A 72,089-nucleotide genomic window follows, 5' to 3' on the forward strand; every position below is an offset into this window, starting at 1 on the left:
GTTTTTTGATCTTAGCTATTCTCACTGGTGTGAGGTGATAGCTCAGGGTTATTTTGATTTGCATTTCCCTGATGACTAAGGATGTTGAGCATTCCTTAAGGTGCTTCTCAGCCATTTGAGTTTCCTCAGTTGAGAATTCTTTGTTTAGCTCTTTACCCCATTTTTAAATAGGGTTATTTGGATGTCTGGAGTCTAATTTCTTGAGTTCTTTGTATATATTGAATATTAGCCCTCTATCAGATGTAGGATTGGTAATAATCTTTTCCCAATCTGTTGGTTGTTGTTTTGTCCTATTGACAGTGTCCTTTGCCTTACAGAAGCTTTGCAAGTTTATGAGATCCCATTTGTCAATTCTTGATCTTAGAACATAAGCCATTGGTGTTCTATTCAGGAAATTTTCCCCTGTGCCTAGGTATTTGAGGGTTTTCCCCACCTTCTCTTCTATTAATTTCAGTGTATCTGGTTTTATGTGAAGGTCCTTTGTCCATTTGGACTTGAGTTTTGTACAAGGGGATAAGAATGGATTAATTTGCATTCTTCTACATGCTGACCTCCAGTTGAACCAGCACCATTTGTTGAAAATGCTGTCCTTTTTCCACTGGATGGTTTTAGCTCTGTTTCTTCCTTTTCTATGTTATGGAATACTTGAGCGGTGTTAGTGCTAGTTCTGCTTTTGAAGATCAGGTAGATGTGTTTTTGATAAAGTGTTTCTGTTTTCTTTTTTCCCCATTTTTAGAAGCAATACCACAAAAATTTCTGTTCTATGGATGGTAGTACTGAGACAGGGGTAGGAGTAAGGATTAAGTGTCCTGCTTAGGGATCCAACAAGTCTATGAAAAATTTGGAGAAATATAACAGAGTCATGTATTCGAAAGGATCTTAAGAATCCCCTTTCCTGTCAACAATAGATACAATTATATTACAGTTCTGAAGTTATAGATGTATCAGTCACTTTTCTCATAGCTGTGACCAAATAACTGACAAAAAAGAAAGAATTTCTTTTGTTTTCTAGATTGAGAGGACAATTTGCCATAGTGAAGAAGTACACACACACACACACACACACACACACACACATGCATGAGTTCACATGCATATGCACATACACATGCATGCGTACAGAGAAAGTGTGTGAGAAAGAGACAGAGATAGACAGAGACAGAGAGACAGACAGACACACACATGCACAGAGAGAGTATGTGTGAGAAAGAGACACAGAGACAAAGAGATAAACACATATGTGCACACACACAGTGTGAGAAGGAGATAGAAATGGAGACAGACAGATACATACATATGCACATGCACACACAGAGTATATGTGTGAAAAGGAGACTGAGACAGAGACACATACATACAGAGAAAGAGAAAAGGGGAGAGAAAGAGAGAGAGAGCCATAAGGATAAGAGAGATGCTTAGTTTGGATGCTAGCCCATGAGACAGTGAATTCCTCATTCAGTGTGTGCCTTCCTGTTCAGTAAAACTTTTCCAGAAATGCTCTCATAGACACATGCTGGTGTGTGCTTCCATTTCAATTTTTCCATCTAACCAAGTTGGTAGTATTAACAACAGTGGACAAGTTAATAATCTGCATTGTTTCTTAGAAGGATGAGAAAGTATTTGAGATTTATTAGGTGCTTTCTGCTCTTTTCTATATGAGAAAGTAAGGTCTATTTACATAAAAGTGTAGGACTAGGTCCTGCTGAACTTTTTTCCTTATAAACTATATTTCAAATTCACCCACTAAGCCAAGTATCCAACATTTCTCTTAGGCTCTAAACCCACACCCAATATTTGTTTCTGGGAAACCTGGGTTCATAATTTCCAGTAGCAGTGCAGAAATTCATTTTTCTAACTTTAGGGATTGTGGGCATGATTTCTAGAAGATACATGGATGAGGTGTGGTTTTTGCCTAGAAATGGTCCTCAGGTATTCCATGGCTCTCTCTGGCTTGGCTTCACTTATATGTGTCTGTCTAAACATCCATGAGCTTGGTGCTGAAGTTCTTCCATTTGGATAAAAAGCATGCCCATTTTACTGTAAGTGTACCATCTGTACATCAATTCCCTTTGATGTCAACTATCTGTCATTTCACTTCTCTCTCAGGAGAAACATATTAGCCTCAACTAAAAGTTTGATTTGAGGACCACATAAATGGGAGAAAGAGATCTTCAGTTCACGAGAAACATTTACCTTCTGTCTCCCCATCTATTGTATCCTTGACTTCATGGAGGAATTCCTGGACATAGCTATTCTGGAACACAATTTTTCTTTGTCTCTTCCATAGTATCCTTATTTGTGGATAAAGTGCAAATTTACTCCACTTTTAGTATTAACTCTGTATATACCTGGTCTGAATTTTCTCATAAGCAGCTTTCAGTCTCACCAAAAGGAAGGAAAGCTTTCAGAATTCTTGGCTAATCTTATAAGAGAATACAGTTATTATAGAAAATAGTGTACAAGTTCCTCTAAAAATTTAATAATAAGAGTATGCTATGATCCAACAATGTCACTCTGGGCCTACATTTCCAAAGTAATTTAACCAGTATGTCAGAGCCAGGTCTCATGGCATAGTCCTTAATCTCAGCCTAGTACCGACTTCTCAGTGGCCACAGTGACAGGAAGGGGAATATCAAGTGTTCAAACTTTCTTCATGGCAACTGGACAGCCTCCAGTTATGTACAGAGCTTAAGTGAGCTTCTCATCCACAAGCTCAGACTTCTAAGTATCATGCACTGGATCCATTGGCTGGGTGCTAATCCAAGCTAGAAACTAACAGGAAAATTCCAAACCTTCTCTTACACCCAATTCATGGTCATGTGATCATAGATCAGAGCAGAACTCTCTTGGGTTTTGGCAGCCTTTCTGCTTTCCTTCTCCAAACTTGGCAGCTCTCCTCATTGATTCTTCTTGGTAGCCTCCTTTACATGCACCCAGCCAGTTAGAGCCTGCCAGAGCCTGTGTGAACCTAGGATACCCTAGTCTAGCTCTCAGATGGCTCTTCTTTAGCTGTCTTAATGGAAGGCCCTTTGAAAAACTTAAGAGCTTGTTGTGGTGGCTCAGGACAAAGCTGAAGCAGGTCTGTTTCCATGACTTAGAAGACACCTTGATTACAGGGTGAACTCTTGCCTTCCAAGCTGTCTTTTTCTTTACTTCTTTTCAATGTTAAAAAAACAAACAACAGACAGTCATAAACAGTTGCAGCATTAGTCATTTTTGTTTTACAAAAGTTTTTTTGGACATTTAAAAGAAAAAAAGAAAAATAAAAGAAGTAGATGAAAAACTACTCTTATTGTGGAACCAGGCGGAGTCCAGGTTGAGGAGACAAGAGTGTAGGTCATGCAAGGGAACAACATTAGTGTTTGGGGTATTCCCTACTCTTAGTATTTTGAGTAATACTAGTTAGCAATGAAACTAGGGTTGGTATTTAATTACTATGTAAAGAAGGGATTACAATGAATATTGATTACAGAACAAAATGAAGAGAGGTAGAATGGGTAAGGAGAGACTCAGCTGTTGGTTGGCTAAGGTGTCAGAGTCTCATGCCTTCAGGATTCTAAGCTGCTGACTCATACTTGACAATGTAAGGCCATTACATTTGACTTCTTTTAGGTGTCTTGTAATGCTTTCATGGTTTATTCATTCCCAAATGGCAGCGAATAGAAATTTAGATGAGAATTGGAAAAGGATAGAAGTAAGAAGGGAAGTAGAAGGCCATGATAGAATTCCAAGAAGGGAAATGAATAATCACAGGTATTAGGAGAATATTTATTCAAAAGAAGACATGCTTACATTTGTACATGGCACACATAGGATGCAGTCAAATTTAATAAGTGTCAGGAGGTTTACCCAAGGAAATGGTAAAGCTTGTGTGATTAGTAGAAGTCTCCGAGCTAACAGCTGTTGAAACAAAAGGTCAATTATCTTGCTGTAAATAAGCCAGCTGATGGTCTTATTTAGTGAATATTATTGACTAATGTTTAAGTAATGAGATAGATGATAATTTTCTGGAGTGCTGGAGTTAATTATAATGCCACTGTTGATAATAATCTCCCAGTTTACAAAGTTATAATGCGCCTCTACTTAATATACATAAAGACATCAGGATAAAAGGCAATTTTGTAATGAAATCTGTATCGATACAGAACATTCATTAGTTAAAATGATCTTGGTCATAATTGGAGTGCTATTGAATCTATAGCCAGTCTTGATAGTATTGTTAGTAAAAGAAATGGAATGTTATTACAACTTCAGGATCTGATTAGGACAGAAAAATTAATTATAACTATAATGTTCAGTATAAATGTTAAAACAAGCTTTCAATTGCAATCCAGATATAATTAACTAATAAATTATGGTACTATGCTTTCTGATTTATCTAATATTAATTGAATAGTTATGTGGTTTCAAGTTATAGTTGCACATGTGAAAGTTGAATCGCTTTGATGCAGAGGAGGCATAGCATGGATTTTTCCTGCCTGTAGCACAACTAAGAACTTTGTAGCTATTCCAGGAAATAACAGGAACTTTGTACCACAGACATCTCTGCTGTCCTTGTATGCTTTCTCATTTTTGCTCTCTACCTTGGTAATGGTGGCTAGGTTTTTGAGTTATTATTCTTCCAAAGGGAAAGAAGAAAGGGTAGAGATAAATCTCTGTGTGTTCTCTGGATGAATGGAATAAACATGCTTAACTTAAAACAAAGATATTATATAGTTAACTCTGGCGTCCCATGCACCTTGCCCTATTCCATACTATTCCTTCTCCTTCTTTCATATTAGGACTTTGCTTTTGCTTACTGGTTTCTATATGCCTATTGGTATGTGAGCCACTTTTAGTGATCCCTTAGATTCATCTGTGTGTACAGTGGACATGGCAATATTTTCATATTTTTCCTGAGGCTCAACACAACAACAGTGGTGAATAAGCATCATTAGGTCCTTCTGGAAATTTTTGTTGAGAAAGCCATAAAACAGAGGGTTTATGCACGTAGAAACCATAGCAACCAAGTGGCAAACGACAAATACCAGGTCGTGGTGGCAGCTCATCAGCATCTCATGATACCAGTCAAAGATGACATTGAAGATGTTCAAGGGCAACCAGCAGGCTCCAAAAGTCACGACGATGGAAATCAACATCACATTTACCCTCTTGTTCTCATTGAGACGGCTCCTGTTTTCCCTCCTTCTGTCCACCTGCCTAGTTCTTTTTCGGAGGCAGATAACAATCTTCAGGTAGCAGATAAGAATGAAACCCAGGGGGACAAAGTACTGAAGCATAAATAATGATGTGGAAAAGAGGAGTTGGTTCAATTTAGAAGGCCAAATCTCCACACAGGCTACCTGGTGGGTGTAGATATCAGCAGGGAGAGAGAGATTATGAAAGGGCTCGTTGGTGAGGTGGTAGGACAGAAATAAGGGAATAGACAATGTCAGAGAAATGAGCCAAATCAAGATGATGCCCCAATAGGCATGAGATACCCTGGGTTTCCAGCCACGGGGGTTCACAATCAGCTGATATCGTTCAATAGCAATCAATACAAGGGAGAATATGGACACAGAGACAGAGACACTTTGCACATAGGACGTGAGTTTACACATAGTGTTCCCAAATACCCAGTGGTCCATTAGAGTGTAGATGACTGTAAAAGGGATGCACATGACACACACCAAGATGTCAGAGAGGGACAGATTGGCAATCAGTATGTTAGTAACATTTTGAGCTTCTCTCTGTTTCTTAAAGATGATGATGATGAGAAAGAGGTTTCCAAAAATGCCCATGATTAGGACCACAGTATATGCTATGAGTAACAAGAGTATGGCTAGGAAAGGGGGTTGACAGGATTCAAAGTAGAAAAATGCAGAGTTGTTGCTCTTGCCACTGGTTTTATTAGTTGTTGGCTGGTTTGTGGGGACTTCCATTATGTCAATAATTTGATTAGAGATTTGCTAAGCTTCTGTGTATCATCAGTAGATGTTTGGCCATCGGTTCTTGAGGGAATCCTGGCTCTGCAATTCTCAATATATAATCAATGAGTTGAATGTTTCTGATCTCTGTCTGTATCTGATTGAAATGCATAAATGATGTCATCATGCTCTTGAGATCCTAAAAATCAAACAGAACCCAGAATATTAGTATAATGTTTTTATTTCTGAGAGAGAGAAAGAGAGAGAGAGAGAGAGAGAGAGAGAGAGAGAGAGAGAGACATGTATCCTCAGCTTTCCTCAGACTCACTATGTACAAAGTGATGTCCTTGAACTTCTGATCCTCCTTACCTCTACTTGCTGAGTACTGGGATTCCAAACATTCATCACCACATAAGGTTTTATGTAGTCTTGCGAACAGAACCTAGGACTTTATGCATGTTAGGCAAGCACTTTATCAACAGAGCTAGATGTCCAGCCCACAAAATCTTAACAATATAGATGATTCTTAACAATGTAGATAATTCTATAAATAGGACAATACTCTGAGAGGATGACATGAGTTAAGCAGATCTCTAACCTTGCTCTCTCTCTTCTCTCTCTCTTTCGATATTGTATTAATTCTATCAGAATAGGCTTCAGAAGCAGCAAAAAAGAATGTGACAACATCCTGGTAACTATCCAATGCAGTACAATATATATATATATATATATATATATATATATATATATATATATATATATATATATATATATATATATATATCTATATATATATATATATATATATATATATATATCCTCTTTAATTTCTGCCTATTTTTGGAATCATATGAATATGTACACTCTTCATACAATAGACTGTGCAGATCAATAAGGTAGAGATTGCACTATGAGGGCAAGAAGGTTATGTTTGGATTTGTATCTGTAAATGTGAGTGCTTATGTACACTCCAAAACTCATGGTTCTTATTCACTGTAACAATATTAAGAGGTGACACTTTTAGGGAATAAGCAGGCTAAGCAATCTTTCCAATTATGAATTAGTGCCATTTGAAGGGGGATTACTGCTTCTGAGTGCAGCTTAGTGGTAGAGTGATTACTTAGCACATACATGACATTATGTCCCATCTCTTTCAAAGATCTGTACACTTATGCATTTATGCATCCATCCATCATGTATTCTGGGGCTTCTGTCCCTTTTACATGTAAGGACTTAGTACTTGTCCCCTCTACAAAAGCATCATCCTGTGAAGCAGGCAGTGGTCCTTACTATGTCTGAAGTTGCTGACACATTGATTTTGGGCTTACTAGTGAGCAAAACTATATAAATTTTTGTTGCTTATAAACTATCTAATGTATGGTATTTCTAGCAGCATAATGGAATTGGACTAATTCAGGTTTCAAGCAGTTGTACCCAAAATTTTTGACACCGGAACACAAAACTGTCTCCTACAAAGTTCATACTTGAGAACCACATAATTAAGTTACAAAAAATTGCAAAAGTCTTATAATTTTTAAAGTATGTTTATGAGTGTTATGACACTCTCACAGCTACCGTCATCCACTTGTATGTAGTCTGCAGGCTGTAGATTGGATAGATCTGATGAAAGCATTACTGGAAATGATTTAAGCCAGATTCCTATCTGAAGAGTGGGTGTAAATAATGCCTACCTGCTTGAGTTGTGAGAATTAAGTAACAATGTACAACTGAACTATTCTCTCATCCCCAACATATGGCAGAGAGTAGGTGTTCAGTGTATGTGCTGTTAAAAACTCTCCCTTCCACTGACCTGAGCTAGGTTAAAGTCTTTAAGATGGGAGCTAGAATTATAGAACACAGGTGCTATGGACTACTGTATACCTTCTTTTATTGTCTTCATTCTCTGGGATTTAGTAAATGTTTGGAATCTCATTCAGATTTTTGGGAATCAAAGAAGTAATTAATGCATAGACACCTACTATTTAGAATTAATTTTGTTTACAGTATGTTTCATTAATTCTTCCTCTAGATTTCTTCTAATGTCCAGTGGATAAAGAGCCCTGGACCCATGGCTCAGAGTGGTTTGGAGTGGTAATATTCAGTGGAATTATTTATATCAGTAGACATCAGAAACTTAATGAACAAAGAATCAATAGTAAGATTTCTATCCTAAAGAGGATATATCGAAGGAGGGCAGAGAGTGGGGGATGAAAAAAACCTCTTCATACTGGTTTATTCTTTAGGAATATGGGGAAAGAAACATAATAACACTGATAAAGGAGACTGAGCAACAGGAATGGGAGGGCATGAACTTTTCTTTATAGTGTGAAATTACTTTGGCTTGCTCTTCCCTGAGTTCAAAAGCTTAGGAGATTGTTACTGCAACGAAATCACCTCAGGAATGCTTTTTGATTGTACAATAAACACCTCAATGAAGAATACCATAACAACACTGTGGATGAATAGGAGCCACTGATAAACACAGTGTACTTTATAAAGACAGCCAAAAGGACTTGTCAATGATGTGGTGACAAGGAGAAATAGCCATGTTTAAAAACATCAGGATTTCTACAGACCTGGCATTCACAGATATTGGCTGAAGGGACGTTTCAAAATATATTCAAGCTCTTTATGTCACTTCATAGAACAGAGCTACAGATGAGAAATAGAAAGCTTTGGTTTCTAATTAAAGGCTTTCTACCAAGCAAAATTCACTTGGGTGGGAAAAAGAAAGAAAAGGAGATGGGCAGTAACTGTGTATGCAGTGTGGTGTGCTAGCATGGCATGGGACTTCCTCACAGAGGACGTATCTGCTGCTGGCTAGTACTCCATTTCTTCATCAGTCAAATTAAATTTAAAAATGGCTTCTTTATTATTTCATAATGGCCAATGAAATGGTTTATTGAGAATATTTCATAAACTGCCAAACAGTGTTCATTACTGTACTGTTGACTCTGTCAGCCACTTGGGCAGAGCTTTTGTGGGAAGGGGTGGGAATGTTCTAGTTCTGTCTAATTTACAGAAATATCAAGTCTTAGAAAATCCATGAAATTAGCTGGAGCCAAAGTTCTCGTTCTCTCTCTCTCTCTCTCTCTCTCTCTCTCTCTCTCTCTCTCTCTCTCACACACACACACACACACACACAGTATGTGTGTGTGTATAACTGATTTTCTCTACAGTTTTTGCTCTCTGTTATAAAAACACACTTCCTATGAATTCTGGGAATACAGCTCTGATAACAACTTTCTCTTTACAGATGTGAAAATGCATAGAACTTTACAGAGTCCCTAGTAGATGGGCAAGAGAGAGGAGTAAAGAGCAGCAGCCTTTATTTGTTCTTTCTTGTTAATGTGTTCACAGAGGATGAGGGTACTTTCCATCCAGCAACAGCACATGCAAGGCTGTGAAGAAACCTCCCTACTTCTTCGTATGTCGATTACTATTCAAGGAAAAAAATCGCCTTCCAGTCTGTAAATTCCAAGAGAGGCTTAGAGCTCAGAAAAGTCAGAGAAGTGTTGAATGAACTTCATCTGGGAGGGACCCAGAGATGAATGCAGAGCTGTATTACCCAAATGCTCTCTGCACAGCTCAAGGATTAGCAGGGAAATCCCTAAATATGGGCTTTAAATTCCACTGTGGACTTTGCACTTTACATACTTGGTAAGTCTGAAGTTTCAGTCTGCAAATCCTGCTTATCTGGAAATGAAGTCATGTTAAGCTGAAGTTCATAAAAAAATTCTTAGGATACAATTCTATTTTAGGAATGTTCATCTTGAATTGCTTGGTAGAAATGCTAGAGATGTAAGGTCTGAAATGAACAAGTGACCTTTGGTCAAATCTATGGGTAGCACATGACAGAGGTAGGTAATCTCCAACCTTCAATTTGATTACCTCTTACTTATGAAGTGTCTACCTTGAGACTTTATTTATGCATCTTATTATGTTTGTATGTATTATGTGTTTTATTTATGTATTGTGGTGTAATAATTTCATGTTAAATTTATCTAAAAATATTTTTGAGTTTATATATTTTAAGATGAACAAAATAAGAGAATTACTCTATGAAAATTTCCATGAGATTTTATTTACATATTTTGATGTCTTTTTTGTTATGTTGTATTTGTCTATTTTTATTAACACAATCCCTATTGGAGAGAAGAAAGGTGAAGTAGGGTACAGACTTTGTATGTATTTGTTCTTGATTATTCTATTTTCTTATCACTGACACCTTCATTTTCTGTTCATCTGTTCTTCTCTAATTTCTATTTCCTCCTTCTTTAACTCTGGATGCATTTTAGGAAAAGAAAAAAACATATTTTAAGCTATTGAGAAGTATAAAGAAACTCTAAACTCTTTGGCTTGGAAGCAATTCTTCTGTACTGTGCTCATTTGATAGACATCACCATGAACACAGCTCAAATCTCCTGGCCTTCAGAATTCGACATGCTTGCCACTATTTTCTGCTGCTTCTTGTTATACATCTCATTAAAATGTTCTATGTTTTCTATTCTTAGTTTTTCAAAATTGGCAGGAACATTCTGTAGCACATCTCTCACACACACACACACACACACACACACACACACACACACACACTCCTGAACTTACACTTTCTCTTTCATTTTCTAAGAGCAAGAATCTCAAATTCTATTCTCATGTTAATGCAAATTGAATTTTTAGTTGTTAGAGAATTAATGGGTTTAAAGTACTGCGCATTTATTAGTTCATTCACCAAGCAGTCATGTACTGACAAGGTAGGCTGTCTTAACCTGATCTTTATACTGTCTCATGCTCTCACTAGGACTGACCCTTAATTTTTTATTTATGAACTATGATTCACTGACTTGTTCATGATCAATTAGAATTGTATATTCTAGATTATATACCAAGGCATATTTTTTGTATATTTAGTCATTTAATTTGTTTTTAAGAAAACAGTCAAATGAATAGTTCCATGAAGCAAATAAAACTAGAATCTTGTACATCCCTAAGAATAAAGATCTGCAGTGAGTACCCACAGTAAGTATCAAAAAACATGTCATATTCTTTCATAACCTTATTAAAAAGTGTAACTGGTCTGACTAACATTATATAAACCTTTTTATTCTGGACGGTTATTTGCCCATTAAAACTCAATTGTTTACCTATTATGGTACATTCTAGAGTTAAAGATTTTATTTTAAGACTGTAGAAACAAAAATTCCTTTGGTGCAATTAAACTTGGAAACAAAAGAATCCTAGTTTTTAATGATCTCATACTTTAAAATTAGAATATTTTAGTGCAAAATGCATATCTGAAAACCATATTTACAAGATTTATTTTTACAAGTTTATTTCCAAATTTCTTACCTGTTAGAAATTTTCAGTCTGTTGCTCTTCTTTCATTTTCCACATGCTTGCTTTCTTCAGTCTTGTTATTCTTAAAGATTACTTCTTTACAGAACGATGTCACAATAACCATCTCTCCAAGTCCCAATACTTTTTTTCCGGTCCTGATGTACTTATCATAGCTTCACTTCAGAAGCTATTTCCTGGAGTTGAAGTCATTATATAGGAAGAGAAGTTGGAGTTCTGTGGTCCAGTGGGTGCTGAAGGCCACTGGGGAGCATGCAGGGAGGAGTCAGGACCTGGGCAGCAGTGAAGCCTAGCTACAGCTGCTTAAGAGATGTGAAAATGTCACAATACCACTCTCTACCATCTGCAGAGATGATAAAAGGGAATTGTGAAAATCTATAGCATTCTCTGGCATACTGTGATACTTTTCAAACAAGAGTAGCTTTGTAAAAAAATCTAAAAGTTAGCTTATAGGTCTCTGGAAAATTACTAGTATACATTAGTAGCTAGTTGTAGAAAAATTTTTTAACTCAATAGACAAATGTTATTTATATTGTGCCTATATAATATAACTATATTATATATTAGTTATAATTTATAACTAATAAAATGTTTTAAGAATTGAAATTGATAGTGAATTTCTTAGAAAAAGATAAATTAAAAGATTTGTTTTTGAGCATCATGTAGCCTTGGCTGGCCTTAGAATTATGTGATTGAGGATGACTTGGGATCACGAACCTCCTGCTTCCACCTGCCAAAGACTGATATTACAGATGATGTGTACCACTATACCAGATAGAAATGTGATTTTTATATGTCACTTTGAAACTAACAATTGACTGTCTATTGCTCTAAATGAAAGTAGCCACTGAAAATGGTTTGTACTTGAAAAATTGTTAGGAGACTATTCCTTATTCAAATTTTGGTTATTTAAATTCATGTCCCTTTTATTTGTTCACTCCATTAAGCCAAACTGTGCTATTTATTATTTTAAGTCTAGGTTTAGTAGTCCTATTAAATGTCATAAGCAAATGTTATGTCACATACTGAGGGCACAAGAAAAAATAAGTCAGGTCTGGACTATGATGGCTAATATTTTTTATGACTCACAAATTTCTTTCTTAAAATTTTTTATCAGATATTCTTTTCTGAAGATTGGTGTTCTGTCCAAGACTCTGTCTCATCTACATCAGATCCTAACATTGAGCCTTCTTAGCTACTATGGAGCTTATAGCACTTCACAAATAATATGTGGGCTACTAGTGCACAAAATAGGGTGCTTTGTTGATAGGTGAAACTATCAATGAGAATTCTTGGAAAGACGGTGTGTCTGAAAGACAGATTGATTGACTGGAACGTCAGTGATATGGAGAAGTTGAAATGTTGCAGATCCACATCCTAGTTACCTTATGTTGGGTTAATTTTAGCTTCTTGAATCCTTTGCCCACCTCTATGTCAGTGCTAACTTCCTGTGACTAATAATGTTTTTTAAGTGCATAAGTCATTAAAGTCATTTTAATGGTAATACAGAATGACATTGTCTCTTGGTTGTGTACTTTATTAACAATTTAGAGAAAGTGTAAGAATTTTTCCCCAGGGCTAGCATAAAAACCCTATTTTACATGTTTTTTTTTTTTTTTTTTTTTAAATATGGTAGACAGATCTCAGGCATAATAAGAAAACAAGTTTAGTTTTCTTCTATAGTCATATATCACAGAATCATATTCGTATCAATGACAATCTCTTTTTTTAATTTTAAATCTTTTTATTGGCTATTTTATTTACATTTCGGATGTAATCCCCTTTTCCCATTCCCCCCTCACCCAGAATCCCCTATCCCATGTCTCATTCTCCTGCTTCTGTGAGGATATACCCCCACCCACCCACCCTCCCACTCCCACCTCCCCACCCATGATCTCCCTCACACTGGGATGTCCAACCTTCACTGGACCAAGGACTTCCTCATCCACCTATGCCTGACAATGTCATTCTTCCCTGTTTATACTGCTAGGACCATGGGTCTCTGCCTATGTGCTCCCAGGCTGGTGGTTTAGACCCTGGGAGCTCTGATTGGCTGGTATTGTTGCTCTCCCCATGGGGCCGCAAACTCTTTCAGTCCTTCAGTCTTCTCTCTCACTCCTCCATTGGGAACCCCATGATTGTCTACTGCCATACCACCCTGAAGGCACCTGATCTTGTCTGTGACTAATAATTAACAACCATTTGTAATCTATTAACTTAAAAGACCACTCTTTTCCACTAACCCAGAAGCTAAGAATATCGTAAGATTGCATCTGAGACTTATTTAAAACAAAACAAAACAAAACAAAACAAAACAAAACAAAACAAAACACCCCCTTTTGTAGCTGGCTCTCTGATGTACCCATCAATGAATTTTAAACTTGCCTTGATTTATGAATTTTTTGTTGTGCTACTAAAAGACTTCATGAGACATCTTCCACATAGAAACATGAAACCAGGATGACCTAGCTGCATGTTTTATGGGCCTTGGTACTCAAATTTGGCTCTGAAATAAATGACCTCTTATTTTCTTGTTTCTTTGAGGTGAATGCTTATCCTGCCTCTCTCCCTTACTCTCTCTCCCTCTCCCCCATATCTCTCTCTCTCTCTCTCTCTCTCTGTGAATGTTTATGTACAGTGAGTAAACTAGGCAATAGGGAGGATGAGATGAATTTGCTGGTTGTTTTTTGTAGCTTTAAGAACTACAAAGAAAGCTCAAGGTAGATTTGTGTTGTAGAGCCCCTCCTAGAACTCAGAAATCTTGGGAATAGTTGGACAATGAAGGGGAAGAAACCAAGATAGAAATAATGGAAGAAATTTCTTAGATATAGCTAATACCCAGGAAAGGAGAACCTATCATTTACCTGGTAAAAGGGGCTTACTAATGGCTAGTATCGAGTAATTATCATAATCAGGGAGTATACCATCTCTAAACTGTTTGAATTAGAAGGTGATTTTAAGCAAATTGGCTAGAGAATATGGAAGAAGATGGAATCAGTTCTAGTTCAGTGGAAGCAGAGAAGCTGAACAATGCAACTACTCAGTTATCCTTAAGACAAAGACTTGAATTTTGACTCAATAGGAGAGACATTAATTTTGACTCAATAGGAGAGGTGAATATTTCATTGTGTATATGTTCCACATCTCTATTATCCATTCCTCAGGTGTCAGACATCTAGGTTGTTTCTAATTTTTGGCTATCATTAATAGAGATCAATGAACTTGGATGAGCAAGTACCTCTATATTAAGATATCTAGTCCTTTGAGGATATGTCCAAGAGTGGTATATCAAGACCTTGCCATAGATTGATTTTCATCTTTTTGAGGAATTCTCACACTGATTTGCATAGTGGTTGTGTAAGTTTGTACTTCCACCAGCAATGAATAAGTATTCTTCTTTCCTCCTAGCCTCACCATCACAAGTTAGAATTTGCTTTATTGATCTGGGCTTTTCTGACTTGGGTAAGATGAAATCTCAGTAGACTAAGATTTTCGTGGACATACCAAGGTATAAATAACAACATGAAGGCTTTTAATATAGTTCAAAGCGTGGGCCTTTTGCTTGTGCAGTCTCCTGCCCTTTTAAACTTTACCTGATTTTCCAGTCTACAACACACCATGCGCCTAGCAGCTTTTGAGTCTGTTGCAGTCTGTGTCTGTTCTCTGAATCTCCTGTGTCTCTTTTTTTCTGCACCATTCTCTCTGTCCATAAGTTCTTCCCTCCATTTCCTGCTTCAGCTATTGGCCATTAGATCTTCATGATAACCAATTAATAGAGAAACAAGCTATGACACATTTTAGATTGAATTTACACAGGTGAGGAAAGACAAATATTTGTAAAATAAAAAACTACAGTGATGGGCCATAGAAATTACAATAACACAATCCTGCCAGTATTTATCTTTCTGCTAGTACAGAGTTAACAATTGAAAATACAGAGAGATACTTACACACAAAGTGAAAAAAGATCCCAACATCTTCCTTCCCCTCTTAGTCCAAGAAATAGTTTTAGAGAACACTGATAAACAATATACAATAAGAACAATTAGTAGAACTGTCAGGTGAGAATTACATTTAGAATATTCAGTCCATTTGCATTTTGCAACCTTGGAGAAAGTACTCCACTCTCTATCCTGCTTTCGTGAGTTTAAAGATCTATACATAAATCACTTTTATTACCTAAATAATTTCCTATCATCATATAAGCTTTTGTATGCTCTAACCTCATAACTTGCATTTATCAACCTTAAAACATCTTAAACTCTAAAGCATTTTTTTTACATCCTAAACAAGTTAGGCATTTTTGGCTTTATAAACTTTCTACCTATTTTGTGAGTTTTCTTTTCTGTATCTGATAACAAGGAAACTTGTAAGAATATAATGATGTAGTTTTCAACCTCATTAGAGACCAGAGAAGGATAAATATTACCTGAGAAAAGAAAAAGTGCAGAACAAGCAGCTTTCTGTTGAGGTTTGGTTTTCTGTTTGTATTGTAATGTTAAATACTGGCTCCCAAGGACTGATTGCCCACCCCCACCAGGGATGAGAGAGTCTGCATGTACCCAACCGATGCTATATAACCTTGCCCCCCACCCCAAGTTATTCCTGATTGGTGAATAAAGATCACCACAGCTAATAGCTTGGCAAAAGAGAGATAGGCAGAATCTTGGGTTCCTGGGCTTGGGGTCTGAGGAGATCTATGAGAGGGAGAGGAAGGTAGAAAGAGAGGAGAAGAGACCATGTAATAAGAATCAGAAAATCATGGCCATGAGGCCATGACCATTGGAGTTAAGAGCAACTCAGAAATAATATGGCAAGTCATTGTGGGGTTATTGGCAGAAAAAAATAGACATAATAGCATAGAGGGTAGATAACTGCCCAGCTCTAGTATTGACTAAGGCTTGTTACAAATAATAAAAGCTGTGTGTCTTTTATCCAGGAGGTGAGTGATCAAAGGGGTGGTGGTAGAAGCCCCTGATTGAGATAAAATGTTTACAACAATAGCTTTCTTTCTTTTTTGTTGTTCACAAGTTTTATTTATTTGTTTATTTATTTATTTACATTCCAAATGTTGCCCCCTCCTGGTCCTCTCTCCCAGAGTTATTCACTCCTCTCCCTTTGACTCTGAGAGTGTGTTCACACATCCCGTTCCCTGGGGCATCACCTTTCCTTGGGGCATCAAATCTTTATAGGATTAGGCACACCCTCTCCCACTGAGGCCAGACAAAGCAGTCCTCTGCTACATGTGTGCTGGGGGCCATGGATCGGCCCATGTATGCTCTTTGGTTGGTGGCTTAGTCTCCATCAGGGTGTTCCGTTAGTTGACACTGTTGCTATTCCTATGGGATTGCCACCCCCTTCAGTTGCTTCAGTCTTTCCCCGCAACTCTTTCATAGGGGTCCCAGACATTAGTCCAATGGTTGGCTGTGAGCATCTACATATGTCTCAGTCAACTGATGGTAGAGCTACACTCCTGTCTGCATATACAACATGGCATCAGTAATACTGTCAGGGTTTGGTGCCTGCTCATGAGATCGATCCCAAGTTGGGCTGGTCACTGGTTGGCCATTCCTTTAGTTTCTGCTCTATTTTTGTCCCCGCATTTCTTTTAGGTTGGAACAATTCTGGGTCAAAAATTTTGAAGGTGGATTGGTGACCCCATTCCTCCACTGGAGGTCCCGTCTATCTACTGGAGGTGGTCTCTTCAGGTTTCATCTTCCCAGTTTCGGGCATTTCCTCTAATGTAATTCTCATTGAGTCCTGGGAGCCTCTCATATTCTAGATCTCTGGGACTTTCTAAGGTTCCTCCAACCCCCACCCCTGGCAGCTGCATATGAATATTCATTCCCTGGCCCCCTGGACTCTTCTTCTGTCACCCCTGTACCTGATCCTGTCCCATTTTCCCTTTACACTCTCCTTCTCTCCTACCTAGGGTCTTCCTCCCTCTCCCTTCCTTTCCCTCCCATGACTAATTTGTTCCCTTCTTCTAAGGGGGGAGGTTTAAGCATCTTCACTTGGGCTCTCCTTCTTGTTAAACTTCTTAAGGTATGTGTGTGTTGTATCATGGGTATTCTGTACTTTTTGGCTAATATCCACTTATCAGTGAGTACATATCATGCATGTCCTTTTGGATCTGGGTTACCTCACTCAGGATGATCTTTTCTAGTTCTATCCATTTGCCTGAAAACGTCATGATGTTCTCATTTTTTAATAGCTGAGTAGTATTCCATTGTGTAAATGAACCACATTTTCTGTATCCATTATTCAGTTGAGAGGCATCTGGGTTGTTCCCGGTTTTTGGCTATTGGGAAATAGGCTGCTATGAGCATAGTGGAGCACGTGTTTTTTGTGGTATGGTAGAACATCTTTTGGGTATATTTCAAGGAGAGGTACAGGTGGACCTTCCAGTAGTACAATTTTCAGTTTTCTAAGGAACTGTCAGATTGATTTCCAGAGTTGTACCAGTTTGCAATCCCACCAGCAATAGAAGAGTGGTCCCCTTTTTCCACATTCTTTTCAGCATATGCTGTCACTTGGGTTTTTGATCTTAGTCATTCTGATTGGTGTAAGGTCAAATCTCAGGGTCATTTTGATTTACATTTCCCTTATAACTAAGGATGTTGAACATTTCTTCAAGTGCTTCTTGGCCATTCGAGATTACTCTGTTGAGAGTTTTCTGTTTAGCTGTGAGTTATTTGGTTTGTTGAAGTCTAACTTCCCGAATTCTTTGCATATTTTGGAATCAGTCCTCTATTGGATGTAGGGTTAATGAAGATCTTTTCCCAATCTGTAGGTTGCAGTTTTGTCCTATTGACAGTATTCTTTGACTTACAGAAGCTTTTCAGTGTCATGAGATTCCATTTGTCAATTGTTGATCTTAAAGCCTGAGCCATTGGAGTTCAGTTCAGGAAATTTTCTCCCATGCCAATGGGTTTAAGGGCATTTTCTACTTCTATTCTACTAGATATAGTATTCTGGTTTTAGGTTTAAGTCCTTGATCTACTTAGACTTGAGCTTTGTGCAAGGTAATAAAGATGGATCAATTTGTATTTTTCCACATGCAGACTGACAGACCGACACCATTTGTTGAAGATGCTTTCTTTTTCCACTGGATGGTTTTGATTTCTTTGTCAAATATTAATTATTAGTATATATTAGTAGCTAGTAGTAGAAATTTTTCTTTAACCCAATAGATGAATTTTATCTGTATTGTGCCATAATTTATAACTAATAAAATGTTTTAAGAATTGAAATTAACACTGAAATTCTTAGACCTATAAATTAACTTTCAGATTTTTACAAAGCTACTCTTGTTCGAAAAGTATCACCATATATGCCAAAAAATGCTATAGACTTTTCATGATTCAACTTTATCATCTCTGCAGATGGTAGAGAGTGGTATTTGTGACATTTTCACATGTCAAATATTAAGTTTCCGTAGGCATGTGGATTTATTTCTGGGACTTTGATTCAATTCCATTAATTGACATGTTTGTCTTTGTACTAAACTATGCAGATTTTTTCTCACTATTACTCTATAGTACAGCTTGAGGTCAGGGGTCATGATTCCCCCAGATGTTCTTTTATTGTTGAGAATTGTCTTCACTATCCTGTGGTTTTTTTGTTTTTTCTATATGAAGTTGAAAATAGCTCTTTTCATGCCTCTGAAGAATTGTGTTGGAATTTTGATAGGGATTGCATTGAATCTGTACATTGCTTTTGATAAGATGGCCATTTTTACTCTGTTAATTCCATGAGCATGGGGGATCTTTGCATCTTCTGATATCTTTTTCAATTTCTTTCTTCAGTTACTTGAAGTTCTTGTCACACAGATATTTCACTTGCTTGGTTAGAGTTATACCAAGATATATTATTTGTGGCTATTGTGAAGGATGTTGTTTCCCTAATTTCTTTCTTAGCCTGTTTATTATTTGTATAAGAAAAGGCTACTGATTTATTTGAGTTTATTTTATACCCAGCCACTTTGCTGAACTTGTTTACTAGCTGTAAAAGTTCTGTGGTAGAATTTTTGGGGTCGTTTATGTATATACTATCATATCATCTGCAAATAGTGATACCTTGATGTGGGGATCCTGGTCCTGCAGATGTCTCAAGTGGCAGTCTCCTGGCTGGTGGCAGGGCGTGGCTGGTGGCAGGGCGTGATCGGAGACGGGAGATTGCCTGCCCCTGCCTCTGCTACTGGCGTCCGTCGTTGCTGGCCGATCTTCTCCAGGTGTGCTACTCCGAGTTGTACTGGTCCAGGCTCGGGCCAGTCCGATAAGGAACCGACTAGCCAACAGAAAGGCAGCCGGGCATTCCAGGCAGGCTCCAGGGAGAGCCAGCGGGTTGTCAAGCGGTACAGCTCTTTGTTTAGCTGGGAACGGCTAGGTAGCGGGGAGCCCAGCAGTCTCTAAAGCATTACAGCTCTTAAGCCGGGAAGTGCCAGCTAAGTAGCGGAGGGTCAATGAAGGAAGGAAGCTCTCAGACACCTGGATGGTTCTTGTGTGCGATTTACTTCTCAATTAAGCTCAATATATACAGTTTGGGGTGGGTGAAGGTTTTAGCAGCAGGTAACCTCATTGGCTTAATCTGAGGTTTTGGGGATGCCTCATATGCATGTGAGGAGAGCCTGGGGCACCATTCCTACGTGACCCGATGGTCGTAGACCTCTCAACCTCTCTGAGGGAGGGGCTGTGAAGCGGTAAAGGGCGGAAGCTGAGAGCGCCAGGGGGCCAGGAACAGAGCCAAACGGCCTACCGCCTACCGTCCCTCAAAGGGTCTCCGGAGTTTGAAGCTTGTTCAACCAGACACCTGGTTGTCTCTCAGCTCAGTGCCCTACACCCTGACTTCTTTCCAATTTGGATCCTTTCAATCTTCTTTTTATTATCTAATTTAGACATTTCTTTTTAAAATTTATCATTCTTTCATATATTATATCTTGAACAGAGGTTCTCATCCCTCCATTTCTCCCAGTCTCTCCCCTGTCCACCTTTCATCTCCCCAAGACCAACTCCTACTCCATTTACCTTCAAAAAACAGCAAGCCTCCCAAGGACATCAGGGGTAATACAGCATAACAAAGTTACACATATACTAGGCACATACCCTCATATCAAGGCTGGAAGAGGCAAACCAAAAGCAGGCAGAAGAGTCAGACATACCAACGCCCACTGTTAGAAGTCTCATAAGAACATGACACTGCACAAATATGCAGAGGACTTAGCTTAGACTCATACATGCTCTGTGATTATTGGTTCAGTCTCTGTGAGTTCCTATAAGCCCTGCTTAGTTGATTCTGTAGCTGTTTATCATGGTGTTCTTGATCATTTTGGCTCCTACAATTCTAGCCTCCCCCTCCATGGGGGTTCTCTGAGCTCTGCCTTATGCTTGGCTGTTGGTCGTTACATCTTCTCCTATCAATTGCTGGATGGTGATTCTCTGATGAGTATAGCAGAGTATCATTTGGAAAAATTTATTTATTTATTTATTTATCAGTCATATTTGATTCTATTCTAGGTCTCTAATATATCCAGCCTTTGGGCCTCAAGTTGGATTAGTCATTGGTTGGCCACTCCCATAAATTCTGTGCCATCAGTACCCCAGCACATTTTGCAGGACAGATTGTACACTGAAGGTTTTCTTGCTGGGTTGATGTCCCAGTAACACTGTTCTATGCCTTGCCTGGTTATAGAAGTGGCAAGGTCAGGCTCATTTTCCCCAGCTAATAGGATTCGTCTCTAGGGTCATTCTCATAGATCCCAGGAAAGGTCCACTGCACCAAGTGTCCACATGTTCATTCCTCCAATGCTCTATTTCCACATAGCTCTCCGAGTGCTCTTTTCTTCCATTGTCACCCCCTGCCCGATTCCTCTTATGCTCACTCACACCTGCCTCCCAGTCCACCCACAAAATCTATTCTATTTCCCCTTCCCAGGGACTTCCATATGTCCCCCTCTGAGCCCTCCTTGTTACTTAATCTCTCTGGGCCTGTGGATTTTTAGCTTATTCTCTACTTAACAGCTAATATCCATATATAAATGAGTACACAGCATGTTTGTCTTTCAAGGTCTGGGTTACCTCACTCAGGATGATTTTTTTTTCTAATTCCATACATTTGCCTGTAAATCTCATGATATCATTAAAAAAAAAAAAACAACTGAGTAATATTCCATTGTATAAATGTACCACATTTGTTTGATACAATCTTCAGTTGTGGGGCATCTAGGTTGTTTCTAGTTTCTGGCTATTATGAATAAAGCTGCTACAGACATAACTGAGCAAGTGTCCTTGTAGTAGGACCGAGCATCTTTTGGGTATTTGTCCAGAAGCTGTATAGCTGGTCTTGAGCTAAATCAGTTTCCAATTTTCTGAGAAACCACCATATTGATTTCCAAAATGGCTCTACAAGTTTGCACTGACAGCAGCAATGAAGTGATGTTCCCTTTATTCCACATCCTCGCCTGCATGAACTGTCACTTGTGTTATTGATGTTAGCCATTTTGACAGGTGTAGAATGAAATCTCATAATCATTTTGATTTGCATTTCCCTAATGGCTAAGAATGTTGAGTGTTTCTTTTCTTGAAATTAATTTTTATTGGATATTTTATTTACATTTCAGATGTTATCCTTTTTCCTCCTTCCCCCCACCCCGAAACTCCCTATCCCACCCCTTCCTGCTTCTATGAGGATGTGTCCCAACTCAACCACTCACTCCCACCTCCCTGCCCTAGAATTCCCCCACATTGAGGCATCCAGCCATCACGGGACCAAGGACTTCCTCTACTATGGCCAACAAGGCTTTCCTCCCCTACATATGCAGCCTAGGGAGCCATGGGTCCCTCCCTGTGTGCTCCCAGGCTGGTGGTTTAGACTCTGGGAGCTCTGTTTGGTAGGTATTGTTGCTCTCCCCATGAGGCCACAAACCCTTCAGCTCCTTCAGTCTTCAAGTGTTTCTTGCCATTTGAGATTTCTCTATTAAGAATGCTCTGTTAGATCTGTACCCCAGTTTTAATTGAGTTATTTGATTTGTTGATGTTTAGCTTCTTGAAAATTTTTTTTATTTTGTACATTAGCCATCTATTAGATGGGGAGTTGGTGATAAATATCCCATTCTGTAGGCTGCTGTTTTGTCGTTTTGATGGTGTCCTTTCCTTTACAGAAGCTTTTCAGCTTCCTGAGGTACCATTTACTAATTGTTGATCTTAGTGTCTGAGCTGTTGGTGCTCTCAAAAAGTTGTCTCCTGTGCCAATGCATTCAAGGCTATTCCTTACTTTTTCTTCTATCAGGTTTAGTCAATTGGGATTTTTGTTGAGGTTTTTGATCTACTTGGACTTGAGTTTTGTACAAAGTGATAGATATGGATCTATTTGCATTCTTCTACATGGAGACATCCAGTGTGAACAGCACCATGGGTTAAAGATGCTCTCTTTTTTTATTGTATATTTTTGGCTCTTTTATCAAATATCAGGTGTCTATAGGTGTGTAGATTTCTGTTTGGGTCTTCAGTTTGGTTACATTGGTCAACCTGTCTTTATGCCATTACCAAGTATTATCATCATCATCATCATCATCATCATCATCATCATCATCATCACTACTACTGCTACTACCACTTCCACCACCACCGCCACCACCACCACCACCACTACTACTACTACTACTACTACTACTATAGCTCTGTACTAGAGCTCAAAACCTCAGATGGTGATACCTCCAGAAATTCTTTTATTCTTTTATTCTTTTATTGTTCAGGATTGTTTTAGCTATCCTTGGATTTCGTTTTTCATATGAAATTAAACATTTTTCTTTCAATGCCTGTGAAAAATTGTATTGGAATTTTGATAGAGACTGCATTGAACTGTGGACTGCTCTTAATAGGATGGTCATGACTACTATATTAATTCTACTGATCCATGAGCATAGGAGATCTTTTCATCTCATATCTTCTTTAACTTCTTTTTTTACAGATGAGGTTTTTGTCATACAGTTCTTTCATTAACTTGTTTATAGTTACCCCAAAATGTTTTGTATTATTTATAGCTATTGTGAGGGTGCTGTTTCCTTTTTTTTTTTTCTTAGCCTGTTTGTAATTTGTATATAGGAGAGCTACAGGTTTTGAGTTAATATTGTATCCAGTCATTTGCTGAGAATGTTTAACAGTTCTCTTGTATGACCTTTGTCCCTGATCTGTCCAGGACTTTTTGTTATGAAGAGGTGTTGTATTTTGTGAAAGGCTTCTTAGCATCTAATGAGATAGTGTTTGGTTATTTTCTTTCAGTTTGTTTATACAGTGGGCTGCACTGACTGCATTTTATAAGTTGAAACATTTCTGCATCTCTGAGATGAAGCTTATTTGAAAAGATGGTAGATCCTTTTGATATGGTCTTCAGTTCAGTTTATTAGTATTTTATTGAGTGTGTTTTTCATCAGTGTTCATGAGGGAAACTGCCCTATAATTCTTGTTCTTTGTTGAATCTTTGTGTGGTTTGGGAATCAGGGTGATTGTGGCCTTATGAAATGAATTTGGCAATGTTCTTTCTGATTCTATTTGGTGAAAAAATTTAAGAAGTAATGTTTAGTCTGTGCTAATATCTTCTGGTCCTGAGCTTTTTGTTGTTGTCATTGTTGTTGTTATTGTTGTTGTTGTTGTGAGACTTAATGACTTCTTCTATTTCCTTAGGGGTTATAGGACTGTTTAAATAGTTTATTCAATTTTGATTTAACTTTGGGAAGTGGTATCTATGAAAAAATTACCCATTTCTTTGAGATTTTTCAATTTTTTGGTGTTCAGCTTTTTAAAGTAAGACCTAAGAGAAGGTGTTTACCATAATAGTATTGTTAATGACCCTACTTTTTCAAGTGTTAGGTTTGTATGTTCTTAATTTTCTTGTGACTATTATTATTAGCAAAGGCAACTGGGTACTAAAACAGGCACCACAATGAACGCTTTATTTATCATCATATGTGTGTCATAATATCTATGTATAAATTCTGGCAACACAGTTTCATGCTACCTGCCCCAATTTTCTGGGTTCCTCAATAAAAGACACACCCACAGACTTTGTATTTTGATGCCTTAAACAGCACAATAACTGGGCCACTGCCTGATTTTGATGCTGTTAGAATCTACCTCCCACTGATAAAACTGAGTTATCACTTACTAAATTTTATATTCTTCTTTGGCCACCCAGGACCCAGTTGGGCAGCCCTCTAAGCCTAACTCTCCTGGCTCCTTCACATGGCGGGTATGACTACCTGTCCTTCACCCTTCCCTGGCATGGTGTCTCCTCTCTTCTATACTTTCCCTGTTGATTTCTGTCTTCCTTTCTCTCCAGTCCCAGCCTGGGATTCCTAATTGTCCCACCTCTGTCTGCTCTGCTCAGCCAATGGCTGCTGGAATCTTTATTTACCAATCAGAGCCAACTGGGGGCAAGGTCCGTCAGTGTCTTACATGCAGACACTTGTGTAAGCAGTTTTGGGCACCAAAATTAACATTATAATACAAGCAGCATTATGCCAAACCCACTACATATGTGCAGCTCAAAGTGATAAATTATTTACTTCTAAGAGTAGAAAGGATGACAACACACTGATTTCTAAGTATGAATTGAGAACACAGGGCTATATAAACATTTTAAAAATCATTTGGAAGGGACAAAGTTGAAAAACTTCTCAGACACATCAGACCAAGGAAACTGGAACTTGCTAATATTCAATATTAAAAATTTTCTTGGGTACTTGTTTTTTCAATAACAGAAATTGCATATCTTTATTATGGTATGATAAGTTTACACTTTCTTCTCCATTCTTGTATGAGCATTTCTACCATTTTCCACTTTGCTCATATAGTTATATATCCCTGCTGAATTGAAAATATGTGGTGATTATGCAGTGTGTTTTAAACTGTTATGCTGGGCTCTCAATAAGGGAGTTCTAATATGACTGTGTACATTATTCCCTTAGTATTTTGAAAGGATATAAATGTTTATTGAAACAGGGTTTATCTTCATTATTTTTGCCCTTTGTTTTGATTTTATAATCTGCAGTTGAATTTAAAGCTTTCAGTTTTCCTTAAATGGAGCAGTGGAAAGACTTAGATACAACCCTAGTTCCCTATTGACTTGCTATCCTGATACTTGTTAAAGGACTTGTTACAAATTAAGAAAAGAAGTATGCGTGCTTTCTGATAATTAGAAGGGTAAAAGGACATTGAAAATATGTAGATGGGTGTTTAATTTTTTTCCTTTGTTTTTATTGGATATTTTATTTACAATTCAAATGCTATCCCCTTTCCCCATTTCTCCTCCACCCAGGAACCCCTATCTCCTCCCCCTCCTCCTGCTTCTATGAGGATGTACTTCCACCCACCCTCCCACTCCCACCTTTCCACCCATGAATTCCCCCACACTGGGGCATCCAGCCTTCATGGGACCAAGGACTTCCTCTCCCACCTATGCCCTACAATGCCATCCTCCCCTACATATACAGCTGGAGTCATGGGTCCCTCCCATGTGCTTCCAGGCTGGTGGTTTAGACTCTAGGAGCTCTGGTTAGTTGGTATTGTTGCTCTCCCCATGGGGTGGCAAACCCTTTCAGTTTCTTCAGTCTTTTCCTTCATTCCTCCATTGGGAACCCCATGATCAGTTAAATGGTTAGCTGTGAGCATCTGCCTCTGTATATTTCAGGCTCTGGCAGACCTCTAAGGAGACAGATATATCAGGTTCCTGTCAGTATGCACTTCCTGGCATCCACATCAGCATCTGTCTTTGGTGACTACACAAGGAATGGATACCCAGGTGGAGCAGTCTCCGGATGGCCCCTCCTTCAATTTCTGTCCCACATTTTGTCTCCATATTTGCTCCCATGAGTATTTTGTTACTCCTTCTAAGAAGGACCAAAGAACCCACACTTTGGTCTTCCTTATTCATGATCTTCATGTGGTCTGTGAGTTGTATCTTGGGTATTGCGAGCTTTTGGGCTAATATCCAATTATCAGCGAGTATATAAGGTCTGTGTTCTTTTGTAATTGGGTTAATTCGCTCAAGATGGTATTTTCTAGTTCCATCCATTTGCCTAAGATTTTTCTCGATAACTGGATATCTGTTACAGGATAACAAGAGGTGTTATTTTTCACATACTGTTTTTTACCTGTAAAGAACAGTATGGCTGGAAACTACCAATTTTTTAATATATCTAATATTTTCATAAAGATAATAAAATATTAAGTTATAAAAATACTATAAAATACATTGAATTAATTATATCTTTAAAATATTTGACTTGTATATAAAAGATCTTTAATAAGTATCGATTTATTAAGTATGTATAATTTTATTGTATCCTATTTATTTATTTATTTTGCATATTGCATGTATGCTTGTATCACAACTCATGTGTGGCAGTCAGAAAACAACTTGATAGAGTCAGTGCTTTTCTTCCATCCTGTGAGTAGAGAATATGGAAGTCAGGTCATCATACTTGATGGCTCATCCCTTTACCCATTGGTCCATCTCACTGGCCATCTGGTGTGTACTCTTTTCAAGAGGTAAATGTGTTAAATGAAGGCTTATGGTATGTTAGACTCTATCTAGTGTCAATAGCATGATAGTAAACAGGAATGAATTTATCATGGCTCTCTAGAAACTTAAGTCCACTAGTTAAATTATTATGCTCTAATGAATGTAAATTTTTTTTAACATTTTCTGATTGATTTTTACAAATTTTTTTTAAAAAAGAATTTGTAAATGACAACTTAGTTTGTATGAACAGAATTACATTAGCCATTAACTTCATATTTAGGTAAAATGAACAAGAATTAAAAGAATTTTATGGTATTTTAAACATGAGATTCTAGTAATGAACTATAATTTAAGTAGAAATCCTGACAGTTTATTCTCTTTAAGAATCAGCCTACTGGGGGAAAATTTAATACTAAATATCAGTGTTTTGGGTGTAGTATAAATGTACTTTGAAAGAACTACAAAATCAACCTCTAGTACAAGTTCATGTTAAGATTCTTGCATAATTCAGAAAAGATCTGTGAGTCTAGGGGGAGAATGGATGACTCACAGGGTACCTGCATGTTGAAGTTTTGGAGAACCCAGCAAATGGGTTTTAAATGCAACTGTACCAGGTGGGGTTCTCCTGGATAAAAATACAATAGTATATATTTCAATATGAGAGAAAATTTATTAGATTGATCAACAATGGTTTAAAAGTATAGAGCCTTTTAAAATTTTAATGTTTCCGTGAAAGCCCTGAGATAGATATTTCCACATTTGAAGTTAGTTGCAGAATGTGAAGGGTGGATATTCTGTAAATGTCATTTGTTCTTAGATAAGATTTGAACTGGAGACTTCAGTTCCAATGTTGTTTCAGGAGGCCAGACTCTGAAGAGCTTTTAGTGAGAAGAATCAATAAATTCCTCCTTTGAACCCCAAAGGGTCTCCTACCCAACTCTAAGACATAGACCAACCTATTAGCATAAACCTTAGGTTTTTCTCCACTCCCCTTTATCTTTCTTCCTTTCTTTCTGCTGTTTCCATCCTGTTCTTTTTCTCTTGTCAGGACTCTCTACTGCTGTCACCAGAAATTCATCAGAAATATTTCAAGTAAACTATTGCCCAGGCATTCCCTGATAGAAACAACATATTTACCATTTTGGTAGTGAATGGGACTTTTTACAATTGGTTTCTTATTATTTTTTATTCTTGGCTGCAAATTTTTGCTACACGTTTATAAGTGCCTCAGTCAATCTGCTTAAGTACTTGAAACATCATGAGAATCTGCATTCACCTAAAACAAAATGTCAATAAACATCAAGTTTCCAATTAAATCTAATGTGTCTTAAGTGTTGACGATCACCAGGGATGTATGTAAACATGGGAGTTTTTATAATTCTTTAAATGATCTTTCTATTTTCCCTTTTAATCTTTTATACTTTCCAGTCCAGTGTCTCTGAAAACTATCACATTGCTCCATCTCAGGATATCTCAGTATTCATTGCCTTCTTTTTCTCCATTCATCTAAGAAACGTGGCTCTAGTTGTTTTGAGTGTCCTAGGTGAGTGAGTGTTTCTTTATCTATACGTGGATATTGGTCTTATCCCCAACCATATTTCAACCAAAAGGCCAATACAGAATCTTGAACTAGAGCCAGTAGTTGATAAGATGAGCTTATTAAAGAACACTTTGAGAGCTTTTAATGTGTTTTAATTTCTTGACCTATTTTCAGGTAGATAGAATGGGAGGTCACTCTGTTATATTGCCTAGGTACTTTCTTTTGTAAATAACACTATCATTTTATTTTTATAAGAGAAAACCAGAGATCTTGATATGGATATTTCCTCCAAGTTTGCCATTAATTTTCCCTTAAGGACCATTCCTATGGAATTGGTGATTTTAGAGGGAGATATATTGTTGCCTTGGGTTACTTCTTCTTTTTTAACTTGAGTTAGTTGAATTCCATCTCTAGTATAAATATGTTGTTCATTTTTGGTCAGAGAACATTTGGAATTGCAATTAGTCTTACCATGACTTATGGTTGTTAGATACTTTTGGGTGATTGTTCAGTCAGTCAGTGTTAATTAACGGGTTGAGTAGTTATGATGATTCTATCCTTGAATGATAATTTGCTGGCATAAGATAACTGGGTCATAGTAAGAGCATAGGAATGGTCAGAGACTCAATTTGCCTCTCTGATCTTAGACAGGTTCTAGAGTAGTTCTAAATCCACAAAGATTCTTAATAAATATGTTTAGAGGTATAAGCCTCTGATGGTATGTTTCTAATTTCTGATAAATGCTGTGAGCAATGAGAGTTTACTATACTCCTGGCATATGACATAGATTGGAGAGATCCAATTATGATATGAAAGATGCTAAGATGTTGTAATATATGTGGATCTCCAGTGGGACCTAGACATGGGACGGAGCCTGTGTTGACTCATATCCAATCCTTTGCTTGAACTAGGTGATGTTAAGTTTGTAGAGTCCTAGCTGAATCCTGTGAGAAGAACATACCAAGGGTGGGTTCATTTGTTCACCATAGATGTCAGGCAAAGGCACATTCATGCAGGTCTTTGTAAGACAGGCCTATGGGCTAGATTTTATTTATATTAAAGGAGAGAAACTAGAGATTGCTACCATAGCTCATACCAGTAACCAAGTTTTTAAAGAGAATGAAGGAAAGGATGCTATCATATCTTTAACAGAAATCTTTTAGGGATTAGAAAGAGTAATAAGAAATAAAATAAATCTTCAGGCAAAGCCACTGTATGGATATATTAGTTTAGTACTCTAATAAATATTTACCTCTTTACATTAAGGCCATTGTTAAAAATTTCAGAGTGTATTTCTAAGTCCTCTGGGCACTTCTTCCCAGAGACTATAGACTTATCTCATTTAAAAAAATTAATTACTTATTTTTATATCCTGTTGAAGCTTCCTTTCTTTCTTCTTCCTCTATTCCCTTCCTCTCACCTTTCCTCTCCCCCATACTCCAGTCCTCCCTTCACCTCAGAAAAGAAGAGGCTTGTAGACAGGTGCCTGGTATAACTGTCATCTGAGAGGCTTCACCCAGCAGTTGATGGAAACAGATACAGAGATCCATGGCTAAACTATAAGTGGAGTTTAGGGACTCCTGTGAAAGAGAGGGAAGAAAGATAGTAGGAGCCAGAGGTGTCAAAGATACTACAAGAAAGTCTACAGATTCAATTACCCTGGGTCCATAAGGGCTCATAGAGACTGAAGCACCAAACAGAACATGCATGTGATGGATCTATGTAACAGTTGTACAGCTTGGTCTTCCTAAGGGACTCCTAGCAGCAGGAGCAGAGGCTGTCTTTGATTCTGTTGCCTGCCTTTGGATCCATTTCTGCTAACTAGACTGCTTCATCTAGCCACAATATGAGAAGATGCACCTAGTCCAAGGTGGATCCATACTTCATCTTTTTCTAATTACACATTTTAAATATTTACTTGTGTGTTTGTGTATGTGTGTATGTTTGTCTGACTTTCTTCATGTGTGTCTGTCTATGTGTGTGTGTGTGTGTCAATGGCATGATTGTAGAAGTCAGTTTCAGCTGGAGGGTATATGTTCTCTTTCTTCTATTTGGATACTGGGCTTTGATCTCAGGTCATCAGGCAAAGATCTTTGTCTGGTAAGTCATCTCTCCTCCCCCCTTTTAATTTTATTTTTTCTTCTTCCTGAAGAGATTGATGTTATGAATTCAAGGCCTATCTGTAACAAGGTAAAAATGTACAATATAACAACTGTACACATAGTTAAAAAGAAGACAAAACTACTTGCATTATTACAAGAACTAATTCATGTAATTTCTAGTATAATACAAGTAAGTCAAGACATTACCTTCTCTAGTTTCTTTTTGTAGGCACTTAGAGCTATGAGTTTTCCTTTTAATACTGCTTTTATGGAGTCCCACAAGTTTCGGCATGATGTGTCCTTATTTTCATTAAATTCTAAAAAGTCTTTCATCTCTTTCTTTATTTCTTCCTTGACCAAGTCATCAATGAGTACAGCATTGTTCAGTGTCCATGTCTATGTGGACTTTTCATTGTTTTTGTCATTGTTAAAGACCAGCCTTAGTCCATGGTGATCTGATAGAGTGCAAGGGATTATTTCAATCTTTTTGTATCTGTTGAGGCCTACTTTGTGACCAATTATATGGTCTATTTTGGAGAAGGTGCTGAGAAAAAGGTATATTCTTTTGTTTTAGGATGAAATGTTCTATAGATATCAGTTAAATCCATTTGGTTCATAACTTCTGTTAGTTTCATTGTGTCTCTATTTAGTTTCTGTTTCCATGATCTGTCTATTGCTGAGAGTGGGGTGTTAAAATCCCCTACTATTATTGTGTGAGGTGCAATGTATGCTTTGAGCTTCAGTAAAGTTTCTTTTATGTATGTGGGTGCCCTTGCATTTGGGGCATAGATGTTCAGAATTGAGAGTTCATCTTGGTAGATTTTTCCGTTGATGCATATGAAGTGTTCTTCCTTATCTTTTTTGATTACTTTTGGTTGAAAGTCAATTTTATTTGATATTAGAATTGCTACTCCAGCTTGTTTCTTGGGAACATTTGCTTGGAAGATTGTTTTTCATCCTTTTATCTGAGGTAGTGTTTGTTTTTCACTGAGGTGTGTTTCCTGTATGCAGAAAAATGCTGGGTCCTGTTTATGTATCCAGTCTGATAGTCTATGTCTTTTAATTGGAGAATTGAGTCCATTGATATTAAGAGATATTAAGGAAAAATGATTGTTGCTTCCTGTTATTTTTGTTATTAGAAGTAGAATTATGTTTATGTAACTATCTTCTTTTGGGGTTGTTGGAAGATTACTTTTTTGCCTTTTCTAGGTTGTAGTTTCCCTCTTTGCGTTGGAGTTTTCCATCAATTATCCTTTGAAGTACTGGATTTGTGGTAAGATATTGTGTAAATTTGGTTTTGTCATGGAATATCTTGGTTTCTCCATCAATAGTGATTGAGAGTTTTGCTGAGTATAGTAGTCTGGGCTGGCATTTGTGTTCTCTTAGGGACTGTATGATATCAGTCCAGGATATTCTGGCTTTTATAGTCTCTGGTAAGAAGTCTGGTGTAATTCTTATAGGTCTGTCTTTATATGTTACTTTACCATTTTCCCTTACTGCTTTTAATATTGTTTCCTTGTTTTATACATTTGATGTTTTGATTATTATGTGATGGGAGGTATTTCTTTTCTGGTCTAGTCTATTTGGAGTTCTGTAGGCTTCTTGTATATTCACGGACATCTCTTTAGGTTAGAGAAGTTTTCCTCTATAATTTTGTTGAATATATTTACTGGCCATTTAAGTTGGGAATCTTCACCCTCCTCTATACCTATTATCCTTAGGTTTGGCCTTTTCATTGTGTCCTAAATTCCCTGGATGTTTTGTGTTAGGAGCTTTTTTCATTTTGCATTTTCTTTGACAGTTGTATTACTGTTTTTCATGGTATCTTCTGCACATGAGATTCTCTCTTCTATCTCTTGTATTCTGTTGGTGATACTTGGGTCTATGACTCCTGATCTCTTTCCTAGGTTTTCTATCTCCAGGATAGTCTCCCTTTGAGATTTCTTTATGGTTTCTACTTCCCTTTTTAGATCTTGGATGGTTTTGTTTAATTCCTTCACCTGTTTGGTTGTGTTTTCTTGCAATTCTTTAAGGGATTTTTGTGTTTCCTCTTTAAGGGCTTCTACCTGTTTACCTGTGTTCTCCTGCACTTCTGTAAGAGAATTATTTATGTCTTTCTTAAAGTCTTCTATCATCATCATGAGAAGATTTTAATTCTGAATCCTGCTTTTCTGGTGTGATGGTGTGATGGGGTGTCCAGGGCTTGCTATGGTGGGAGAACTGAATTTTAATGATGCCAAGTACTTTGGTTTCTGTTGCTTACATTCTTGTGCTTGCCTTTAGCCATCTGGTTAACTCTAGTGCTAACTGCACTCACTGTCTCTGACTGGAGCCTGTCTTTCCAGTTGTCTTGCTTGTGTCAGAACTCCTCAGGGTCCAGATGTCTCTGTAATCTTGTGATTCTGAGCTCCAGCTGCTCTGAGTGCAGTGGCTCCTCAAGGATGTCTCAGGATATGGTGTCTTCATGGGAGCAGACCAGATAGGTGTCTGCTCCAGCCACAAGGACCAAGGGGATGGGGGTAAAGAAGTGGTATTCTGCAGGGGCAAAGTTTGGGTGCCTGGTGGGTCCTGAGAACCCTTTGCTCTCAGTTGTAGCTCTGGAGTGTAGGGTAGTGGGAGAGTGTTCTTACCTGCTTCTCTATGTGCAGTGGCTCCTCTAGTATGTCTCAGGATATGGTGTCTTCACAGGGGCAGACCAGCTAGGTGTCTGCCCCAGCCACAAGGCAAGAAATTACCTTGACAACTATATAACACAAACAATGTAGAGAAGTAAAATAAATCATTATTAACAATGATATCTTACAGTTTTTTACAGAATTAGTATACAAGGCATTTATTATATTTGAAAAGACATTTAAAAGGAAAGTTTTTTTTATCATAGCATTGTAAGAAGATTGAAAGTAATTATATTAAGCAAAACCCATGTAGTAAACATGATTTTGATATTGCATGTAATAGGGGTAATAAGAACCTCTAGTTTTAAATAACTGGATACATAAAGCTTAAAAAGTTGAAAATCATATTGATTAGAATAGAGACAATAAAATCTATTTATCCAAATTACTAGCATTTCCAACACACACTTTATCTGTGCCTCTATCAGAGTCACAGATATAGGAAGGTACACCCTTGTATTTATAATGGATATCTGTGGGGAGTCGACAGAAGGCAGATATCATCCTTGTAGCCATCTTGAGACATATACTCTGACAAGATTCTTGATTACAATAGCCTACAACAGCTGAGCACACTCTGATAACATCTTGTTTTATATACCCAGGATTTTCCCTTGGGTGGGTGAGACTTAAAGGTGTGTGACTTAAGAGCATGACTTAGTGATCAGATTTAGAGACAAGACATAAGGGCATGACTTAAAGGTATGACTTAAAGGCATGGCTTAGAAGTGAGACATATAAAAGGTGAGAGGCAGACAGAAGATATTATTAAATATTAGGCATTAGGTATTAGGCACTTGGCACTTGGAGGTAGAACTTGGAATTAGTTAGTAGACACTCGAAACTTGGACAGAGAACTAGGAATTAGACACTTGTACTTGGAAGAGTACTTGGATGAGACTCGAGACTAGAACTTGCAACTGGAAACCTGAAACTTGGAGGCACTAGGGACTAGGAACTCAAGGCTTGGGACTTGGAGAGACAAAGAGAGACTGAAGAATAAAGGGGATTGAATCACACTCTGTCTGGTCTCCATTCTTCTTGTCCATCCTCACTCTCTCTCTTGCTGAACCCTGACCTGCAGACCAGAGCAGCTTGGGGCAGTGTGGGCTCTAACAACTTAGCCTCCAAAGCTTTTGGCAGTGTGGGTTCCAACACTGACAGAGTGGTCTGAGACATATTGGCCCCCAAAAGTGGGGCAGAGTGGTTCTCAACATTTTTGGCACCCAATGTGGGGCATCTTGGGCTGCAACAGATATCGATGCAGAGAAAGAAATGACAAAGTTGAGAATAACAACTAAATTCATGAGTTTTATAATTTTTCACAATACAAAATAATGAAAAAGATTTAATCTGGCTATGTGGAACAGTGTGGCACAATAACTCAATTTAAAAATTGCAGTCAAGCATTTGCATGGCTTGGAAAAAATGTCAATTTTGAAAAATGTCTTCCAATAATATGTTCTATTTAGTTTGAGTTGTAGTTCCTCATTGCCTATCTTTAAACTTCAAAGTTGAGTCACTTGTGTGAAAATTTTACTTTAAAAGATTTTTTTAAATAACTTTTATGTTGTCTCTCTATGTTTGACAGCAATGCTGTAGCTTGTTTTAGCCATACATCAAATGTGGGTGTCCCAGTGAACTGGATCCAGTCTGTGAATCCAGTGCTGTTATTTATACAAATAAATATAATTTTTTATTACATTAGTTGCAAGTTTTGATGGTTAAATATTATTAATTGTTCTCAACAAAAAGAATGGTTCATGAAATGACAGGAAAAGCCTGTATCCCATAAGGCAGATGCAGCACACACCAACAGTTATCATTTCACTGTGGAATCCATGGGAACTCATTTTAACCTCTCTTTGCTGTTCTCTTTGGTAATACTAGTTATTTCATTTGTATTGTTAGCAGAAGTCTACTAGGTAGTCAGGAAATACACAGAGTAATTAATATAGCATAATTGTGTAAAACTACTAGCAAAAGACTGGTAACCAATATAAATGTTCTTCCAATGTTCAGATCAGTGATAATCACCTTATTGATGTAGCACCATTGAACAAGAAGCTTAAATACAGAAATTCATCACGGAAACCCATCACTATGGGACTAATACTGAGGAGGGACTTCTCTAATGGTTTATTTGTCTTCTGAATATGCTAAGAGCAGCTAAAGTTTCTTTAAGGGCCAGAACAGTATAGGGAGCTTCCATCTACCTTCCCTTTTGCTCTGTACAGTATCTCTTCTATTGTAAAGGGTATATGTCACAACCATGCTTGTAAATTCACACATATCTTATCTTTACTTTAATTCCTCTGTCTTCCTCCAACCTTACTTCACATCTTCCAAAGTGGAAAATTCATAAAAAATAGACCCTGCTTTTGAGAATGACTAAGAAAACTTCTAATCCTCTCTTCTTTTAAATGCATGCAGATCCCAATATTTGGTTATACCTGGAAATGTAGAAAGAGGCAAGTATCTCCAGCTGGAGAAAAGGACTCATTCCAAGTGGGGAATGGATGGTGCCAAACTGCTTGTAGAGGTTAGCACCCATCCATATTAAGATTTTTCTTATTAAAAAGTAGTTTATACAAGCTGGTAAAGGAGAAAAATGTTAATTAATTTATTTATTTTTATTATAACTGCTTTTCTAGGAAACAGGTCCACCTGAAGAACCTCACCGGTTCTGGCCCAGAGACTGTGTCCTAATAAAGACACTGCCAGGGGACACTACAGCCTCATTGGAAAAGTCCCTATATCATCATCCTGACAACGCCTGTGGGGAGCTGACAGAAGGCAGATATCATCCTTGCAGCCATCTTGAGCCATATACCCTGACAGGAGACTTGATTACAATAGCCTACAACAGCTGAGCACACTCTGATAACATCTTGTTTTAGACACCCAGGATTTTCCCTTGGGTGTGTGAGACTTAGAGGTGTGTGACTTAAGGGCGTGACTTAGAGATCAGATTTAGAGACAAGACCTAAGGGCATGACTTAAGGGCATGACTTAAGGGCATGGCTTAGAAGTGAGACATATAAAAGGTGAGAGGCAGACAGAAGAAAGTTACAGAGAATTAGGTAGTAGGCAGAAGAACCAGAGACTTGGAGGAAGAACAGAGAATTAGGTATTAGGCACTTGGCACTTGGAGGAAGAACTTGGAATTAAGTATTAGGCACTTAGAATTTAGAGAAAACTTGGAACTGGAAACTTGGAACTTGGAGGCACTAGGGACTAGGAACTAGGAACTAGGGACTCTCCATTCTTTGTGTCTGTCCTCACTCTCTCTCTTGCTGAACCCCAACCCTCAGACTGAAGCAGCTTGGGGCACTGTAGGCTCTAACAGTTTAGCTCCCAAGGCTTTTGGCAGTGTGGGTTCCAACACTGATAGAGCAGTCCTCGACATTTTTGCCCCCAAGCATGGGGTATCTCAGATCACAACATTTTTGGTGCCCAACATGGGGCACCTTGGGCCGCAACACATGTCTACCACCCAGAGGACAAGATTGCAGAATGAATCTACCACCCCCAGGGACACCATGAGGACTAGGTGATGACAACACTGACCCCCTCAGAGAGATCCTCTGAAAGGTCCAGTCCTTTCAGGTCACCAATACATCCAGGCCTGAATTAACTGAGTCATGATGATTATGTTATGAGACAAAACCACCCTATTTTAAAAAGACATAGCCCTATTTGGGAACTTCACTGAGACTGAGGACCCAAAGAGTACAGGTGACAACAAGGAAAGCTATGTTTTTATGTTGACTACTCTAGAGTAGTTAAATAATCGGTGGCCAAAGTTAAAAATGGCCTATCCCCCCCCCCCCAAAAAAAAAAACCCCGCAAAACAAACAAACAAAAAAGAGACATAATGTTGATTTGAATCATGGTTCAACAGCTCCCCATGGCCGATCACCCTGATATCCATCCTATTGGGGCCCCTGCTCATTTAACTTCTGCTTCTCACCTTTGGCCCCTACATTTTAAACAAATTGGTTCAGTTCATGAAAGAAAGATTTGTGACTATTCAGCTTATGGTAATAAGAAGTCACTACCAGGATTAGTCTGGTGGTTCCAGATGTACTTTTAGACCGTTTGTGATTGTTCATGGTTTTGCTTCATAGCACCTACCTGTTAGCTTAAAGGACAACATATGTCATAACAGTCATCCAATTAGGTGCTTGCCAGGCTAGAAATCCCCTTGCTTGCTTGCCATTTCCTATAAAACTTTGTCCTGTTTAGGGCTTGGGGCTATACCCTCCCACTTGCTGAGTCAGTGTTGAAAGTGTGCCCAAGCTCAAGCTTGGATAAAAAGATCCTAGTGAAATTGCTTTGGAATCAGCATGTTGATGGTTTTATGGGGTTCATGAACATTTTTTGAATGGGTACAACAATTTCTCCAGTTAACAAAAGTAGGCTTTATTGGGTTTCCAGATATCCCTTGTTTTAAAAGCTAAGATGGAGAGCTAGAGAATGGGATGCCCAATGATAATCTCTAGCAGTTTCCTCATGATTTAAAAGAACTACTGACTTCTGATGTTACAGTTCTATACTCTATTTTTCACTTGAGACCTCTTAATCATTCTGTATCTGCCTGTGTATCATCTGGTTAGCTATATGTCCTTTTTTTTCTTTTTAAAATACATGTCCAAAATGACTTAGTTTTTAGTGCATTATAAAATTACATTAATGAACTGGAAAAATTGACTTTGCTGGAAGAAATGCTGAATCGTTATTGGATGATACGTTTCAATCTGCTACATACATTTGTTGATCATATTTTCTTTTTCAGTTAATATATGACTGACTCGGAGTACTTTATGTGGGGCTTGATTATTAATCTATACTTAATAATTAATCTATACTCAAATGAACTCATAATGGAAGTGTCTATTAGAATTAAGGCCCATAATCTAAGATTTTGAAAGATTTATGGAATAGAAAGCAGTTCAAAGTCATCCTTAGGTACATAGTGAGTTGGAGACCAACCTTAAAATCATGATATCCTTTCTCAATTGAGGGGAGAGAGAGGGAAGGGAAGGAAAAGGAGAGGTAAGGAGAGGTTATAGAACAAATGGATGTAATACATATCTACAGAAAGTACCATCCAAACACTTGAGATTACCTGTTTGTGATGGCTTTTCCTGGTTGTCAACTTGATTATATCTGGAATGAACTATAGTCCAGAAATGGAGGGCACACCTGTGATCTGTGAGGCCAAACCTACTCCATCTCGAGACTGGTCTTTATCTAAAAAAAAAAAAAGAAAAAAAAAAGCCTGGGAACTTGACCTACAGCAGAACCCAAGCTACACCTACATATCAGGAAGGAGCCCATGGCTTCTCCTTGGCTAGAGTTACTCCCTAGCTATTTCCTAGCAATAATTAATCAAAGATTAGTCTGATTGTTTCAGATGTACTTTCATACAGTTTGTGATTTTATATGGCCTTGCTTCAAAGCACTCACCAGTTGATTTATAGTGATTTTATTAGATGCTTGCCAGATTAGACAGTCCCTCACTTGTTCCTATTTTTCCATAAGAACTTGTCCTGCTGAGGGTTCGAGGCTGCTCCATCTTCTCTTCCTGTCCTATTGTGTCAGGCTTGGGTTGAAGGAGAGCCCAAGCATGAGCTAGTAATAAAGAGACCCTAATGCTATTACATTAGAGACAGCTCTTTGGTGGTTTTGGGGGTTCCTGGTACAACAGATCCAATATCTTGAGGCTGGCTTCTCACCTGGATCTTGACATGGAGATCTTGAGGCATCTGGCCATGAAAAACTTAGGCCCAGGCAAGGTAGTACATGCCTTTAATCCCAGAAGACTGAAACAAGCAGATTTGTGAGTTCAAGGTCAGTCTGGGACAAAGCAAGTTCCAGATATAGGTGTGGTGGTAAACACCTTTAAACTGAGCCACACCTTCTGCTGAAGGCCTACATAAGGACATTGGAAGAAGGAAGAATCACTCTCCACATGCTTGCACTTGCCAGCATATTTGTCGGAACCTCCTCTTCAGGATACCAGCTGATACAGAGGGCCAGGTGAAGCAATTAGCATGGTGGACTGAGCTACTACTAGACTTTTGTATTTCCCATTCACAGTTGCCCATTGTTTAGTTACTTGGACTAAAGACTGTGAGTCATTACAATAAATTCCCTTAATATATATAGACATTCTGTAAGTTCTGTGACTCCAGAGAACCCCAACACTGTTCTTCTCAGTAGTTCTTTGAACATTCTCTATAACATATATTTTATTATGGCATGATGCAAGTATCAACAAGTATAAGAAAATTTACTAACTTAATGCCTTTTATCTGACCACAATAAAACAAAACAACAGAATCAACAGCAAAATAAGCTGCACAAACTACACAGATGCATAAAGATTAAGCAGTTTAGAATAGGAAGATGAATAGATCAATGAGAAAACCAAGACGATTAAAAGATGCTGAGAAATGAATAACAATGAAAACAGAACAGACCTAAAGCTATAGGACACAGAGAAGGCAGTCCTAAGAGTTCTGAAACATGGCTAACATTGTGTCCACTGAAATAAAAAAAGAGAAACATTCCTAAGCCAGGGAAAACACCATCAAACCAAAATTTAAATTAGTAGACAGACAGCATAATTAAGACCAGGAAAAAATCTTAATGAAATAGAAACAACAAAACATAAAACTTAACAAAAGTTGGTCTTTTTAAGCATGATCACCAACCTTTAGCCAAACTAACAAAAATATCTGGAATTTCCTTATCCACCTTGTTCTTATTCTTCAACCTCAGTTTCTCCTGAGAGTTATAACAGTTTCCATAAATATTTTTAGGTGAAAAGAATTGTGATATATATGAAGGGATTGCTTCTTCTGTGGGAATGAAGAGCATTGATCCTGACTAGAAGGAATGCAACACTCCTTTTTTTTGTTTATGGGTTGAATGGAAGTGTTCATTTTAGGATTTAAATCTTTCTGGGTCTTCAACCAATTGGTAGATTTAGAATATTAGCATTTTTACTCATAGCAATAGTTGGATTCTGAAAGACACAGGTTAAATTATTAGATTAAGGATAGAATCAATAGTAAGTGAATTGCACCCATCTTCCCTGTTATTTCTCATAGTCTACTTCCTATGGATCCTAAAAGATAGCTTACCCATTGCTCAACATATGCCAGAATTTAAATTTCATCACAGTTTAATAATATTCTTATAAAAATCTTCATTTTTGTGGAAGGCCAGCTTTGATACCACAAGATAAACTGAGGAGAGCTGAGTGTGGAGTCTGTGATTGGGGGTAGGTATTGATAGCAACTGTCAGGGGTTGCTGTTGCTGGCAGCCAGTTTCAAGAGAAAATGAAGAAATCTCTCTCTCTCTCTCTCTCTCTCTCTCTCTCTCTCTCTCTCTCTCTTTCTCTCTCTGTCTGTAACACACACAAACACACTGAGTGGATGATGCAAGACAAGCTCCAACAACTTCACACATATAATACATACATACATACATACATACATACATACATACATATTGGATGGATGAAGCAAAGCTCCAACACTTTTTTTCTCTTAGCCTTCTTATACCATCTAAGACAAAGTTCTTTATGTAGAAAAAAGATTACTTCATAGCTATAAATTACATATTCTCTAAAAATAATCCCCATGAAAACATACTCTTCAAACACACATTAAAATTATTACACAAATAAAATTTTAAAAATTAATAAATTTTAAAAATTAAAACAGGACTCTTGATTATGTATTCTTCTTCTTTGTAAACTCATACCTAACTAAACATTTCATCATCTATTTTTCTCTCAAGTTCAACATAACCCCAAAGCCATAATTCTTTTGTCATTGATTAACACAGCTTAAGTTTTCCAGGGTATAGTAGTAGCAAGTTTTTTTTTTTTATTTTTTATTCTGAGCTGATGACAATTTGTATTCACCAAGAAACAGATCATCATCTATCCTATCTTATTTTTAAAAGTCTTTTTCAGCTAAACTGGTTAATCTATTCTCTATTCTTCTACTCATAATTGTTTACTCTTTATTCATAACTCTGTCTTTTCATGGCACACACCAAAACCTGTAGCTACATTCATAGATCACAAGATCTAGGAACTCAGACCCAACCTAGAATAAATGTTTTTCATAATCACTATCTTTTCCCAAGCCTATTTTTCTCTTCCAAATCTGTGCTTGTAATGCATGAATGTTCACTGTACTCCTTTTTAAATCTATGTAACCCTCAGCAGCCCACAAGAGAGGGGCACATTCTGTTCTCAATTCTAACTTTATTATATGTTTCTGGCAAAACAACTTAAACTGTTTCTTTAGAGGGTTTTTATCAATTACTCTAATTTGCTAAAACTATTTTGAATCAAATCAGGAATTCTGTAAAAGCATTAATCCATCCAAACAACATTATTTTATGAAAGTTCATATACATATTGATCTATAGTAAAATTGTTCAATATTGTGGGTTATTTCCACTACCGCTCCTCCTGCATGGTGTCCACTATATTTAAAAATATTTCCCAACATTTTGTAAGTTATAAGTAAAATCACCATGTATAATTAAATACGTCATAACCCTACCTGGCAGGGGTGCCAATATTGTGGGAGTATTCACTAAAGAAGTCTACTGGCACAAACATTAAAGTCGATAGAAAGTCTTTATTAGCCAGAAGGTGAGTACACTGGGTGTTCCTGATCTTCCTGATCCAAGCCTTTCTCAGGATGCACTTTTAAACATAAAATCCATGTTCTGGGTTGACATGCTTCAGTTAACAAAAACAGCCAGAAGCAGAACTACAGAAGCCAAAAAAAAAAAAAAAAAAAAAAAAAGAGTTTAATGCATTTAGAGACTTTCTCAGAACTAAGATCTTTGATGGACTAGGTCTTTGTTTTAGTTTTACTAGATAGTGCTGTCTATGTGCTGAGTTTTACAGCCTGGATAGTGTTTCCATTATGGAATCAGTTGTGCTACATTCTGGGGACCTACTCATGTCTGGAGCCGTGTTACACAAATATTATCTAAGATCATATGAATGACCATTTGTACAAGTCTGCCAAGGCTTGGTTGTACCCCAAACACAACTGGAATGCCCCTCCATAATGCCTGTTGTAACACCAACATTTCTGATTGATATTTCTAAACTTAAAATTCTTAAATGCAGAACAAAGCTTGAAGCTCAGTTATGATCATTCTAATACTGGAAGCTCAGTTTGTAATCCAGTAAAGAGTATTTGGGTGTACTTGTGTCACCTTTCTCTTTTTGATAGTCAGGTGAGGAGATGCCATGTTGGTAATATACCTATATAATACCTATATAAAGACTATATAATATAGTTTTGAAATTTACTTAGAAGATTTAGAAAGTAGACACAGTACTATATTGACCTTGTCATCTCCAGGGTAGGATAGATATTATTATTATTCCATATAAGGAAAAGTCTACATGGTCTTGTAGTTTTGTAACAGTTGTTCAAATGATGGATCTACATATACTCATAAAACATTACTATGGAAGCTCTGAGGTAAAGAGAGATTTTATGTTTTGAACAGTACCATAAAAAATAGTCATTTCCAAACCAAATTGTGATCTATCCATACTGTGAAGAGACTGGGAGGCCATTTTTTTCATACTTATTTTTATTTATATAACACCCCACCCAGTTCTACCCTTTCCTCCCACCTCTCCTCCCTGTTTCACCCTTAAAATCCTTCTCCTTCTTATCCCCTCCTTTTCTCCTCAGAGAAAAGGAAGTCCCTACTTGGATATAACCCCAACCCCAGACATCTAGTCTCAGCAAGACTAAGCACCTGAAAGGCCATTTTTAGGGGGGAAGGGGTTGATATAGATTAGAAGATTGAATTGTTGGAAAAGGCTTGAGTAGCACTTGCTGTGATTCTATTGCAAGAAAAAAAACTATTCTGAGAGAGATGCATAAAAATCTTGTTTCCAGTACTATTTGTTAACAGTGTTTACTAAGGGAATAATTAAGTGCACAGTGACACATCACAGGGAGTCACACGTAGCATCCTTGTGAATATCTAGTCCCACAACAATGAAATAAACTCAACTTCTCCCGATGCCAAGTAGTCCTTTGCTCAAATACATCACCTGAACAAAAACTGCCAGTTTGTGTACTTAAGCTGCTCTCCACCTAACTTTTGATGGTTTCATTGTTCAGGTTACATCTAAAGCCTGGGTATAAGGTTTCAGTGAGTATCATGTCTTCTTTATAGATTAAGGATCTTCTAAGGGATAGATGTTCCTGGTGAAGGTTTTGCTAATTAAGGCAAAACTCAAAGAAATTGCTGAACTCATTCACTGTGTTTCAAATAGGAAATAGTGAATGCCTCATTTCTGAAGAAAGGGGAAGAAAAAATTCTAAAGAATTGATTTATTTTTATTTTGCAGTAAGTGTACAAACTCAAATACTGCTATAGTTCTTTTTTTCCTTTTTTTTTCATTTTTTATTGGATATTTTATTTACACCTCAGATGCCATCCCCTTTCCCCATTTCCCCCCCTTAGAAAACCCCTATCCCATGCCACCTTTTCCTTTTTGCATTTATACACTTTTTAAAAAATGTTAATCAAAGGCTTTATAAGTTTGGTAATGCTCAATCAGAGGTGTAACCCACTACCCAACCTAGATATATCAACTATCTTTGACTGGTGGAGATATGTGAACGTCTGCTTCCCTGTCTCCCCCCTCTTTCTCTCTCTCATCACCTAGCTTCTCCTCTCCTTTTTCTCCTCCTCTCCTTACTCCTTCTCTTCCACTCAGTACTCCTCCCACCTTAGCTCCTCCTACATAGCACCCTTCCTGTTAAAATAAAACTTTTCTCTCAAAATACATTTAGAGCATAATTATGCCTATTTGTACCAGTGAGGTACAAGATAGTCCTAATACCCAGTCCATCATTTTGTTGACTAACCAGAACCTCTGTCATCTATCCTAACTAAAACACTTAGCTCCGAACCTGGCTTTTTCCTTGGCTTTAGAATGAATGTCAGCTGAAAACCAGCCACTCAAATCTTTTCTCTCAAGGTAAATAGCCAGGATTGGCTATGAGACTATAAGTTTTCAACCCCGTGAGAAATCCAGAATGACTGAGTTAACTATAATTGTGGGAACTGCTACTGGTCTTAAACAAGAGGACCACTCTCATGATTTGATATGTAGTTTTTCCCAAAAAATATGCTAAAGTCTCCATTCTGCCTATTCACAAGTTAATATGCTAAGGTCAAGCCCTTGTTTTTCTGAAACAAATGAATAAAAGAGCTTTGAGAGATTGTGCATCTACTTTTTGTGCCGGTCTTCAGAATCTGATGTATTTATCTAATGGCTTGTTTCAAATGGCTATCCCAGTGCAGGGTCTCATGGTCTAGGACCTGAGATAGCCTCATAGAGAGATTTATTCTTTATCTGATCTGAGTCTTTAGACAGACAAGATTCAGCCATCTACCAAAATGATTGAAGTTGTTCCTTTTGGTTTGATAGGATTGTTTTAATTATGGATCTAAATTGAGGTGGGGAAAAATTGTTCTACACCAGGAGTCAAAATGTTTCCTAAACAATTTTGAATTACATGGTCTTTTTCTGGGAGACTTGGTAGCATCAAGAGGATAGAAAGTTCGGGATTGTGACAATATTTTAGTCTGTTCTTTCCATGATAGGATTACATGTCAAAATACCTTCTATATATTGTAGAATGACCTCCCCCTAAAAACCAGTTCTCTAAGATTTTTTTTACTATGGTGCTAAACAAAGGTGAATGCTGTCACTGAGGCTTTGTGTGCAGAATGTCCAAGTGTGTGGCTGGTAAAGTTCAGGAATTGGGTTTTCCCATTCAAAGTGCTACACGTGTCAAGATCAGGGTGGAGAGAATCCAAAAAGTACATCTTTTAGATAAACACTGTGTGATGGTTTGTATATGCTTGGCCCAGGGATTGGCACTATTAGAAAGTGTAGCCTTGTTGGAGTAGGTGTGTCACTGTGGGCATGGCCTTAACACCCTCACCCTAACTATCTGGAAGTCAGTATTATGCTAGCAGCCTTCAGATGAAGATGTAGAACTCTCAGCTCCTCTGGCACCATGCCTGCCTGGATGCTGCCATGCCTTGATGAAAATGGACTGAACCACTGACCCTGTAAGCCAGCCCCAATTATATGTTGTTCTTATAAGAATATCTTGATCATAGTATTTGTTCACAGCAGTAAAATCCCAAGACACACCATATGCCCTTTAGTAGACTTTATTGGCCTGAGATGGAAGCATACATGCATTAGCCATCAGAGGTTGTAGCAAGATTATTGCATTATTGATAAACTCAAGGTCCAGCAGTACCTTGTAGTTTTCTTCATTTGGTGAGGTTATTGGAATGACTTGTGGTGTTATAAGAACATACTTTAGAAAAATTTCAATGGCAGTGGCTATCCTAATTTAGAGTCCCTTTTCTAAAAACATATCATTGTCTGGTATTGTATATATAAGTTGATATGTATATGGCACAGCACAGGTGTGTATGTGAGAATATGAGTTTTGAGATTTGATTCTCTTTTTCTAAAGTTTGGGTTCTAGGGATTAGGGTTCTCAAGGTTAGTAGTGGTAACCTCTTTTTGTTTAGTTTCCTAGTAACAAATTATCCCAACTACTGAGGTTATGTCATCTAATGACTAGTCAAAGGAAACTGAAGGGGAGTTTCCAGATTAGTGCATCCCCTCTCTGCCTTTTCCAGACCCGCAAAGAAACCAGGCAGTTAGTTAGTCTATTCTCCTTTCTGTTTCAGGACCACCAAGTGTATGTAAAAAAATCATTGGAAACACTGGTTTGTGATTTAAATATGTTTTAGGCTACTGTTCACTCAGCTAGCATTTAAACTATCATCATTGTATGTCCTCTACAAGTCTTATGCTCATAAAAGTGGATTAGCAAAAACATTGGGGCAGGATGTATGCTAGGTTTTTATTCTGAGTTGATGAATATAAGTTCCCACTTAGATGGAAGAAAATTCTGGGAGTTGGAAGCCCAGAAACCACATAGCTCTGAGGGAGAATGTATCCTAGTGGAACAGCATTGTAAAATATGGGAACTCAGGAACCACACAGCTCTGAGATACGACAGTGTCCCAAGGGAAGGACACCCTAAGACATGGGAGTTCAGGAACAAAAAGCTCTGAGAGCCTCAGCCCCACTCTACATTTCTACTTTTTCCTCTTCTCTTCCTTGCTTCTTGGATTCTTTCAACAAGACAGTCATATCAGGTAGCAAATATCATAAATGATTTATTGGAAGGAGAGGATGGAGAAATCCAGGAGTGACTGCCGCTGTTCTCAGGAACAGATAGTAGGGAACTGAACAAAGTGTAGGGCTTAAATGGGGTTTCTTAGGGGGGTGAACTTGTCATGGCAGAGATTTCTAGATTGAGAATTGGTGGGATTTCAAGTCCTGAGCTCAGGGAGCTAAGGGATTAGTGGGTTTTCCTGTTTAGGGATTGGTGACTTTTTTTCCTGCTCAGAGACTGAAGCCTTTTTTGCACTCTCCCCCCTTTCACATTGGGTCCATGGGTTAGAATGGGAAGTCCTTTCTTGTGCAGGTGGCTTTGCCTGAGCTGCCATCTTCATGGAGTTGCTCAGGAAGGCTGGAGAGAATGCACTGGCATTATCCATAGTTCCTGTGGGGCAGCTCCTGCTGTGGTATTTCATGAAGGCTATATGCTGAGGCAGGAAAGGTGTTGCCACTGTGGATGGCTCTTGTTGTGGTATTTCATGAAGGTCACAGGATGAGTTAGGAAAGGAGCTGCACCACTGTGTACAGCTCCTGCACTGGTTGAAGGCTGAAGAGGTGCAGTGGTGCCATCATTTTGACAGGAGCTGCCATTTTGACAGGAGCTTCCATTTTGACTGCTCCTATGTAGCATCTAATGGTCTCAGTAGGCTGTTGTGGAAAGCAGTGTCCTGATTAGGTTCTACAGTGACTGTGTCTTTTCTCTCATTGTCTGTGGTTATTCCTCTCAGTTTTTTGCAATTGGCTAATTTTAAAAGAATGGTTACAAAGGAAGTGAGGGAAAGTGGGAAGGACTTAATAAAGTCATTCATATATGGAGAAGGCAGAGTGCTTTGTGTAAATAAATAGAAATTTTATCCATGTGGGAAGGATTAAAGCTTTTCCATTTAGATTTATCAAAGTGGGGCATGTAAAAAGTGCTGAAGGTGATCAACACAACCAGTACTTTTTGGTAATTAAAATGGTCTGGATACTGGTAAATATGTAAGTAAGTACCCAATTTTCAAATTTGTTTTGGCCCTCTCATTAGTGTTTTAGCAAAATGTTGTTAACTAATGTCTGTGAACATCCAGTAAAAGCATTTGCTTTGGTCTGTCTAAAGCTGTGTTGTTAGATCACAAGCCTGGCATTTTAAGACATTGGTTAAGACTTTAAATGTTAAGACTTTAAATCTACAATCTAGAGAAATCAGATCACACTTCTTAAGTTCTGGTCTCTACCACCTGGGGACAGAATACAGGTTTGTAAAAAAAACCAAAAGTGTCCTTCATTATCTCTGAATATTCTTGCAGATGAAAGAGGAGCTTGTACAGAAACCTACTTCCTTATCTCTACCACTCCAAATAAATAGATGCCTACCAAAAAACTGGTTTTGAGATTTGGCTAGGCTTCCCAAGTTCTGGATGAAACGGATGAAAGTGTGAGATATCTGGCTCTCATTCTCTAACTTTGATAACCTCACAAGCTCTCTTCATACTCCTCTTCAACTAAAGGGTCCCTTGCTATGCTGACAATGGCATCTGTGTCTCTTACTTCTTGATTACATCCATGAATTATGATTTCTTCCCTTCTATTTAAGACTTATCTTTATTTTAGGAAAAAGGGGGTTTCCTAGATCTTTGTCCTTCTCCCCAATGTGGTATATTGAATAAATAGTCTTTCTCAATTTTTTTTATTGTTGCTTCTTTAATTAATTGGTTTCTTTAATTAATAAACACTTTTGGCTATACTTGGTTCATTGACACTTTCAAGGCCTAGTCTCTGCTCCTTGGTAATCATTTAAACACTGAATATGTTAATGAAAATGTTCCTGGACTATTGGAAGATAACTTGATACCTTTAGATTATCAAATGGCAGGAATGATATTTTTCAACTACTATTTTTACTTGTAAATGACAATAGACCTGAAGGTTATTTAATTTATTATCTCTAGTATCTCAAGAAAATAGAATATTGATTTGTAAAATAATATTTTACAATATATTGAATTAAATATGACTTAAAATGTTCATGCATGATATATTGAATATATTGAACAATATAAATGTATTACGTGATTACTATTAAACTTTATTTACTTGTTTATTTATCATGCATGTATGTGTATTTGCATCACAGCATATGTATGGAGATTAGAAGACAGTTTGTTTGAGTCAGTTCTTTGCTTTCATCCTGTGATTACAGACTCTGGAAGTCAGATCATCAGGCTTTGTGGTACAAGCCTTTGCCCTCTGGGCCTTCTCACTAACCCTCCTGTATATACACCCTGAAGAGGCAAATGTGTTAAATATAATATGTTAAGATATGTTATGTGTGTAATGATATGTTAAGATAATGATAATTTAGGCTCTGTGTTTAGTGCCAAACATAAGAGAGAAAACAGAACTGAGTTTGTCATTGCTCTCTAGAAACGTAAATCTACTATTTAAATTATTGTGCTTTAATAAATGCAAATTCTCCAACATTTTGTGACCTTTTTAAAAAAAAGTTTTTGAAAAAAAAACTTGATAACTTAGACTTTATAAAAAGAAGAATCTCACTGGATATTAACTCCATATTTAGGTAAAATGAAAATAAGGTAGATAAAATTCAGTGATATTTTAAATATGATATTCTAGAAATAAAATATGATTTAGGTAGAAAACCAACATTTATTCTCTTTAAAAATCATCTTACTGTGGTAAATATTTACACCAAAAGTTAACATTTTGGACATAGTGTAAATGTTATTTGAAAGAACTAAAAAGAAAAGCAGCATTTAATATAATTTGACTTAAAGATTCTTGCATAATTCCGAAAAGATCTGTGAGTTTAGGAGGTGAAAGGATGGTTCGCAACTGCATGTTAAACTTTTAGTATACCTAGCCAGCAGGTTTCTGATGGAATACTATTAGCCAGGGCTTCCCAGTAGCAGCACAATGGAATGCATAATAATATCAGAAATCCTTTATTAGATTTATCACAATGACTGAAAAATTTCACAGCAGTCAACTCCACTAGAGAGCCAGGGGAAGCAGACCCTGCTCAGCACAAGAAATAAAATAGTTCAGAGAGACAGTCCAGCCAATGCTGCAACTCAGTCAAGCTGAAATCCTGAAGTCCCCCTAGCTTGCTGTTGGAGCAAGTGTCCATTGAAAGGCAATATGATGTCATGGATCATAACAGAATAAAATAGATCTGCTGAGAGAGAGAGAGAACGAGAGAGAGAGCGAGAGAGAGAGCGAGAGAGAGAGAGCGAGAGAGAGAGAGAGAGAGAGAGAGAGAGAGAGAGAGAGAGAGAGAGAGAGAGAGAATATCTGCTTCTCCTTTTTCACTCTACCATGTTGGGGGCCGACTTTTAGCAGAAAGTGGCTATCAGCTTTGCAGTCATCTTGAGCCATATACCCTGACATGTGACTTGGATTACAATAGCCTACAACAGCTGAGCACACTCTGATAATCTTGGTTTAGATACCTTGATATTAAAGGTGTGTGAGATTAAAGGTGTGTGAGATTAAAGGTGTGTGACTTAAGAGTGACCTAGAGATCAGATTTAGAGACAAGACCTAAGGGCATGATTAAAGGTGTGACCAAAAGGCATGGCTTAGAAGTGAGACATATAAAAGGCAGAGTAGGATGGCAGAGAATCAGACTTTAGAACCAGACACAGCAGAGAGAAGACAGGTAGCAGGCACTTGGAAGAGAACTTGGAAGAAGTAACTTGGAGGCACTAGGCACTAGGAACTAGGGACTAGGAATTTAGGACTTGGGACTGGGAGAGAGGAAGAGAGACTGAAGAATAAACGGATTGAAACACATTCTGTCTGGTCTCCATTCCTCATGACCACCCTCACTCTCTCTCTCTTGCTGAACCCCGACATGCAGACTGGAGTGGCAGCTTGGACCGGGATACAGTGGCCGCCAAACGCGGGGCAGCCCGGGCCTCAACATTTTGCTCTGGCCGCCCGAATGTGGAGCTAGTGCTGTTCTCAACATTTTTTGGCACCCAAACGTGGGGCTAGTGCGGTTCCCTACACTACCAGCTCTATCAGAAAAGCTTATGGCATTGTCCACTTTGAGGATAGGACTTGCCACTCAGTTCACTGACCATTGTGCACTTTTCTGGAAATGCTTCCAGAAATCACACTTACAGGTGTGATTTACCAAATAGTTTGGCATCTCTCTACCTAGTCAAGTTTACAATCAGAATTAGTCTTACAAGGTTTGTATTTTGTGTTGCTCCTACTAGTAACTAACATAGGAGAGTTCCAGTTTCATCAAACCCTGCTGATAACTTGCTGCTCCATAATGGTAGCCTCTTTAGTTGATGTCTTTGTTGTTTGTGAATCATAAAAGATGTTAAACTGAGAAAGAGTAAACCTGGATCCTGCACGGATGCTGTATATAGCAGTCTGAAATTATTGTAGGTCTTAATTAAGTTTAGAAAAAAAGTGACAACCAATGAGTTCCCCAAGCCCCAAACTTCATCTTCTAGTCCAAATTTCTAACAATTGCAGAAACCTGCAGCCATACGCAACCACCAGCTAAGACCTCTATCCTAATTTTTTATCTGCTAGCCACTCTGGGCAGACACAGCAGTAATGAGCTCTTTCCTGCATCCTCTGCATTCAATTTCCAGAGCCACAACTTGGTCTTCATTCTTGGAGGCTTGCTGCTGCTAGGTAAAACAGAGGCCTGTATCTCTGAAGGCCTGCCCCAACTTGTGACAACTACCAGCCTGAATCCATAAGGGTCTACCAGCTTTGCCTATTTCTTTGGAAGCCTGCTGCCACCAGGGACAACCAAATCTCCCTGCAATCTCAGAAGTCTGCTGACTTTAGGGACTACCAACTCTAAATGCAGCTTTAAAGACCTGCCTCCATCAGGGACTACCAGACCTGCCAGTACTACAGACAATCAGATGGCTAAAGCTATCAATATGGCTTCACTTTGGCACCAAGAGAGTCCATCTATCTTATTACACAAGCCCTGAATATACTAACAAACCTGAATTATGAAAACATGGTCTGAAATCTAATCTTATGAAGATGTTAGAGACCTTTAAAGAGAAAATGAATAATTCTATTAAAGAAGTATAGAAAATATAATCACAGGTGAAAGAAATGAATAAAAATGTTCAAGATATGAAAACGGAAATGGAAACAATAAAGAAAACATAATCTGAGTTCCAAGTCAATCCTGGAGATGGAAAGTTTAGGAAAGACAATAGGAACTACAGACACAAGTATCACCAACAGAATACAACAGATGGAAGACAGAATCTCAGGCATAGAAGATACCATAGAAGAAATTGGGCAAAAAAATGCTAAAGCTAAAAACTTTCTAACACAAAACATCCAGGAAATTTGGGAAACCATGAAAAGACCAAACCTAAGAATAGTAGGAATAGAAGAAGTCTTCCAACTCAAAAGCCCAGAAAATATCTTCAACAAAATCATAGAAGAAAATTTTCCTAAGAAAATGATACTCATAAACATACAGGAGCTTACGGAGGAGCTTACAGAGCACCAAATGGAGTGAACCAAAAAAATATTCCTTCCACCATTAAATATACAGAATAAAGAAAGTATATTAAAATCTACAAGGGATAATGTCCAATAACATATGAAGACATGCCTATTAGTATTATACCAGAATTCTCAATAGAGACTTTTAAAGCCACAAGGGTCTGGGCAGATTTCTTACAAAGCTTCTATCACCATAGACAGAGAAAACATCATATTTTATGACAAAACCAAATTTAAACCATATCCATTAATCCAGCCCTACAAAGGATACTCATAGAAAACTCCAACAAAAGGTTTACTATGCCTAAGAAAAACCAAGAAATAGATAATTCCACACCGGCAAAATCAAAAGATGATGTCTCAATTCTGAACATATATACCCCAAATACAAAGAAACCAACATTTGTAAAAAAAAAAAAAAAAAGCATTACTACAGCTTAGATTGCACATTGACCCCCCCACATTAACAGTGGGAGGCTTCAACACTCCACTCTTATCAATGGGCAGGCCATTGAGACAGAAACTAAACAGAAATAATGAAACTAACAGACATTATGATCAACTAGACCTAACAGATATATACAAAACATTTCACCTAAACACAAAAGATACCTTCTTCTGAACACTTCATGGAACCTTCTCCAAAATTGCGCATATTTTTGAACACAAAGCAAACTTCAACAGATACAAGAAAATTGAAATAACTCCTTGAATCCTTTCAGACCACCATGAAATTAAAGCTAGAGCTCAACAATGATAGGAACAGCAGAAAGCCTACATACTCATGGAAACTGAACATCTTTCTACTCAATGATCACTGGATCAGGGAAGAAATAAAGAAGGAAATAAAAGACTTTCTATAATTCAATGAAAATGAAAGTATAATAAACACAGACTTATAGAAAACAATGAAGTAATAAGAAGAAAGTCCATCGCATTGTCTTCATAATGAAATTGGAGAGTTCCCATACTAACAATATAAAAATATACCTGAAATATCTAGAAAAAAGAGAAGAAAATATACCCAAGAGGAATAGTCAGCAATAACAGAAAATGATCAAACTCAGGACTGAAATCATTCACTTAGAAACAAACAAGACAATACAAAGAATCAATGAAACCAAGAGCCGATTTTTTGAGAAAATCAACACAATATACAAACACTTAGCCAAATTAACTAAAAGGCAGAGAAAAAGTACCAAGTTAACAAAATGAGAAATGAAAAGGGAGAAATAACAGTGGACACTGAGGAAATCCAAAGAATCATTAGATCATACTTCAAAAACCTGTACTCTATACAATTGGAAAATCTAAATTAAAGGGATGTTTCCTAGAAAAATTTTTTAAAAAGCTCAAGGCCAGATGATTTTAGCACAGAATTCTACCATACTTTTATAGAAGAACTAATACCAATACCCCTCAAATTATTTCATAAAATAGAAATGGAAGGAACATTGCTAAACTTATTCTATGCCGGGGGTTGTTCTACCTTAGGGGGATGAGCCAAGGTGGGACACAGTGATGGATGAAGGCCAAAAGAATAATGATCTCTGTAACTTTCTCTAACTATATTGGATGTTATTAGCTGATAGATTCTGGAGACAACACTCTCTTGTTTATTCTGGCTGAGGATTGATGGGTTCTGTTTTCTTCAACTTTCTGTGGTATCTTTTCTCTTTATCACTCTGTGCTTTATTAAATTTTATGATTTCTGTGCCTTACCAAATGCTGTATTATTATTTTATAACTATTACTGTTCTGTGCTTCATTAAGTGCTAAAAACAGCTCTTTATTAACTTTTTATAATTGTTCCATGTTTCATTAAGTGCTGAAAACTTAACTCTTTATTAATTCTTTATTCCTGCTCTGTGCTTCATTAAGTGATGGAGAGACAACTCTTTTTTAACTTTTTATTAGTGTTCTGTTTTAGAGTTCTGTGCAAAAAACTTAACTCTTTATTACTTGTGCTTAAATATGGGCTACTATCTGGTGATTAACACATGCTGTCTAGCTGTGGGGAATTAGGTAAAGGATTTTTTTTTTTTTGTAGCAATCACCTTTCTGGCCAGGTAGCCAAAAGCCTCTTGCTGGCTAAGCTGGTTAACTTTCTGTGACTCCGAGAGGAAGAAAAAGAAAAGGATTAAAATCATTTACACATGTAAATATGCACAGACATATATATATATATATATATATATATATATATATATATATATATATATGTTCATACTCACACAATCTGATAGGGCTTGACCATCAGTCTCAATCAATTCCACAAGTATTCATACTTACATATATACATGTATACCTACATATATACAAACAAAATTAAACATACATTTAGATGGATAGATAGAGTAGACCTTCTCAAGTGAACATTTCATTTTTATTTCTTTTCTTGGAACTAGGGGCTTGGAGAGAGGAAGAGAGACTGAAGAATAAATGGGATTGAATCACACTCTGTCTGGTCTCCATTCTTCGAGTCTGTTCTCACTCTTTCTCTTGCTGAACCCTGACCCACAGACCGGAGCTGCTTGGGGCAGTATGAGCTGGGACAACTTAGCCCCCAAAGCTTGGGGCAGTGCAGGTTCCAACATTTGGCAGAGCAGTTCAGTCCATGACATTTTGGTGCCCAACATGAGGCAGAGTGGTCTGCAACACACCACAAGGTTCTGTAACCATAGTGACAAGACTGAGCCATAAGGATTGGTTGAATTTATGAAGTTAAAGTCAGCTGAGATAATGCAGTGAAAGGAAGTCTCTTAAAACAGTAAATGCAAAAGAAATAAGTAGTGGACTTTAATGTTGTTGTTGCCATTATTATACCCTGACTGGTGATTTTTATCCCATTCTCATCCCATGTTGGAGGTCAGGTAGCGGTTAAATGTAAAGAATAGGAAGTAGTAGTATCTCCCATCCCTAGTGATCCATGATACTATGTCAGTTGGAGTTTTCAGACTCAGTCTTCTTATGTCAAGTTCTGTTATAAAGAGATAGCTTCCTGATTCTTCCATAAACAAGTCCTGAGTGTAAAAATAAAGTGAGGTATTAGATAGACCTAAGGTATTGTCTTAGTAATATTTATGCATTAAATTTTGCATACTACTTTATGTGATACAAATCAAGTGATTCAAAATTGGTCATTTCCATATGTAAACACTCCAAAGTATTTTTGATATTAAAGTATTTATTGAATGTATATCTATATTTTTTTTACTGTGAGAACCAGATGATTTTCCTAAAAGTTGTCCTCTGTCACTTGGTGAACTCTGTCTTAGAGCTTCTGGCAATTATACCACAAATAAACATCATACCTATAACCACTAAGAAGCAGGACAAAGTCTTTGTGATATTTTCACATGTAATCACAGTGTTCAAGAACCATCAGAATCTTGTAAAAACAGCCAGAATTTATAAAAGTTCAACAAAGGGACCATGTATGGATAAACATTAAGAAATCCATTCAGTGAGGTTTCTGGAGAAGGTATAGTCAATAAACTGCTTGCCTCTAGTGCACCATGATCCAACTGAAAAAATTCATTTGGAGTTAACCAAGCCTAAGTAGAGGCCTCCAGTAAGGCTAAGGTATAGGGGGCCGTTGGACTGTACTTACAGGTGGCTGATCTAAGTTTTTCCAGAATTGACAAATTAAGAGGAGTATACACAAGGATATCTTGGTATAGGGTCGGTCTCTCTGGGGCAGCTACAGCCACAGAATCCCCATCATCTTCATTCTCACTGATAGTCCCTTCAGGGTTAGGATTACGAGGGTGAGCCGCACTAGAAGATGGCTCCTCACCTGTGTCTTGGGGAACAGATGCACTGCTGTGAAGTGAAAGTGGAAAAGTGACCACAGTGTGAGGGGCCTTTTCAGTTTTCTTCTTAAGGGGCTGGGGCACATCATGAAAGGAATATTGTTGGCCTGGGGGGAGGGAGAGATCTGCTAATTGCTTATCCAGGTCACGAAGAGTTTTTAAAAGCAAAAGTTGTTCCTGGCGATTACCGACCAAATCTGTAGCCTTGGAGCATGCCTGCGGGGGGGGGGGGGTGTTGTTAGAAAAAACTTGATCAAGATGAGAAGACAGATAGGGCTGCAAGGGATAGAAAGGGGGAAGAAGTTGATTAGAGAGTGGCTTGGGATTTTGGGAAATTGAAAGAGCCACAATTTTCTTGAGAGAGAGGGCCAGTTCAGATTATGATATCGAACAGCCTCCTTGTCAAGGGCAGCTAAGTCTCCAGATCATGGGGTTTCTCTCCACCTTCATCCTTAAGACCAATCAAAGAGGGATAAAGAGGGGTGGCTTTAATGGTTTTAGTGGGCAAAATTGAAGGTACCTTTTGAGAAATTTCTACAAGTGGGAGACCCTTGGGACAGGAATTTTGAGAGGGTGGTCGCGAACAAGGGGATTCAGAGGGAGGGCACGAACTCTGACGTAGGGCCCTCTCTCCCTCTTCAATGACATTTTGAAAATCAGGCCAATTATTGTGAGTCTTTGATAGGTCATGACTGAGATTCCAGCAACTAAAAGCTGTAACAGGGACCTTTTCTGGACCAAAGGTCTTATAATAATCTTGTAAACAATCACCAACTCTCTTCTACTTCTTCTGATTAATAGTTCCTTCTTGGGGGAACCAGGGACAAAGGTAAACCAAAAAATAAAAAAAAAATCCCTTTAAGTCTTTCTCTTCAACCCTGGCTCCCTGGGTCTCAAGGGAATCCTTAAGCCCTGAAATGAATAAATCTTGCTGAGAAATATTCTTACCCATGTCTATATAATGCACCACCTGATTACTCACCAAATGCCAGTCTCAGCGTTGGGGAACTCCCAGAGTCCTGAATGCCGGCTCTGCTGCCACTCGAAGGTGGGGTGGTGGTCCCTTCCTGGGGTCTGAGAGCTCCACAATGGACTCCACTTGTCCAGGCCAGCTGGACAATCAAGTTGGAACTCTAGACCCTGTGGAGGGGACTGAGATGCATAAGAAAATAAAAAGGCACAGCACGTCAAGAAGTCAGATCAAGCTGGCAAAAATTTTATTGTTCACACTGGTTATATACTCTAAAAACAGGATATGGGGAGGGGTAGTAAAGGAAAGAGGGCTTTGCAGGTGGAGGAAGCTAGCTACAGCTATGGGGTCTAACTAAGTTATTTTTTACAAAGCCTTTCTGTTACCAGGGGTTCTGAAAACATCTATCTAGCAGGATGTTGTCTAAATCTAGAGATCAGGAGGAAGGTTTACTAAGGTGGGTTGCTATGAGGCCTTGTTTGAAGTTCTGAGAACTGACAAGTGAATCATGGAAGGTGAGCAGAAAGAATAGTAGATAGGAGAGCCAACGATGAGTGTTAGCCAAGAGTAAGGCCTTGCCATGGCTTCCCACATTATATGAAGGTTAAACAGTAGTCTTGCCAGCAATATAAAACATACTTAACATTAGAGAACAGGTAGAAGATTTCAGTATTCATAAATTCCATTAGGGACAAAATCTTATTGTATAGAAGTATGTTTTACATTGTATAATCTGTTTAAAGTAAATGAATTATCCTAGAAAAGAAGACTAAAAGCAATACAAAAAAATAGACTTCAAAGGAGGTCAATCATCAATGAATGCAGACACTGGAACATTATATAAAAGAAGAACTACTATTCTCAATAAATATAAAAATAAACTACATAAATTTGAATAGCAGATTCATCTGAATTCCATAACATTATGTCTAAAAAATTATCAATAATATATTTGGCTCTGTATATATAAGATCATATATATACAACACACACACACATATATATATACTCATATGTGTCATAACATGTTTAAACGTGAAAATATTGAGAATGGTAAGAGAACCACAAATCATTCAGTTTTATGATTTCTCTTAGTACAAAACAATAAAGGAGATTTTTGCTAAGTATAAGATGAAGTTGGAGAATGATAACCTAATTATAAAATCACAGTAATTTATTTACATTGCCTTTAATTATGAAACTTAAAGAAATATATCATTAAAATATTATGCTTAAGTAGAAATGTAGTATGTCAATATTTATATTTAATACTTAATTTTGAATCATTTTATTAACTGTAATTTTTATACCCCAAATCATTATCTGATAAATTTTATGTTGTCTTTTTACATTTAACAGCAAAATTGTGAGCCTTATAGATATGTAACAGTCTGTTTAGACACACTGAATCTAGTTTGTGGAGATGATGGAAAATCTTATGACAATCAATGTTATTTCTGCACTGAGACTTTGTAAGAACATGATTTAATATTAACTCTTCTAAATTAGTGAAGAAAATGTTAGGAAATGATGAAAGAATACTGTTTTTGATATAACCTATATGTCACAATCAGAAAATAATCTATTTCACACACACACAAAAAAAAAAAAAAAAAAAAAAAAAAAAAAAAAAAAAAAAAAAAACCCCACAAGAGTCCATTTGGAAATTTCCTTAAAGTTCTCCTTGTTTATGGAAGTTTTTGTATTGATTTATTAGCAGGAGTCTACTGAATAGACATCCAGAGTGTTGATCAATTAATTAAATTGATTTTTATGAAGTGACAACAATAGACTTATGCAATATAATACTGTAAGTACTATAAATGCTGGGTACTGTTGTAGATTTCTTTTATTGCTATTGCAAATGCGATCATAAAAAAAAACAACCAAGAGGAAGAAAGGATTTGTTTTAGTTTATAGATTACAGTCTATCATTGAGAGAAGTCAAGTCAGGTGATGAAGCAAAAACCAGGTAGAACATTGCTTAATGAACCTCTTGACCAGGGAATTGTGCCAACTACAGTAGGCTGTGCCTCCCTACATCAATTTACAATGAAGTCAATTTCCCCCAAGACTTGCTCATAGATCAATCTGATTTGGGCATTTCACCGACTGAGACTTCCTAATAAGTTGATTTTTATGCTGTGTCCGAGTGACATATAAAGCTAACTAAGATAGATGCTTAAAGATAATCCCCACACTTGAGCAAGAAACAACTACAGAATTATGGTTTATCACAATTGGCTCTAAAGCTAAGGAGAAACTTGTGTAGAAAACAACTTTTTCTCTTCAACTTTTGTAGCCACCAGCAGCTACAGGAACCAGGTTCACCTGAGAGGAAGGCTGGGAATGAAAGGGGAATGGAGGGTGAGAGAAGCATGGGGCCAATTCTGATTAAGACCCAAAGTTTAATATTTTGCTTTCACATATAAAGGGAAAGGCCCACCCCCAGAGTCTTTTCTCCAGCTGCTGGGTGAGGGGATAGCAGCCTGAAGGTGTCAAGGCAAGCTCAGCAGGTGGTCCATTCTTCTTGCTCCTGTAGCAAACTCCAGGGTGCCACCACCTGCAATGCAATGCCACCCAGGTCCTACTGTTTTTTGGTCTATTGTGGTAAACAGATCTCAGGCCTGCTCAGGGCTGTGGGGGAAGGGCACAGTTTCCCCCTTAATATTTTAAGATGGCAGTGCCAATATCTGGATGGGGCACAAAATTTCATCCCGTCTAGGGTCTCAAGTGGCTGGGCGACCGTGCCTGGCTTAGGTTGGCATTTATATTATTTCTATATTATCCGTCTCTGAGAAAAACATACATAGCATGTTGATGTATGCCTCTGTCTTAGGTTTATAGGAGCTCAAAACACTCTTACCCATCGCTGACTAACTGGCCATCATTGGTACACTCTTTAGACCAAGACCACATTTAGACCAAAGACCTGTGGGCATACACTAGATGCAATTTTTCACAGCGATGTATAACTGCCAGGATGAATAGCTGAGCTTGCTGAGTGTGATCCTGTGTGAGGGCAATCAATCTGCTTAAAATATAAAGTTCAAAGGTCAAAAGCAACATGATTATCCAAGCAATGTAGGAAATAAGGTTGAGAGTGGAAATGTTTCAGTATCTAATCCAACTGCTAATTAGCAGGGATCAGACACAAGTCTAGCCACCAGGTATATAGTGGGTGGCTTTAAGTAATGATAAAAAACACTCTCCAGTAAGAGTAGAGATTATATGCCAAGTTAAATCAGCTAAATCAGATAAAGATTTTGAGGCATCTTCACCATTAGAATCATAATTATTAGGCTCAAGATCTGTGTCCACTAGAGGATCAGTCTTTCAGGCAGCTATCAGGCTCCATTCTCTTTTTCTGAAAAAATGTAGACTGACCTACAACCCCAAATTAAAACAGGATTGGGACCACACCAAGTATTAGTTAAGGGGTCTCTCCACAAGACCCTAGCAAATGAGCTGGAAGTGACTGGATGCCAGTGGCAATCCACTGCAGACTGACATTTAGCATCAGTTTGCAGAAAATTTAAAACAAATAAGACAAAAGCAAGGTGTGCTTTTGGTGACCTTGGAAGTATAATTCCCCCTTTTTAGTTAAAAAAAGCCAATTTTGCAGAGTTTCTTGTAAAACCAGGGAAGAAGAACCATTAGCTGCTTTTCCCATACTTAGAGAGTTATGAAGATATTATTTTAAAGTTTCATAATCTCTCACAATTTCTTGTCCTTGAGGATAATAAGGAAATATCAATAATATTAAATTGTCAACAAAACATCTTAAATGTTTGACTATAGTCAAATAACTGTAATAGCCAGTTTAATTACCTATCTTAGTCTGATATAGAACACCAAGCACAGGAAAATAATATAGGCAATAACTAATTATATTTTTAGTTGCTTTTCTTGTTAATGTAGTTGCAACTAGAAAGCCTAAAAGGTGTCAAGTCACATGTACATATTTTAATTTTTTAAAATAAAAAATGAGTAACATATATTTGTCAAAATTGATTATATATAAGTTCTAAAGGCTTAACACCATTATGAAAAAAATTGAAGATACTGAAAAAAAAGTTTTTGCAATTTAACTTGCATACTTTCTAGAAATTTCAAATTGTTGTCTCAAGCTCTTACTATTTTGATGTTATAAAGAATAAGACTGTATGGCCAATTATCTTTGAAAGGCTTATAATATGTCTAGTGTACAGATCTGCTCTGGAATTGTCCTGGAGTTCAGACAATCCAATGAGCTTTTAAATGTCTTATAAAGTTAAGAAATAGTACATGTTTCTTAAATCAAGCTTTATTTTTATAAATAATATTTGAGAATTAGCTATATCTAAAAAAGGAACAATTTTAAGCAATTCTAAATCATGAGCCATATACTGGTTATGAGTATAAGTTGAAAGCTTGAATTTTTAGCATTTTAAACAGTGACTACAACACATAATTTAACTATTTGTGTTGAAGCAGGGGAAACTCAAGAATATGAACATGTGATTTAATTACATATACTGTCTTTTCAATAGATGAGGCATCTGTAAATGTAGTAAATATAGCAAACATCTTTTTTATGGGCTGCATGTGTAGTAAATTTCAGGAAATATAAAATAATTCATAGAGAAAAACTGTAACAACTTGTCTTTTGGATAATAATCATCAAATTTGTCTAAAAAGTTTGCCATGTAATAGGCCAAGTATCATTATTTTTAATAACCAATTTAATTGCTAGTTGGATAAGGAATAAACCTTTTATCTAAAGTGCTTTTGGGATTCTATCTTATAATCTTGTATTAATACAATAATAATTTTATAATAGGATGTTTAAACTTTATTTGTAGATGAAGAAAGATAAATTTATATTAATGGGTTCTTTTGTCAAAGGGCTGCTGTGAGCATATGAGTAGCAATAATGTAAACAGCCAACATTTTTTATAGTCTACATAATTTATTTGTTGATAACTAACACCTTACTCTACTTTTAGCAAAGCTATCTTTTTTTATTAGTTAACTGTCAAGGGGAATTAGGACTTGCATCCCCTTGAGAATATCAAACAGAGGTTCAAATTCTCCAATGCTAAGCTTAAGATGAGGTTTTTAGCCAATTAATATCTCTTAACAACTTTTGAAAATCATTAAATGCAAATCAAATTAAAAGCAAACCATTTCTTTTTTGCATATACACCTACAAGTCAGAAGAGGACACTAGATCCCACCACAAATGGTTGTGAGCCACCATGTGCTTGCTGGGAATTTAACTCTTATATTTTTAGTTATGAGTCTAGCCTTTAATGGCTGAGCCATCTCTCTAGCCCCAAGTATCTATTTTTATTAGAATTTTTGTGCCACAATCTGCTTAGGATATAACTGTGGTCTCAAATATTGAAAAGATACTGCCTTTGAATCTTTTTTGGAGTAACAAGTACTCCAAAATTTTAAAGCTTGTTATAGTGGAACAAAGGCTTGCAGAAAAATTTCTTTAGAGAGGTCAGCTAATAAAGTATCACACAATGAATAATATATACTAAAAGAGTCAAACTCTTAATTTCTTGTATTAAAGCAACAACAATATATTTATATAATGTAAAGTAATTAACCATTTTTTGAGGCAAACCTTTCTAACAATATCACTTCATAGGTTCTCAAAAATTACGAGCAAATTTACTGAATGCAAACCTGCACCTTTACCAGAAATGTAAAAGAATGGTATAAAAACAATCTTCTAGATCTATAATAATTTTTTAAGCATTTACTGGAATGGCAGCTGGAGTAGGCAAGTCAGGCTGTAATACCCCATTAGTTTCTTAATTTTGAACTTTGTTTTGGATTAATTTAATAACCAATCTTTTTTGCTGAGTGAGAGTATCAGATAAAAGCCAAGCTGAAGGCAACCTCATCCTCTAATAATTGTTATATAACTTAAGATTAGGTCTCTTGCTAGTAATAGATTGACCCCAATATACATTAGAGGATCCAAAGAGCAACCAAAGTATAGATTGAACCAATATACAGTCTCATTCATAACAAATTTGGAAGGAAGCAGATGCAAAGGAATGAAAACAATGGAATATTTTTTTGCCAGCAGGTACAGTTATAACATCATGAAGGGAAGCAGGCATAATTTTAATTTCTCCAGCATAATCATTATAACTCTTGACCCACAGACTGTTGAGAATGTCTTTGGGTCTTAGATTTACCCCTCCTCCCCTGCAAGAAACAAGCAAGTCGAAAAACAAATTTTGGAAAATACCTTTCTAAGAGCTGGTAGTGAAGACCCAGGACAAAAAAAAAAAAAAAAAAATGTTTGGCACCTAAGCTTCTGTTGAGCTCAGTCTGCATTGTCCTAATTTAAATGTAAATGTTTTTAATCTCCGCCTGTTTTCAGAGGCCTGACTCAAAAACTAGGCCTGTACTGTACTGCAAGTTTTTTTTTAAAACTTTAATTTAACTCTATGTGCTGTATCTTTTTCTCTATAAACATGGGCAACTCAAAAAATCTCAAACTCACAATTGAACTGCCAACTGTAGCCAATGGAATATTGGCAGTTTAACTATGTTTTTAAGCTTCTTTTGCAACATTAGAGTATAATCATAATTTTGAGAAACAAAACCTATTTTTAATTATGTAAGCCATCTATTTTCTCTAAAATCAACACCAAGTAGATTACCTTTATGTTACAAAGTTTTGCTGCCAATTCTTATATATGAGTTCATGATAATGCAGCTTTTAATATCTCACTAAAGGGACATTGTTTTTAAATCTTATCTTTATACATCTGGTCTCTGAATGACTCCAATACTGAGTTACCAATCTTAAGTCAACTTTCTATTACCAAGGTTGTAAAGTTTTTAATCATACCCAATAACTTATAGGCCAATAATCTATAACCAAGACATGTAGAGCATATTTATATTTCAATATTTTAATATATATTATTATATTATTTAATAATTATATTTATTATTGAATATATATTCAATATATATATTGAAATAATATATATATTGAATATGTAGTAAATAATTATATTTACTATATATTCAATAATATAATTATGAATAATATTCATAATTATATTTCAATGTTTCTGAAACCATTCAGAAACAAAAATGAAGTGACCACACATCTTATATATTTAGACCAAACAAAATTTTTTGCTTTTTCTAGCTGTAATTTCAAGATAAAAGCAACTTGTCACAGAGATTTTTCTAGGACAAACAACTCTTAGCTTAAACTAGGCCAAGGGGTAGATCAAACAATTTTAACGATCTTTTGAACATCAAACATAGAACACCATAAAACAGAACAGTCATTCAGACAACAAAACAAAAACCAGACAATTGATACATGTGGACAGTGGACATTGGCGTGCCAAGGACAAACAATAAACAAAGAAGACAGAATTATGGATACTACTCAGTGCTCTGCCTGTTTCAGTTTTCCAATTCTTTCTAACCCTGCTCCTCTTGCCAGAGGCAGCTCTTGGGCTGCAGGTGGATGCCGAATATTCTCCTATCCCCAAATCACTGTCACCTCCTAGATGAGCTTGTGTTGGGTCAAGGCTCACCCAATCTAGACCTGTATCCCACTTAAACACACTTCCTGCAAACACAGCCATCAGTGCTGTTTGTTGTTCACCAAGTCCTCTGGATACTTTGCTTTTTCTTTCATTTTCCATGGAGCTCCACCAATACAGTGTTCCTCAGCTGGTCTTCCATTCTCAGGTTCCACAGTCAGGTGCCAATCTGTAGCCACCAGCAGCTATGGGAACCGGGTTCACCTGAGAGTAAGGCTGGGAATAAAAGGGGAATAAAGGGTGAGAAAAGCATGGGGACAAGACAATGTATTCTGATCAAGGCCCAAAAACTTTTTTGACAGACCTAAGCTTCCAAGTCCAGAGCAGTATAGGAGACTTCCCTCCAAACACCCTTATTGCCCCATCACTGAGGATTGTATCCCCCCTTTATTACCTAGGACATGTTTAAAAATTATGCTGTTAATCCTAGTAAATTCACACATATATTCTCTTTAATTTGACTCTACTTTTTTCCTGTCTCAAGTGATTTCCTCCATAAACATTTGTGGTCATTTAGTTCCAAATTTTATTTTTCTTCTAGGAAAAACTTAGACAATTTCTTTTTTTTTTTTTTTTTTTTTAATAAAAAAGATTCCAGATATGAGTCAGTTTGAACATGTAGAATCAATTGACTTTTCCCAGTTTGGACAAAGGACTCCTTTTAAGGGTGGGGGACAGGTAGAAGAAGCCCAGGTGCATATGTAGAGGGTGGTAGGGACATCCAACACCAACTCTTGTTCATGATTTTTGATTAAAATTAATTATGTAATTCTCAATTAATTAAAAGTGGTAGTTCAAAAATTTATGTTTTCTTCTGTCTTCTTAATTTGCAGTAGGAAAAAACTTTCATATAAATATCATGGTGTTTGTACTTAAGAGTAATGGTTTCATGGTCATCCGTATTATCAAATGGTATGTTCTCAATCAGGGCCTTAAATTCCTAATCGACAAAGGAAGTCTTCTATGATTCAAAATGTGGACTACAGAAGATTGAAGAATCTTTCCAACATGAATCTGAGATTGAATGACTTTATTTTAAATTATTTGATTGTGATGTGAAAAACCATTTTCTTTTATATGATATTAATGTGAATTTGAATCATAAATGTTGTAATCAATAAAATATTAATTAATTTCAATATTACCAAATAGCTTTTCTTGAGGGAGCTGTTGATTAAGGTAAATGGATACTTTCATTGTTAAAACTGAGACATTTTCAATGATGAATGCATAATATAATATTTGAATGTTCATCTAAATGATGGTAGGGATCTTCTCTATCCTTAAGAATCTGAACCTGTTAGTATTCTGTCAAAACTCCACCTCCACAGTTACCTAGCAACAGCCAGGTAGGCCTGATCCACCAAAAAAGAGGCTGCTTGCCCCTCCTCAGTCTCTTACTCTTACTCTCTTACTCTCTTACCCTCTCTCTCTCTTACCCTCGCTACCCCCTCCCTCACCTTCCTCTCTCTCCATGTGGTCATGGCTGGCCTCCACTTCTCTTCTCTCTTACCTTTCCACCTTCTTCTCCCTACCTTTGCCCTATCTCCTGAATAACCCTCCTCCCCCTTGGAACCGTGTGGTCTGGAGTGGTCTGTTCTGAACTGCGGTTGGATTTCTTAAAACAACTAACATTGGTGCCAAGACTCAGATACAAATACTTCGGGAACTGCTGTGCTGCCGGCTGCCACAGCCGCTAGCTGATGTGGCAAGGCAGGACTGATGCTGTGTGGCCTGCCTCTACTGCCGCCACCATCGCCTCTACACCACGTGGACTCCATCGCTGCTACCTGCCATCACCGACTGCATTAATTTCCACTGCTGCTGCAGACTAACTATGCCTGTGGCCCACCACGTGGTACTCCGCCATGTGGGTTAGGCAGCCAGACAGGCCCACACAGACCTCGCGGTTTCACTTTCCTGATACCAGACTGCATAAGCCTGCAAACACACACCGGCATATTGATTGGTAAGGATATTCCAATTGGCGGGAGGGACCCTAGACGCCCAGATAAGGCCTGGCCAGCCTTCCCTGGGCTGAGAGGTGTTGGCATTTATCTGCCCCAGTCCCTATGACTGGCCTCCTAGCTGAACTACTACTTAGGACATTGGCCGCTGGGTGACTCCTGCTCCCCCCCCCCCCACCCAAAGCAGTTTACAGTCTCCCTCCCAGCTCTGAGCTCTTGCAGCTGCCGGAAATCCTGGTACCAGGTTAAACTGCTTTCTGCGAACTGAACTCCGGGAGTTCGCTGGGGCCCCTAGGTAATCTTGTGACGACCTGCTTACCTAGGCTGTTGCCTGATTTTTTTTTTGCCGTCTCTCTATCGGGATGCCGATATGTTAGCTCGGTAAGCCCTCCCTGTCACCTAATAGGCGCTACATTGTCTTAGGCCGCACCCTCAGACACCCCACTAGGTTGTCTCCTTAAAAACCTCAGATCTCTAAAATTAACGGCTGCTTTGAGGCCTTCCAAATTGATACATCTCTGCAATGAAGTTTGGATTTGGTATCCTCTAGATAATGGTTTAAAATGGCCACCTAATGGCACGCTAGACCCAGTCATTTTAAAGGGTCTTCATACATACATACAGCAGTCTAGTAAATCGAAAAATTCCCTATATCCAATCATCCATCTACTTTTGCTCTAATCCCTCCATGTGTTCTGCCTGTTCCCCACCTCAGGTTTTTTAGCCATCTACCACTGATCAGAATAACCATCCACATGGTCCCAGGAAAGATTTCTTGAGCTCAGAGCTAACCCTGTCCTTCCCTGACCCTCGTTCTAGAACTCCTCTTGAGTGAGACACTTTCCCTCTCCTCCTGAGACAGTTTCTTGCAGCTGAGTACCCCAGGCCAGGCCTGGACAGACTGTTCTCTCTCAGGAGCACTGGCTCCAAGCTCTAGTCCCTAGCGTGTCTCCCCCAGGGGTCAGTCCTCTGCCTGCTAGTGTAGGCCTCTTCCCCTCCTCTGTCATTTGCGGCTGACTGTGACCATTTAGTTCAGCTGGTTTGCCTGAAATGCAGCGGGTCCAGGACCTGGCTTGCTCCCTTCCCCTCTGGTCCTTAGCTCTGCTCTGGGTCTACTTCTTACATTCTGCCAGGGACCCTCTCTGGGACTTGTTTTCCCCGTACACAGCCACCCGAGCAAAGGGCTTGGCTGCCCGTACACTTGAGGGAGGCTCTCTCTCTCTCTCCCTCTCTGCCCGGGACCTGTAAAGTGAGTGCAGACTCTAGCCGCCAAAGGCACTGGGCAGTGACTTCTGGCTGCTATAGAAAGTCCCGCCCTACGGCCACAGCGGACCCAACCTGCAACAACTATGCCCTCAGCTGCGGGCCCATAGCCCCAACTTTCCAGCCGTTTGATCGTATGCCACTATTGCCAGCTTTCTTATCCTGTTCCTAGCCAAATGTTTTCTTGCTAATACTAAAATGTGCTTTTCTCTACCTACAGAACCTGCCAAAGCTACTTAAGACTCTTTCCTATCCTGTCTTAATAGATTTTTACTACTGCTATTAAATTCTATTCAGTTACAACCAAACCTTATGGCTCTCAATCTTGTCAAAAGTCTGCTAATACTATATTTAAGTTTATGGCCGACAGAACTCCCAAAGCCTGTCACAGTTGACCCAAGATGGTTTCAGAAGACTTGGACACCTAGAAGATACAGCCTGGATTGTATGTGATGACATTGTCACTAATGTAGTAGACAAAACTGGATGCCCTGAGTCAAATGACTTGGCTAAACCAAGGTAAGTCATTTCTCATGTCACATGTATCCATTCCACAGAGAAAAAGCCCTGTGTCTTCTGCGCTTGGAAGCCAAACTGACTTCGCCCAAGAGACTATGGAGACCATGGGAACTGTTGGCTAGTGGACTCTGTCAGTTTTTTAAAATAATATATAACTGGTAGATTATTGTTTACTCTTTCAGATTTCTGACTACATTGACAGCTAAGCTTTCACAGATATTATCTGTTACCTCATTACCTAAACTCAGTTGCCATCAATTAAATGCTTCATATTTCCTCTTCTTCCTATGCCACTGTCCTAATATTAGCTGAGTTCCTATAAACTTGCCTACCTCTAATAAAACATTCCACTATACGATCCAGCAAAGGTTCATCTTGAAGACTACTTGTGTTGCTAACTCATGCTGTTATCTCTTTTGTAAACTTACAAGCTACAGGAAACCCACTCAGATCTACCTCTCATGGACCAAATAGATGCCATCCAGATAAGTATATCTGCCTAAAGTTCCCACTTACCTATTCCAAAGGGTGGGATCCCTCTGGGTTTCAAATATACATCTTAGAAAAATTTTCTTTCCCCCAAATGTACTTAATCTTATTCCCTACATCTTGTCAAGTCCAGGCACATCCAAAACAGCTCCAGAGAAGCAACCTCCAGATGCTCCATCTCCTGTCACACACACACATCTGTTTCTTCTGGACCTGTTCCTTCTGACTCCACAGATCCTGGACAGCAGGAAACAGCCAACTTTCCTAAGACTGGACAGACATTCCCCACACATATTCTTCTGGGTTCCCTCTAGAGACTCATCGCCCCCAATGACAGCAGGAAGTAGCCAGATATCACAACGTCCCTATTCCTACTTCACTGTCACCTTTTTCTAATTTTTCTTTTTAATTAAACCAAAACAGGGGAATGTTAGTATTCTGTCTAAACTTCACCTCCACAGTTACCTAGCAACAGCCAGGTATGCTCTTCCCCACAGTTACCTGGATGTTGGGGGCCGACTTTTAGCAGAAAGCGGCTATCAGCTTTGCAGCCATCTTGAGCCATATACCCTGACATGAGACTTGAATTACAATAGCCTACAACAGCTGAGAACACTCTGATAATCTTGGTTTAGATACCTTGAGATTAAAGGTGTGTGAGATTATAGAGATCAGAGTTAGAGACAAGACCTAAGGGCATGATTAAAGGTGTAACTTAGAGGCGTGGCTTAGAAGTCAGACTATAGAAGACAGAACCAGAGATCAGAGAATATATAGACAGAGATCAGAGAATACAGAGGGATCATCAGAGACGAATCTCAGACATTAGGTAAAATCTGGCCTCACCCTCACTCTTGTTGAACCCCCCGACCTGCAGACCGGAGCTGCAGCTTGGGCCGGGATACAGTGGCTGCCCAAACGTGGGTTGGCCTGGGCCTCAACATTTTGCCTGGGACGCAACATTATTTTGGCTGCCCAAACGTGGGGCTAGTTCGGTTCCCAACACCTGGCAACCGCCAGGTAGGCCTGATCCACTATAGAAGGGGCTGCTTGCCCCCTCCTCAGTCTCTTACTCTTACTCTCTTACTCTCTTACCCTCTCTCTCTCTTACCCTCGCTACCCCCTCCCTCACCTTCCTCTCTCTCCACGTGGTCATGGCCGGCCTCCACTTCTCTTCTCTCTTACCTTTCCACCTTCTTCTCCCCACCTTTGCCCTATCTCCTGAATAAACCTCCTCCCCCTTGGAACCGTGTGGTCTGGAGTGGTCTGTTCTGAACTGCGGTCGGATTTCTTAAAACTAACAGAACCTGTAGCAAGATATTTAGAAACTTGAATTCTAGAACATAACTCCCAATAATGTTTTGGGAATTTAGTGTATGGAATGATAGGCAATTTGGAACAAATATCTCTCATGAAGTGTGTTCCAGTATCCAAAGACACTGAAATAGCTCAAAAACTTAGAGAAAACATGTTATATTTTATTTCTGTATCATGAATCAGTCAAGAGAGAAAGGGAGGAGTTGTAGATTCAGGTTACTCTACTTTCTTTGAGACAGTATAACTGTTCCCACCAAAATTAGTGCCTCTCCATTGAATAAGAACTTGTTTACTTAGGTCACCAAATGCTTAATTAAGAAATTGTATGTACTGGAAGAAACATATATTCTTAGTAAATGGAAATTTTCAATCTATTATATATACATGCTAGGCCAGTTTTCTTTTTTTTTGTTTTTGTTTATTTTAATTGGATATTTTATTTATTTACATTTCAGATGTCATCCCCTCTCCCTATTTTACCTCCCTAGAACCTTCTATCTCTTGCCCCTCCTCCTTTTTGCTTTTATACCATTTTAATTACATGTATGTATTAAGGTCAGTTCTAGGTTGAGGGTCTAGCAATACAATAGATGCAAATCATCAAGGAATAAGCAAGACAATAAACATAATAGTCAAGGAACAAACAAGACAATAAACAAAATTCTGTGAACACTCCCATGATCACTGTTTCTAAAGGCTTATCAGGATGACCAAAGTATCTGGGCCTACTTCCCTGTCCTAGCCCAAAGTCTTTTTCATGTCTGAAGCCTACTTCCTTATTCAAGCCTAAAATTTGACTTCCTGTCTGAAATTACTTCTTTGTTCTAGCCTAATATTTAAGTTCCTGACTGAAATTACTTCTTTGTTCTAGCCTAATATTTAGATTCCAACCTGAAAATTACTTCTTTGTTCTAGCCTAATGCCAGCTTCCTGCCTGAAGCCTACTTTCTTGTCCTTGGCCAATGTCATATTCCTGCCAAGCAGTATGAGTCATTTCTTTGTCCTTGGCCCATGCCAGATTCTTGCCAAGCAGCCCCAAAGGCTCTTGTATGTAGTTGTGCCTAGAGATTCAGGGTTCCTCCAGCTGTTGGTAGTTAGCTGGGAACACTCTGGGTTCTTCCACCAGGAAGTTAGGCCCGGCTGCCGTGACTCACTAAAGGCCTCCTCTACGGTTCCTCACGGCACAGTCCCAATGACACGAGAAAGTCCATGGGTTTTTACAGGCTTTAATGTCATGGGGATGGTAGATGGATCTGGATGCACTCCCCTAAAACCCAGGGCAGACCTGAGTTAAATAGGGAGGGGGGAGGGACTGGGGAAGAATGTTTAATTGGCTCCACCCTCTGGCCTTCAGGTACCTCATTAGTATGTAAATCTCTCTAGGGCCTGAGGTCTGTTCCTCTTGACTGATGGTCATAGACCTCTCTGTGGGAGTGGTTGTTGGAGAACTGAAGCTAAATGAAAATGAATGAAAAGAACCAGGGCCTGAGAGCAGAGCTGAACTCTTGCCATCTAATAAGATTCCGGGGTTCCAAGCTCATTATCGATCAAGCACCCAGTTGCTTCTCACAGCCTACTGCCGCACACCACCTCTCCCTGTTTTTTATTTCCTTAACAAGACTGAGCCTATCTTAGGTCCTTCTGACAAGAATGCCTTCCTTACCTGTCATGAAATATGCATTATTCAAAGCAATGCATTTATGTCTTAGGTTGGTAAGGCTCCATGCAGAATATTACCCATCTTTGGGTTGCCAGGCTGTTAATTTAATAACTCTGTCTGAGTGTCCATTTTCAGATTCAAGCCATGTACTTTGGTTGCCAACATGTTGATGTTGTTAAAGACAAGCTTGAACATGATGGGCAGGAATAAAAGTATTCCCAGGACAAAAAGGACTAGCATGATCAAGCTAAATATCCCATTCTTGAAGCTTGACGAAAATAGTAATACTGACCTCAGGCCATGGGTAATTTTATCTGCAGTACCTACCGCATCAGTGCTCAGCAGAGCAGCATTCTTGAAATTCATAAGCTCCCTATGTAACATTAAAACATCCAGATAGATGTTAGAATTATGGCAGATATACTGCAAGTATTTTTAAACTTCCTAATTATAATGACTATCACTGTAAATTTTAGAACTAACAATGAATCCAATGGTATGGTGCTGGTTGAACTGGAGGTCAGCATGTAGAAAAATGCAAGTCGATCCATTCTTATCTCCTTGTACAAAACTCAAGTCCAAGTGGATCAAGGACGTCCATATAAA

General features: G+C 37.9%; 1 protein-coding gene and 1 long non-coding RNA gene across 2 annotated transcripts; one reads left to right on the top strand and one right to left on the bottom strand.

Annotated features, from left to right (window-relative positions):
* Positions 1 to 4,805: 4,805 nt before the first annotated feature.
* Positions 4,806 to 6,094, bottom strand: LOC117720171 (neuropeptide Y receptor type 6). The gene has a single exon (XM_034518641.2). It carries the CDS (start codon positions 5,919 to 5,921, stop codon positions 4,806 to 4,808), a length of 1,116 nt encoding a protein of 371 aa, XP_034374532.1. The 5' UTR covers positions 5,922 to 6,094.
* A 13,331-nt stretch (positions 6,095 to 19,425) lies between these two features.
* LOC143434317 (uncharacterized) lies at positions 19,426 to 39,272 on the top strand. Its single transcript, XR_013103732.1, has 3 exons — positions 19,426 to 19,494; positions 35,531 to 35,639; positions 35,752 to 39,272. It is a non-coding gene; the product is annotated as an uncharacterized LOC143434317 (long non-coding RNA).
* The last annotated feature ends 32,817 nt before the right edge of the window (positions 39,273 to 72,089 follow it).

The sequence above is a fragment of the Arvicanthis niloticus genome, chromosome 14 (genome assembly GCF_011762505.2).
Source record: "Arvicanthis niloticus isolate mArvNil1 chromosome 14, mArvNil1.pat.X, whole genome shotgun sequence".
In the NCBI taxonomy this organism is placed as follows: Eukaryota; Metazoa; Chordata; class Mammalia; order Rodentia; family Muridae; genus Arvicanthis; species Arvicanthis niloticus.

What these genes read in the sequence shown, in the direction of transcription:
- LOC117720171 (XM_034518641.2), bottom strand. Translation starts at nt 5,921, where the DNA reads ATGGAAGTCCCCACAAACCAGCCAACAACTAATAAAACCAGTGGCAAG.